Consider the following 71,725-nt stretch of genomic DNA (forward strand, 5'->3'; position numbering starts at 1 on the left):
TCCGCTACTGGTGGAGAGACAGACAATTCTTTACTACAGACAGTTGCCTTAGAAATACAGCTGCCGCACCTGGAAGTTTTTCAGCAATTTTCAACCACTATGCTTCCCCGGCACACTCATCCGTGGACCTTTCGTGTACACCAATGTGCTGTGGCACAGCAGTTGAAAATCACAGCTATAAGGGAAGTGTTTGGGACTTTGGGAAAATAATCTTTCTAATCTGCCGCTATCAGAATGCCCTTCTACAAATCTCTAGTCCACCTACATTTAGAATCCTGTGTGCAGATCCGATTGCCCCATTTCAAGAAGAGACGCAGAATATCTTTGTCCCTACCACTTTTCAGGGAAATTCTGTCCTGCAGACTTATGTTAGGGAACAATCGCAAGGCTGTGCCAAATTTTTTGTCTCTAGTGACACTCTGACCACAAGACCTGCACATAGCAAGTAGGCCACAGACAAGACACTGCACACTATGCGCCCCACTGGTGCGGCTTCTGTAGCCCCATCTTGTCATCAATGCCATAAATGATTTCCTGCAGTAAGGCTTATTTTCAAGTGTCCGGGGGGGGGGGGGGGGGAGGGGGATCACTTACCATGATCTCAACTGATACGTAGAATATGAGTCATGGGGGGAAAGCTTGTTTTAATTGTGGAATCACTCTCAGGCCAATAATGGGACTTTTCTCAACACCTCCAAACACACACTTTTTAGCTATTTTTGTTTAAAATAGCAACTTTCAACAGGTGCGCAGTTGGTGTACCACAGGAGTTTGGAGCACAGAGGTTGAAAAGCACAGCAGTTGAAGAGCTGAAAAAATCTTCCAGGTTCTACAGCTCTGTTTCTAGGGCAACTATCTGTAGTAACAAATTGTCTGTCCCTCTTCCTCCACCAGCAGACCTGTTGTTATATTCATGTTTTTTGTTTAATTTTGGAAGCCACCTTAAGCCCCACAAAGGGAGAAAGGTGGGATAGAATTGCTTTGTGTGCATTTAGCACCAACAAGAAGCTCTAGTATGTTCATGGCTATGCCCCATAGCCTGCATTGAGTCAGAGCAATGCAGACACCCAAGTCTAATTTGGACAAGGAGACCCACTCTCAAATTCTTACTCGGTCATACTGCACAGCTCAGCAGATGGCCTTGAAGAGGTCATTATCTCTCCAAGTAACGTGCCAGGTTTTTATCTGCTACCTAGGTTTTTCAAGGTCATTTATCTCTCAAGGATCTCCTCTATAGAGAACTTGTGCAAGGAAAGCGCCCTACAGGTAGACCACAGCTGCGATACAAGGACATCTGCAAGAGGGATCTGAAGGCCTTAGGAGTGGACCTCAACAAGTGGGAAACTCTGGCCTCTGAGCGGCCTGCTTGGAGGCAGGCTGTGCAGCATGGCCTTTCCCAGTTTGAAGAGACACTTGGCCAACAGTCTGAGGCAAAGAAGGAAGGCCCATAGCCAGGGAGACAGACCAGGGACAGACTGCACTTGCTCCCGGTGTGGAAGGGATTGTCACTCCCAAATTGGCCTTTTCAGCCACACTAGACGCTGTTCCAGAACCACCTTTCAGAGCGCGATACCATAGTCTTTTGTGACTGAAGGTTGCCAATAACAATATCTCTCCAAGTAACGTGCCAGGTTTTTATCTGCTACCTAGGTTTTTCAAGTGTGGTTGTGATGCAAAGATTCAGTGGTACTCATGCAAATTTACATTAACAAAAATTTATATTTACAGTATTGTGCTTGCTGTTGCCAGACACTTCTTCCTACCCTTGCCAGGTCAGACCATTTGTGAAACTAGCTCAGCAGTGTCTATGCTGCATGGACCAAGAAGGTCACTTCTCTCAGCCCACCTACCTGAAATCCTGGAAGGGCTCACAAGAAAAACCAAGACCTTTTACCTGCAAAGCCTGTGTTCTGCCACTGATGGAGGCTACCACTATAGCCTCTTAATATCTTCATTACTAAAATGGATACAGTAGTAGTAGTAGCAGCAGGAAACAAACGTTTTACACTTTCAAAAGGATCAGCGCTAGCCGCCAAGCAATATCTAACTCCCAAGAAAACTACAAATGGTGCTTCACAATCTTTGAAGGCTAGTTTCTTGGCAGGGAGATCTAGACTACTCCAATTTTGATCGCTGAAATAAAATGATTTCCAGAGGCAAGATTCACTGAGCTTTTAGATACTTGAAAGAAAACAAAACTGAAGATCACCTGAAGATGGAACACTGGGTATATGGCTAACTTAAAGAAGTCACCCAAATCCTACTCTGTCAATATTAATTTTAATGGGCTTAATGGAGAGCATTGCAATGAATACAGTAAAGCAACATTTATACAGGTTTTAAAACTTTTTGAAAAAGGAAAAAAAAAAACTCACAACACAGGAAGTTTTGAAGTGCTCTTTTGATGAGATTTTGCAGGCTTGCAACTAAGCCAGATGTTTCTCGCGTGCCATTTCGGAATCTTTACAAATTGTACAAACTTTTTTCTTTTTAAAAAAAAAAATTGTACAAAGATTTATACTGGTGAGCAGAAAACCCTCTGCTTTAAAATGCTGGCTCTGGGATTGAGAGGTATCAGAGAAATATGCTTGGAATCCACTTCACAGCTTCTGAAAATGGCAGCTGTGCAGCATGTGCCTCCCCTGCCAGTGTCCACAGAACCCTTTGTGCCTCTGCCATGGCCGCCAAAGAGAGCGATGCAACTGAACAAAGCAGGCACTCCCCCAGAATGCTTTGAGAAAGCTTGGCGTGCATCTCCTCCTCTGGTTTATCAGTATAATACTGTGCTCAATTCTTTTTCTTCTTTTGCTTTTTTTAAAAGAACATCTACAGCACTATAAAAGCCAGGCAGTTCTGGGCCTGGAGATGTTTAAAAGCTTGGATACTAGGAAGTGGAAATGTAAGAAAGCAGGCCATCTGCATAGAGGGGTGGGCAAGGTCCTTTCGGAAGAGATACTGAGAAAACATGGAATTCTGGTAGATGATCTTTGGACAAAGCAGTGTACAACTCCCATCTCTCTGCTGTGAAGAACACCCTCTGCCCTGACTCTTGCTCATATTCTCAGCAGCTGAGGAAGGTTACCTGCAAATGACTTAGTACTCCTGTTTTCCTTTCTTTCATGACCGTCACTCCCTCTACATCTCTCAGGCAATGTGGTGCTGTACTTACTGCAATGAGCCATGTAAGCACCCCCCCCATTTGTCGTCAGAGCCATTCAGTGCATCAACAGCAACGTGAGTTGCCATCGTGAGCTGCCCAGAATTTGCTCTGACGGCGTGGGAGGGGCTGCTTACACAGCTCATGCTGTACTTACCGCGCCACACCTCCTCTGGCTACATGACTGCAAAGAAGGAATCCAGCTCTGAGCCAGAGCAAGCAAAAGCTTGTTACAAACTGGTACCTTCCTTGGCAGAGCTGCCTTGCTAACAACTCTTTAAAATGTGAACACAAAACAGAATTAGAAGCCATTCAGGTCATGATACAGCAAACCCCATCTATTAACCCACTAGTTATTTCTCAGACACTCGCACAAAGAAAAAAACAGCCTTGCATCACTTCTAAACCGCCACCCATCAAAAGATGTTAACTGGAGAAGTGCTTCAGTGCACTTCCACATATATGCATACAGAGTACAGAAGACTGCATTTCATTCTGCTACATTCTGAATGTTAGATTACAAACAAAAGGAATAGACAAAAGTGCCCATTAACAGTTTCATGGGAAGCCTTCTTGACCTCATAGGGATTGCCAAAAATGCATTTAGTAACATTTTGAAAAGTGGAAATGATGACACTAGTCTGCTGCAACGTTATTCTAAATCCACTGGCTGAAAAGGCAGCCAAGGCTCAAGAACTCAGAAAAATGCACTCTGTCTCTCTCTGAAAGAGCAGCTCCTCCTATCACAACACCGCCGGGATGAGAAAACAAGAATCTGCTGAATTTTGCCCAGCTTCAGTGGGACTCTGAAAGATACAGCTGGATGGAACTAGGTGAACTACAAAAGCCAGCACTGTGGCTTCCGTAGTCCACACAAAACAAATTTTGTGCAGACACACTAGCACATGACTTTTATACAAACAAACAGAGAAGACTTTTGGCTCTACTCTGATTGACATGCTGCCAACTTTTCTTTTATCTTTAACATTTGCATAACACGAGTAGATTCAAAAGGTGATGCTTTTCCCAGTCACATCCCTGCATCTCCACATTGGCAAGAAGTTCAAGCAGTTGAATTTCTGCTTGTCGTGCACCTGGTTAGAGGCACAGGAGGCCTGCCAGAAAAAAAAGATGGCAACGCTGACTGCTGTTATCTGTCCCACATGCAATCTGCTTCCAGCGGCTTCAGGCAGACCACCCCTAATCGCTGGATTTTGTCAGAATGCTGCATATATGTGCACAGAAAGGGAGCTATAAGGGAAGACAGCAACAAGAACTAGGCCCCAGGTAGCTATAGGCACCAATAGGGGAAGGGTGGGAAAGGGAAGAGACTTGTGGGACTAAACAGAGAAACCTGCTAAAGGAGCTCTGTGTCAGGAATAAACTATTTTTTGTGTGTGTGTGTGTGTGTGTGTGTGTGTGCGCGCGCACGCGCGCGCATGCATGTGTACAATTTTTTATTATTTTCAACCTTGTTCATAGCATGGAGCAAAGTCCAGGATGATGTTTTGAGAGAGCACAACAATTTAAGGAACACCTACCAAAGGTGGAGTCACACCATTTTTTCCTTCCTGTTGAATATGCTTCCTACCACATGGTGACTGCAAGATGTCGCCTCGTGGGGGTGGGGAAAATGGCAAGATGAATCCATGTTGCTAACATTCAGATGCACTGAAATCCAAATCATTCACAGTAGGACAAAAGCTGAAAACAGGATTTCCCCCCCACCCCCGTCCTCCATTCAGAACGGCTCAAGTGGATTGCTTTCTTTCTTGCAGCCGCACCACGTTCTCATGAATGCACCACAGGAAGTGCCTTTACAGAACTTTCACCTCTGGAGACCATTTATTTCACAAGGAAGATGAAAAGAGGACAAACAGAAAGGCCCGGGTTCAGTTATGGCAGTTATTTTTGTTCTGAGCACTCACCCCCCCCCCAACCCTCCCACCACTCGTCCCCTCCCCACAGAAGCCACCGCTGCGCTATCTAGTAAGCCAAGTCCTGGTAAACACTCGGTTTGACTTCTCCTCTCAGCTGAAGTGGCGACCAAGGCGAGCAGATCTGTAGTCCAGGCGGAGCTGCACAAAGGAATGGAGGATGTTCTTGTCTAGAATGGCCAGCTGCTCCCCTGAGCAAACCTGCTTCAGGTTATCTGGAGCTACAACAAGGAGGTTGCAGAGGGAATGGAGCGTGTCAAACAGCTGCAGGACCAGCACAATCTACAGAAACGGGAGAATGCAAAGCAAAATCAGTGGTGAGGACAACCCAGAGATTTATTAGCAATACAGTCAGTGCAAACACAGCACTGCTAATGCACAAGGTGCTTTGCTAATGCACAAGGTGCTGTGCTCAAAACAGGAAGCCAGAGAGGCAGGTCACTCAATGGTCCCCACTGAACAACTGCAAAACCACCGTTTTAGGGAGCCGGGCAGCCCAATCCTGAGCTGCCCGGAGCTGCGGGACCCAGCAGCTTCACAGAGGGCTCCCGCCGGATCCAGAGCCTCCCACGCTACTGCGGAAGGCTCCTCGGGAGAAGGGGATGTTCATCCCCTTCCCCTGGATAAGGGAAGCAGCCCCACAATGGGGCTAATCACTTTAGCAGCAACTGTTTGGTCACCGCTAAAGTGAAGGCGCTCATGTAGGGCGAGCAGCCCTGCCTGAGTGCCTTGGATCCTGCAGAGCTTAGCTCCACGGATCCGGATCTCCCCCACCCCCCGGAACGCCTCCCCCACGCCTCCGACCACGCCCCCATTTCCTGTTCCGCAGCCCGGCAGTCACAGAGACCGCCAAGCTTCAGAATGTGGGTGCCCACCGCATGCTGGCTCAGCGCCAGCTGGAGCTGAGTCAGCTCTGGCAGGAGCCTGGCGGTAAGCCCCGCAAACGTGCCTTGTGGCACAGACCACAGGATCAGGCTCTAACCCACAGACACTGAATCAATGTGCCATGTCCCACACAGCACCTGGCAAGACTGGCCACTACGTACCTTGAACTCTTTGGCGCATTTCCGGTACTCAGCTACGTCGCAGATGGCCAACATGCCCCCCATGCAGCTGTAGGAATACTGCTGCAGGTGCTCATGGATGAGCCGATGGAAACGGACTCCAAACTCCATCAGAACTGTGTCCACATTCTTGCCGTCCATGGAATGCCTGATCTTTTCCACTTGCTTCCTGACATAGGCACAGACTTTGGCACAGGCCTGAAATGCAAGTGGGGATGCCGAGAGGAGAACGGAGAAAAGGGCATGCTCGAGCTAGAAAGTCGTTGTATGAGCAGGGACCACAGCTGAAGAGGTGCTGGGCAAACAATGATGTACCAAATCCTCTCCCTGTCTTCTCTTGTTGCCACTGTTCTTTTGCCAGACTCACAGTGGCCGCATGAGAGCAGTCCCCAGGCTACAAAGAACTGGGCCTGGCTCTCAGGAATGGTCATTAGGTTTTCACCACAGGGGCCCTTTATGCAAAATTCTCTCTTTCCCCCCCATCTCTCCACTTCCAATAAATTTCATTATCCTACCGTTACAGTGATGGGGAACCTATGACATGCATGTCAAAGTTGACATGCCACAACGTTTTGGGTGAGACGCTAGTGTTCACCGACATCCAACAATAACTGAGTTTGTTTTACTTCTATTTCATTTTTGTAATTATTTTGCATTTCTTTATACAATACGTAGCATCACACATGACTGGATTGTATTTTTAAAAAAATAAATGAATACATACAGAATTGTTTCTTTTTTGTTCAGAAGGAGGGGTGACATGCCAGCAGTCAAGTTAAGCATTTTGAGAATTTTTGATATGCCAAGATCAAAAGCTTTGCCATCATTGTACTATTATCTTTTACAAAACTATCATTATCCTACTGTTTGGAGCACTTCCAAGGTCATCATAACCCTGGGGTCAGTACTGTACTTACTTTGTGCAATGCAGGCAGGTTGCTGCAGGAGAGAGCTATGCCCAATGTTTGAGACTGAACATCATTTGAATTTTTTTAAAAAAATAAATTGCAGTTCTGTTGACAGTAGTCATCAAGGTCCAAAGGATCACGAAGGATAGAGATAGGATCATATCCTAGCCCTCTGGAATACCTTTTTGGCTACTCTGTACACATGGTGCAGTCTAGTTGGGAGAGTGTGTTACTCCACAGACTGAACTTCTAGACATAAACACTATTCCAGCAATTTTCAACTGCTGTGCTGGGGAAGTTTGGAGTACAGCAGCTGAAAATTGCTGACAAACTATTCCAGGTTCTGAGGCTCTGTTTCTAGTGCAACTGTTCGTTGTAACGAATTTGCAGAGCTGGTGGAGGAAGAGGGACAGTCCCCCTAGAAACAAAGTCACAGTACCTGGAAGAGTCACCTGGAAAAAAAAGGTCGCAAGAGACAAAGACCATAGAGAAGACCATAAGAAGAAAAATACTGAAAATCACTACCCTACATTGAGTCAGACCACTGCTTAACTCTGGCAACAGCTCTTCAGGGTTTTTCCCATCACCAGCCACCGGAATTGAAACAGGGGTCTTCTTCATGAAAAACATATTTTCTATCCTCCCACATAGCTAGAATTACAGCCTCTACAGATGGATGGAGGGTGGCTTGGCAAACACTAAACCACATTAGTAAGTAATGTGTCTTCGTATACAGACACATCCTGCCTTCGGAAAGGGGTTGGACTAAATTATTGCAAGGTCTTGCTCTGCTCTACAATTCTAGGTATAAGATTTTTATCGAGCTCCACAGGACACCAATGATGAGAAATGCTGAGCATTTAGAAGCTACAACTGTTCTCGCCCAGGCAGGAACTACACAATAGAAATGCGTCAGAATGCCTAGAAGAGTGGAGGAAATTTGCCTATTAAGTGAGGCGCCAGCCTGATAAAATGCATGCAGCAAGTGAAGTCAGCGGCTCAGGGGGGCAGAAAGCTCTCCCACTACCTGCTGCGCCACTTGTCAGGGACAAATCTATATATAGCTACTCACATTAGTGTACTGAATTAGAACATTGTTCTCATCTTCTGGTTTGAAATCGGTCTTCTTTTGTTCTGCGGCCAAGATATGCTTCATCTGTCCGATCATGCAATTCAGCGTCCTTCAAAGTTAAAATACCAGGTGGCCATTTTAAAGAGCGCTTTAAGCCTCACCAGCCCCAGTCGACGCTATCCCTTATCAAAGCTGCCACCAACTTCTGGTGAAGTAGAGCTGCAGACCTATTCCCCACAGGCTTCCAGAACCAGTGGGCCGCTGCAGCATCAGCCATCACTCCATAAGTTTAAACATTCACTATCAGGTAATGTGCATTAAAAATCTAATGTTCTTTTATGTTTAGATCTTTAGAGATTATCCCATCTCCACATCCCCTGAGGAGAAGATGAGTGGCCGTGGTTTTTTCTACACATAATCTCTGTAATTTTTCTTTACAATTTTTCATTACTTGTCCAATAGAAGAGACCAACAATTTCAGTAGTTAGATGTAAAAAAGAAAGTGAAATACAAGATCTCCACTTGCCTATCGATGCCCATGTCCAGTTTCACCTCCATTTGTTCTGTGATATCCTTTTTCTTTTGGAGGCATTCAGAGAGCTTAGGAGAAGAGCTGTGATAAATCCAGGGAAGGGAAGTCATTATCTACAGTGCATCTCAAATGGATGAATCAACTGCAAACATACTGTGATCCATGCACCTGAATTTGCAAGGATTTGATAGCTTGTCTTCCCCATTATTTACATAATGCTGCATCCAGATTGCGCTAGCCAATTATGTAAGGAACAATTTAACTATTGTGGGGGGAAGAACTGGGGATGATGTTAGAAAGTACAGGGGTGTATACTGCATATTCCTAGGCACCAATATTCAATAGGGACGTGTCGGAAGGACATCTGCAAGACGGATCTGAAGGCCTTAGGAGTGGACTTCAACAGGTGGGAAACCCTGGCCTCTGAGCGGCCCACTTGGAGGCAGGCTGTGCAGCATGGCCTTTCCCAGTTTGAAGAGACACTTGGCCAACAGACCAAGGCAGAGAGGCAAAGAAGGAAGGCCCATAGCCAGGCAGACAGACCAGGGACACACTACACTTGCTCCCAGTGTGGAAGGGATTGTCACTCCCGAATCGGCCTTTTCAGCCACACTAGACGCTGTTCCAGAACCACCATTCAGAGTGCGATACCATAGTCTTTCGTGACTGAAGGTTGCCAACAACAATATTCAATATGATTTACAGGATAACATCGTGTAAAAACAGACACATTTAATTTCAAACATAAGAGCAAGTTTCTAACTGTCAAGAGGAATACAGCAATACCTTGCACTTCCATCTAGTTAGGGAACACAGCATGGACAAAAGTCAAAAATGGATGAATGTCAAAGCAGAGCCTTGTTTAGCTAGCAATTTTGGCTACTACAAAAAATAGTAGTAGACAAAATAATAAACGAAAAATATCTACATAATACATGCGGATGCATGCAAAACTAAAAACTCGTATACCAAAAGAAAAAAATAAACATAAGAATGTCAACAAACATCATGGACAGTTGGACGAAACTGGACAAAAAAGGAAAGTAAGTGGGTGAAATCTGAAGTGTGATTATAATTGAAAGGTTGAAAGACCAAAGCAATGAAAGTCAAGTGGATGAAACTCAGGGTATTGCTGTAGTTAAAGTTTGTGAGCTCAAAAGTCAAGGGAAGTTAGTATGGGTTCCTGAGAGGTCAAAAAGGAAGAAAATAATACAATCTGTGTTTTTATATCCTTCCATCAAGAGACACATACCCTATTTATCTTTTCTCCAAATTTGGCTTTCTATCTCAGTTGTCCTTTTTCCTGTCATTAAAATTAGTCTTTAAAATTTCTGTTAGAGCCAGAGGTGTGATTTTTTTGTTTCTATTTTTTCACAGATTTTTTTTTTTGACAAAAATTTAAAGCACAAAAAGCAGTTATGTGTTTTTATTTCATTATCCCTGAAAAAAATCACACCTCTAGTTATAGCCCAGGTTTTGTGCGGAAAAGTGTGTGGGCAGGAGGTCTGGTCTAGAGGGTTGAGCCTCCATTTGCCTGAAGATAACATCCGAAGGTCACCAGTTCGAGGCCACCGTCCCGTGCGACCTTGAAGCAGCTGACAAGCTGAGCCAAGCTATTCCATCTGCTCTGAGCGTGGGAGGATGGAGGCCAGAATGTGCGACCAGATCAAGAAAGAAACAGCTGAATGTTGTGGTTTCTTGAAAGATAGAAACCTTCTTTCAAATTGTAAAAATCCCTACAGGGATTTAATTTGCCTGCCTATGTAAACCGCCTTGAATAAAGTCTAAGGAGAAATCTGAGGACCAAGAAAGGCAGTATAGAAATACCTGTATTGTATTGTATTCATCACCACTGAATAAGGGGCTCCTGGTGGCAAAAGCATGGAGATAAATAATGGAGAAGACACACGCACCAGTGTGTGCACAAGGACAGACAGCCTTTGGGCAGTAAGCCTAGACTTTGAACAAACAAGAAGCAAGGAAGCCCTCATATACATCTTGTTCTCTCTTAGTAGTTGGTTGACTACTTGTTCTGCTCTTTTAATACAGCCTCAGTGGAGGAACTATGACATAACTCTGCTTCCTGTATTAAGGAACAAGTATGAGCCAGAACACAAACTCAAAGATCCTTGTACCACCAAGATACACAACAGTGATCAAGTAAATGATCACAACAGTGATCTACCTGACTAGTGGCATCAGGTGGTCATTGAATTGCTTGTCAAAGAGATGAAAAATGGTGTTCGCCTGGTTCACAACATCCAAGAAGTAAAGGTTTGCATTCTTGGCATCTGGAGAGGGAATACCTAGAGGGAATATACATTGCAAATGAAGTGATTGATTAAATGGGGTTAAGACAATCTACCCAACCAACACCAGTAATGATAGGTAACAATAGCCATCACTGCAAGGGATCAAAAGGAACTGACTGCAACCTGTTTGAAGGCAGGTGTATCAGGAGCCCTGTTTTGTTTTTTGGTTTTTTTACATGGACCTATAACATGGACCTATTTTTACAGGACCTATTCAACTGATCACTGGCATTTGTCTGTTGAGGATTATTACCTTCTCCAGCATTGTTCTTTGTCTGGGGTTAAAGGACAGGACAGATTGGAAATAAAATACAATATTAAAATATATTTTATGTTTTTTAAAAGATGTATATCCCACCTTTCCATAAAAGCAATAGTGAATTAACAAATTTCATAATAAATACAGAATAAAAATGAGTAATTTAGTCCAGCTCAGCCATGAACTAAAATTATCTTTTAATACCGTCCACAATATAAAGCTTGATAGTTATGCTGTCATTACAAAAATTAAATTTCATGAAACTGTCATATATTTTAACTAAGTTAAGCTAATGAGAAATAAGAACAGTTTTGTACCTACCAGCCAGCCCAGTTTCCAAAGCATAATCGATGTGCTCAATACACAAGAATTCTACGAGCAAAGAGAAAATTCGGAAGGCGTTCTTCGGCAAATCTGAAGGATCGGAGAGCTTTTAAAAAAGGGAGAGCATCTGTTAGCACTTCCCTGGAGACAAGATAAGAAGAATTCTGTGGAAGAGATCTCAAGTGCAGAGCACTTCACATGGGTGCAATCAAGCCAATGCAACCAGGGACACAGCAAGGGGCAGAATCAACATGCAAACAGAAATTATTTGCTATTGTCCTGAAGATCGAAGTCTTCATTTTATCTGCCCTTTTGTTTGCAGAGAAATACTCGGCTGCATGCAGGATGCATCCACTGAAATCTCAGCAGTACTATCTGCCCCTGGGGCCCCATGCAGCTCCTTGCACCTCTCAAAGAATAACCATTTCCTGTCCCTCACCTAGCTCCCTCTCTCCAGGCTCAGTGCTATCATTCCTTCCTTCAAACTTCGAGATAGGCCTTGCTATCTGGGTTACACACATGTCTGAAACACACCAGGGGATCAGGAGATAATCAGACACCAAAGGACCTTCAAAATGGATTGCCATCTTGGCGCTCCCATCAATCTTATTCCAGCCCTGACAGTAAAAATGTTCTGAACCAGATTTCTTCTGAATATTTATATGCTGCTTTCCCACTACGAATAGTTTTCAAAGCAGTTTACAAAAGAAGCATTAAAAACTAAAGGAATTAACATGACTTATTTTGACAAGTGTAGAAGAGAGTATGGACTTGAACCGTTTGCCTGGCAAACTACCAGAGGTATACATACCCTGTGGCACCTTTCAAAAGCCTGCTTAGTTTCTTGCAAGAGATTAACCACTACATCCTGGGACAGGAAAGTTTCGCCATGGGTATCAATACTTGGGCCCAACGGCAGGTTTGTCCGTTGCCTTATCCTTTCTTTGAGGTCTTGAATGCTTGAATACACCAAACGGGAACATTTATCAACTTGTTACTTTGGGCCATGGAAAGAATAATCGCTAGTTACACAGCATTACACTTTTCAGACAGCAACCGTGTATCTTGATTTCTTCAGAAAAACATACCTTGTACCACCAAAACAAAGAAGCTTCACAAAGGTATAAAGGTATCCTACACATGCCAAATCTTAGAGGTTGGCCTCTTCCTCTGTACATCATGATACACAAAACTGCCCAACCTCTTTGGGTAGAGACAGACAACCAATGTTAAAGCTGAAAGCAGGAGGGGGACTACATCTGTAATTTTTTAAAATCCTACTATCATCTCTGGTCCAACAGGTTTTTGCAGTGCTTACAAACCCAACAAAACCAGCTAAAAATAAATCCAGCTGGAGCAGGTATCTAGTGTTGGATAATGACAGCTTTCTGTTGAACCACCTCCAATGCTCTATTTATTTGGTAGATTTGTAGTCCACTTTTGGACAGAACTCCACAATGTAACTCACAACACTAACACAATGCAATAGAGACTGAAAATAAATCCAGCTGGGGCAGGTATCTGATGCTGTCTCTGCTATTCTCACTCTTCCCCAAACCTACTGTTTATTGCCAAGCATAGGTTTGCCTGTGTATGCCAGGTTAGTACAGACAGATCATCTTGGGGGCTATGCTACCAATGTGAAAACTCCTCTTACTCCCAGAACATCATCATGAAACCATGAGCCAAATCCTTATATTCTGCAGATGCAACATATCTGCTAATTTTGTAATGTGCAAAGTAGCCTTTACTCCCCCATCCCCCAGATATTTCAAAAGGGTAATTAAGACATTCTGAAAAGTTCAGAACAGACTACACTGGTGTTAAAACTGGGTTAAATTATTTCACAGACCTACTCTGCAGAATTCTTGGCTTAGCTTTGTGACTATGTATTAGACATGTAACTAATCACTACAGCAGGTATCTGTGTACATTTATAATTTATTTGTGGATATTCTTAACAGATATGCCTTTAAAGTTGATGTGAGGATACAGCAATTTTAAATTATAAAAACACAATAGTAAGTGACCTGAAAGTAAACTCACCCTCCACTCCCAATGGCTCTCTTCTGGTGGTTTTTAGAATCATAATACCGCTGTAAAATCATGGAGCTCCTGCTTCTCAAATAACCAATTTCCACCTCAATGTAATTCTCCAAGTAGGAAGCAAAGATGGATTTGATAAGCTTAGACAAGAAAGTCTGCTTATCAGTGCCCAAGTTAAACTCCATCAATTTGCTTGAAAGATTAGTCGTCCTTTATGTTAAGAGAAAAAAGCATGAGAGGGAAACAATGCATTTGTAGGAGGCAAAATGCAGGCACACAGTCACTTTGTGATGTTCACTTAGTGAGTGCTGTGGGTGGTCTAGGCACACGCAAAACTGTAGCACTGCCAAAGTTAAGCAGGTGTGGGCTTCATGAGTCCCCGGAATGGGAGACTACTGCACACTCCATTTAGAATACAGTTGGGCCTCAGCGTCTGTGGAGTTCTTTTCTCGGAACACCTGTGGATGCCAAAAACCATGGATAATGAAATCTATGGGTCAGGCACCCTGTAACCCTTCAAATGCAACCTCAGTGCAACCGGATGTTGCGATTTTCAGCCTTCCACAGGACTTAGAAGGCCTTCTGAGGGTAGAGGAGGCAGTACGTGAGCCTCCAGACTCAATCGGAGTACAGCTCCGATCACATTCAGAGGGACCAGGTCCAGCTGAAATCATGTGTTTGGAGCCTGCGGTTAGATAAAAGGGGGTGGATCCAGTGGTAATGGCTTATGCTGGATCTTATCCCCTTTTTTGCAAACCTCCTTACCCCTTTTAAGGAGACTAATATGCAGCCCCAAGGCTTATGCAACAAAAAAATTATGTTTACTTACACTTCCTTTGCCTTTGGTCACACATTCCCCACCATAGGATGCACCTTTCTGACACAGCTGCATCAGTGCTGGAGGTGGGGCTGTTAGTGTTCCAGGTCATTTAGCATAAATACTAGTATTTCATGATTAGGCATTAATCTTCACATGTTGAACTTCACCCTTGTCTATATGGATATAGGCCAATTGTCCCTCATCTCTGTCACCCCTTCCCCACATCTGAAGGTTTTCTTTCTTTCTTGGCGGGGTGTTGGTGAAAAATAATGCTTCATAAACATATGTCAACATTTCCATCTGGACCCAGCCAACATCAAGAACAGTATTCCTTAGCTTGCTGCTGTTCTTCAGACACTGAAGAGCATGTAAACAACCTCATCCTCTTAGATGACGTGAAGACAGATAGAGGAGCTGCAGAGGGAGAGAGGAGCTGCACAAGGACAGGGCTAAGCAGAGTCAACTCAAGAGTTTACCCAGGTTCCTGAGCAGAGCCACTGAGCTTTCTTAGCCATCACACTGCCATAGCTTTGTACTGAGTTGTATGATTGATTATAAGCCATTTAGAACAAGAGGCAAAGCAGAGATGTTTTAATTAAGTATATAAATGCAAGTATGCATGCCTACTGGGGCCTTCACGGTTGCAAGTGCAACGCTTCAGAAAGCCAAACTCCTCAGTCTCACCCACCTCGTATAGAGCTCATAGAGGCTCTGGAGATACTGTTCAGCATCCGACTTCTTATGTTCTTCCAACTGGTCTCTTATATAACCCTGTGAAATGAAGGCCAACATTTCCAGTTATTTATTTCTCTCAAGAATGCAGGCATCTTGAACACATTCACTAGCATGTAAGCCAAGTGTTGGGAAACTCTTATCTAAGTCAACTGATGCTTTTTAAAAAGCACAGCTTCTGTAATAATCTACGCCAACAGCACCCTGTCTCAATTTCAAATCAACTGCTTTGTTTTTGTGCAGCTCAAATCTAACCTAAATCTAATCCAAATCAAACCTAACCTAACCCATCTAACCTAAATCAAATCAAATCGAAATTGTTTAAGGCTGCCCAGTGAATCCACAACCAAGTTCGAATTTGAACTCAATCACCACAACAATATTCAGCACACATGACTAATGTGACACAGACAAAGGGCAAAGAATAGGCAATGCAGAGCCATAACTACACACCAGATAGATATCTACAGAAGATCATCAATACTATGAACTTTACAAAAAGCAAGCATTATATTTGTGGCAAACTTCAAAAACACAAAATGTTCTATTAAAAGTATCTAAGAACAAGCCAAGAACTTTCAAACACTTCCTTTTAAAAACATGAAATTTTTTATCACCTGAAGTCTGATTTCGAAGATATTCTGAATAAGTTTGGCGATTACCGTCTCTGGACTGCTAAATATATCCCCAACCTGTTTGTTCACACTCTGGCAGAGAAAAGCTGTATCTTCAAATATATCATCCCTCAAGTAGGCACCCTAGATAATACGAAATATTGAAGATAGAATTTCTATCATCAAGATGTTCACAGTTACACACATACCAATTTTTTGTGTATGCATTCTTTGCAAATCTGATTTAAAAATAAAGCCAAATCTTACCTCTTGGCATTGTTTTATATATACATCAACACAATGGGAATAGCCCTATGGAAAAAGGAGATCATAATTCAGGCATGTTTTGACTACTGTTAATGAATGTGCCAAGTTGTATGCCTCCGACGCATTCTCGGCATCACCTGGCAGGACAAAGTTCCTAACAACACAGTCCTGGAACAAGCTGGAATCCCTAGCATGTATGCACTGCTGAAACAGAGAAGCCTGCGTTGGCTCGGTCATGTCGTGAGAATGGATGATGGCCGGATCCCAAAGGATCTCCTCTATGGATAACTCCTGCAAGGAAAGCGCCCTACAGGTAGACCACAGCTGCGATCCAAGGACATCTGCAAGAGGGATCTGAAGGCCTTAGGAGTGGACCTCAACAAGTGGGAAACCCTGGCCTCTGAGCGGCCCATTTGGAGGCAGGCTGTGCAGCATGGCCTTTCCCAGTTTGAAGAGACACTTGGCCAACAGTCTGAGGCTAAGAGGCAAAGAAGGAAGGCCCATAGCCAGGGAGACAGACCAGGGACAGACTGCACTTGCTCCCGTTGTGGAAGGGATTGTCACTCCCGAATTGGCCTTTTCAGTCACACTAGACGATGTTCCAAAACCACCTTTCAGAGCGCAATACCATAGTCTCTCGAGACTGAAGGTTGCCAACAACGTATTTGGGCAAGATCACTAATTACATTACATTCCTCCTCCTCCTCCCCCAACCCTTTAATATACAATATTGGGGTTTTCCAAACTGCTCCACTAGAGTAGAATTTACATGCTCTGCCCCTCTCCCAACAAGGTTTAGCCACCACCACTGAATTCATCCCAAGTAGATGATCTTACAACTACTTTCAAAGGATGCGCAGTTTTAAGACCTGGAATTCCTCTAAAAAAAAAAAAAGGTCTATTTAAAAATTCTCTAAAAGAAAAAGGGGGGCAGCTGTGAGCCTCACTGTTTTGAACTCTCATACAAATGTTTTAGTGACAGGGAGTTCTCTGTCAATCACTATGAGACAGCAGAAGGAGGCTGTCACTCAGGTAGGTCCTGGGCCTTTATATACAAAATGCCTAAAAAGAAATATTACTGGCATTTATTTCCACTGATTTGGGGGGACGGGTCATTTTGCTAGAGATATGCTAAAAAGGAGGACTATGCAGCCTCCAATGAGGAAAAAAGTTTTTAAAAAACCACTGGAAACCACGTGGGTTTTACAAAAATTGTATGTGTAGAAAAAGATGGACTTGTGGTGCGTCCTGCAGTAACAATTCACTGATGAACATAACATAGCGCAACTTCCAACTGCACAGGAAAACGGACGTAATAGTCACATGGGGGCAAAATAAATAACTTTTTTCCAGCAACAATGTGAGGCAGTTTAATGGCTGGGAACAGCTTGCTACAGCAGAGTCATCTGGGTGGATTAACAATGGCTGCACAGTCTTCGGGGGGGGGGAATCACAGCAACTCGTAGGTCCCGTTTTGAGGCAAAACCATTCAGATATTTCTAGGTCAGAAACCTTTCCTCAAATTGTGTTTGCAGGTTAGAGGCTTGCTTCTTACCTTAAAGTGAAGCAAGACTGCAGCGACTTCTCTCATCCTGGAGATCTGCCCCCTTCTCTGTGCATTGGTAAACTCCTGGATCAGTTGGCACTCTAAATCATGGTACTTACCTAAGTGTGAAGAAAGGGAAAAACAACAAATTTAAGTGCTGGCGAAGCAGGAGAAACAGGCATTTCTTCAAGTTGATTAGAACAAACCAAGGACAGCAGAGAGGGAAACTTACTTGCTATTTTGGATTTTACTTCTGAAAACCTGTTGATAAACAACATTAAATTACAACCCATGCCTTAGAAGAACACAGTCAAGAGCGCTTCACACACCACAATTTCTGGCATACACCCAAGAAGTTTTAAGCATATATCCAAAAATGCAGCAAGAATGCAATGAGCATTTTTCCAGACAATAGTACCGTAAGGTCACACTCTAGAACAGCAGTTCCCAACCTTTTGGAGCCCACAGGCCACTGATGCAAAAATTGGAATTATTGCAGATTATATGCAATCCCCACCCCCTGCAAATGCAATTAAATTTGTAATTAGAGATGTCTTAGAGATTTATCATATTTTAAACAGAGATTTGTGGGTTGCTGCTTTTGTTGCCAGCTGCGGATATGGGCGGTCCATTCTCATCTCTGGTGGTTTGTGTGGAGGAATCTTCCAAGCTTTGTGCTCCCCACGGACTACCAGAGAGGGTGGAGAATGGACCGTCCACAGCCACAGCAGACACTTCAGTGCCAGCTGCAGGCATTCCTTTTTCCATCCTCTCTGGTGGTTTGTGAGAAGCTCGCTCACAAAGTGCTCACAGCTCGCTCAGTGAAGTGCTGGAAGGGATTGAAGGCTATTTTTGTTCCTGAAGCCTCGTAGACCACTTCTCAGGGTCACGCAGACCATGGGCTGGGAACAAGTGATCTAGAAAGATTGGATTGGTGGCATGAAGTGTACACTTAAGAACAGAAGAACATAAGAAGAGCCCTGCTGGAACAGGCCATAGGCCCATCTAGTCCAGCTTCCTGTATCTCACAGCAGCCCACCAAATGCCCCAGGGAGCACACCAGATAACAAGACCTGCAAGGCCTCCTGGGAATTGTAGTTTAAGAACATAAGAACAGCCCCACTGGATCAGGCCATAGGCCCATCTAGTCCAGCTTCCTGTATCTCACAGCAGCCCACCAAATGCCCCAGGGAGCACACCAGATAACAAGACCTGCAAGGCCTCCTGGGAATTGTAGTTTAAGAACATAAGAACGGCCCCACTGGATCAGGCCATAGGCCCATCTAGTCCAGCTTCCTGTATCTCACAGCGGCCCACCAAGTGCTTCAGGGAGAACACAACAAGACACAACGCAGGTTTGTTATGGCCTAATGTAGCAGTTCCCAAACTTACTGTGGTCACGGTGCCCTTCTTTTATGGTGGCCTCTTCTTCCTGGTTCTCCTGGATCTTGGATTGCATGATTCAAGATGGCAGCGCTCGGGAGAACTGGTAAAAAGAGGCTGCTGGGGACATTCTGCGGCGCCCCAGTGAGTTTGTCGCAGTGCCTTAGCTGCTGCAGCGCACTTTGGGAACTACTGTCCTAATGTATGAAGTGGCTTTGACAGCCACAGTTAGCAGGAAATGAAACACTACAGCCCACAGGTAAAGAGTCACACCTGGGAGACAAGTGTTCGAGTATCTCTTCAAACCAGAGACTCACTAGGGAAGCTACTCAAGCTAAGCTTTAGTTTGACATCTATAGAGTTTTAACTAGAGTGACTAACCTGCCTCCTTGCACGTTGCAAGGAGAAATATGTCATGCTGCAGGCTCAAGAGATCCTGCTAGAAAATGCACAAGGCAGAATGCCACCAGGTGCAGGAAACAAGCAATTGCCCAGCAACTCCCAATGTGTTTCCAACATGTGTGTTCTTCCTCAAAGTCACTCCCAAAGAAAATATGAAATAACCTTCTAGAGCATAGGTGCCAAACAAAAGGTCTAGGGGCCAGATGCAATCCATGGAGGCTTTTTATCTGGGCAGGAGGTCTGGTCTAGAGGGTAGAGCCTCCGTCTGCCTGAAGATAAAATCCACAAGGTCGCCAGTTCGAGGCCACCGGCACCGTGTGACCTTGAAGCAGCTGACAAGCTGAAGCCGAGCTATTCCATCTGCTCTGAGCGTGGGAGGATGGAGGCCAGAATATGAAGCCAGATCGAATGAAACACCTGAATGTAGTGGTTCTTGAAAGAAAGAACCTTCTTTCAATTGTAAAAAATCCCTATTTAATAAGGGATTTAGATAAGCCTGCCTATGTAAACCGCCTTGAATAAAGTCTTGAATAAAGACCAAGAAAAGGCGGTATATAAATACCTGTTGTTGTTAATAATATTAATATTAATATTAATATTAATATTAATATTAATATTAATATTAATATTAATATTAATATTAATATTAATATTAATATTAATATTAATAATAACAATAACAATAACAATAACAATAACAATAATAATATCTGGCCCTCAGGCCCTCAGTTGCTGAGCACTGCTAAGGTGTTACTTCTGAAAGGGCAGCCCACATGAAAACTGGGCTCTCCCGTAACTTGAAATATGATCAAGATTTTATTTTCTCTTCTGTCATTTGCAGCTAATGAGTTCCTAAGTGAGAAAAAGTGCTTATTTTTTATTATGACCTGTTTAATGACATCACTTCCTGCCTCATGACATCACTTCCGGCTCTCAGCAGGCATGATGAATGCTATTCGGCCGCCTGTATGAAACAAGTTTGACACCCCTGTTCTAGACAGCAAGTCAAACTAGGTAGTTTCTTCCCTATATCTTAACTGTAGGTTCCCGAATAGAGAACATCTATAGCCAATTTTTAGTGCCTGGTGGTTTCTACTCTCTGCATCCTCTTGACGAGTGGTGCAGTTCACCTTCTCTCTGCAGCCAACGGCATAGCTATCTGATCAATACTGCTTTGGACTCCAGGGGATACCCTAAGGTAGAGATTTTCAAACTTTTTCAACTCACAGGACACTGACAAGGCATAAAAATGGTCAAGGAACCATTCATTTTTTACAATTGAGAAGGTACACTACAATGCACCTGGGCTCACACCCTCCTATGGTCCTAATAATAAATGACCCTCCCCCAAACTCCCTTGGCACACCTGCAGACCGTTCACATTAACCTGGTTGAAATTTGCTGCCCTGAGGCCTTCAAAACAGAGTTCCAAAGAACAGAGTAGACAGCTTACTATAACAGTCACAATAATGAAGGCACAAAAATGAAGACACAGTCACAAAAATGAATAAAAAAATGAAGATAAAAGTTAAATAAACCCTTTAAAAAAATAGTGGTATGTTGGTAAAACAGCTGGCCCCAGTACGTTGAAGGAAGAGATGCAACAGGCCATGGAAGAGAAGGCACTCAGTCCCTTTAGCCTGTTTCCAGGAAAGCTAGAGGGCTGCAGTGAATAGGGGTTGGAGAGATGGGGGGGGCATCTGGGTGCAATTCCCCACACCAACCATGAAACTGACCATGTCACTTTGGGCCAGTCAATTCTCCGTCACACATACATCACAAGGTTGCTGTGCAGATAAAGGTGGGGCGGGGGGAGAAAAGAGACCACACAGGTCACCCTGAGCTCTTTGGAGAAAGGATGGGATAGGAAATAAAACAAAAAAAGGATCTGTGAAGTCTGCAGGCTCAGTGAATGAAGAATTCAATTACAATGGACACGGCACAGGAAAAAGTCACTAAGCAGAGTGTGGGCAGCTAGTTATAGCAATATATATTTTTAAAATGTAGTTTCCCACTTGAAATGTGCTATGCCCTTGCAATGTCAGCTCACAACTTACAATTGTATTTCACATTTTAAAAAAAACTATTAGAAATCAGCTGATATCCAGTAGAAAGAGTCTTTCATCAATTGTCTTTCATCAAAAGACAATTTGTTAGTCACACTTTACCTGTCAAAAGGTAATTCCTGTGCGATCAGATGCAGTTTCTGGATAATATCCGCTGCTTCTTCAATCTACAGGGAAAAGAGATATTTTTCTATAAGAGACAGTACATCACTTGCTCTCCAAAACTGACACCATTTCTCAATGTCCCCATCAATATACAGAAATAATATAGGCTGCTTATTTTTTTAAAAAAACCTGAAATCTTTCCAGGGGGCAACATAATGCATCTACTACTGATCCATAATCTGAAACTTCTCACGTTGCAAAATCACTCTCAAAACCAACTTCAGTAAGGATTTACTTTAACTCATAGCTACCTGCTCTTACTCACTAAACTGCAATCACTAGATTATATCCAGATCAGGGTTATATCCTGATTCAGGACGCAGATATCCTGAAGGTCTCTGACGGTAACTGCAACTGAAGGTCTCAGATCCTGCTACTGTGTCCACACAAAGAATTAAGTTCTTCCATACACACCTTGCATTCATTTCCAGAGCTGAGACAGCTGAGGCTGTAATCCTATGCACTCTTGCCTAAGGGTAAGACCCACTGAAGAATATGGGACTTACTTCTGAGTAGACAAGCATAGGATTGGGCTCAGAGTGCTCCATTCCTGGAAATGAAGGCTGCAGGTGAGAATGAAGCCTCCAAGCCATGAACACAGGGATGACTCATGAGGTCACCAAATTCAAAGATCCACATCCAGATCTGTTTCAAACCAGTTCCAGCCTACAGGATTCAGTTCAAAATGGATCCCTCATGGAAAAACTCTCCAAATCAAGGTTTGGTGAAATTTACCATGAACTTAAAAGTTGAATTGTTTATTATGTTAGGGATAATTATGTTATTTTTTACATGCAGATATGCCTCTCAGAATAAAAAATGTACATGCATGCTAGTATACAAGAAAAACACATGTGAGAAATGCACACACATGTATTCCTAGGAACTTGCTCCTTAAAAAGATGCAGGAACGGGGGTAATCAGCCTTGCAATTTGTACATCTCAAGGGAAAAATGCTGAAATGCACTCATATGCACACTTATCACTTGATGGTGTCTGTGTGTCTTTGGGGGAGAGTGTGCATACCCACAGACACAAAGCAACATGGAAGTAGCCCTTGGAAAAAGGATGCATCACATTCATGCTGTGATGGAAGTGTCAAATTCACTTTGCACACTGCTGATGCCACCCCCTGGTAGCATCGCCAAGCTGTGTCACCAACTTTTGTGGGATGATGTATTGCAGAGGACTTCAAGACCACAGACTCAGTTCAAACATCCTGCCAAACAATGGTTTGCGGAAACTATAATGAAGGGCTCAAACCATGTTTTGAGCTTCCACAGCATAACAGCAAGCAAGCCATCATTTAGAGCTGCTTCTTTGTGTTCAGCTTCTATGTGTTCAGCATTCTCATTTCTACAGTGCAGGAGGGATTCAGAGGCAGAACAGCAGCATAAACTACACTTTGTTGCTTCTGACATTATCTCAAATCATTTTAATAGAGAGATGCTCTTTACACTCTCACATAACACCAGAACCAGGGGACATTCACTAAAATGTTGTGAGAGTGTTGGGAGAGTGTTGGGAGAGTCAGAACAGACAAAAGAAAATATTTCTTTACTCAGTGTGTGGTTGGTCTGTGGAACCCCTTGCCACAGGATGTGGTGATGGCGTCTGGCCTGGACGCCTTTAAAAGGGGATTGGACAAGTTTCTGGAGGAAAAATCCATTAACGATTACAAGCCATGATGTGTATATGCAACCTCTTGATTTTAGAAATGGGTTATGTCAGAATGCCAGATGCAAGGGAGGGCACCAGAATGAGGTCTCTTGTTATCTGGTGTGCTCCCTGGGGCATTTGGTGGGCCGCTGTGAGATACAGGAAGCTGGACTAGATGGGCCTATGGCCTGATCCAGTGGGGCTGTTCTTATGTTTGATTCTGGTTTACACTGGACAACTGCAAAACACAGCTTGGAAATTCAGGCATCTCAGCATCTTTAATTAAATGATGTCTTAACCAAGCTGCTACTTTCTACAAAGAAGTTGTTTGCCAACATTGCCCCCCCCCTTAATAAATCTGACTGGGGTAATCAAACCCCATTCTATTGCCATAGGGACAGATGTCAAACTCAAACATGTGAGGACAAGGAGTACTTACCATTAAAAAAATGTGCAAGTAATTTCCTAACTTTCTAGCTCATCATATGAGCTTCTCCCATCCTGCATGTGTCAGGACTGCACTAATAGTTTTGTGGGAAGTTCCCACCCCAGAGTCTTCCATCTGAAAAAAACAGCTGCTCCTTCTAGCACAGTTGTTGCCTTAGTCATTACTCAACAGCAAAAGATGAGATAAAAGTTAAGTACAATGGCTCGCTAGTAAGTCTGAAGGCAAAGTCTACTGAAGCCCTCGCAGAGAGTTCAGGGACAACATTTGGCTTCCTTATGTTCCTCAAAATTATATGCCTGGGAGTTTAACACAGAGTGCATTCTTAAGTTTTTTGAAAAGGAGAAAATGTTAAATTAATTCCATTGAAGATCTGGCCTTGGGCTTACATGAAGGAAAGCTTTAACTGAAACCAAGTCAAAATGTTAGAAGTAAAACAAATTAAATGCACAGAAGAGCTACTGCAAAATTCTAGTCCGTGGTCCTGAGTGAAGCAGCCTGGTATGGCCAGTGAAGCCAGTAGCGTAGCTGGGGGGGTGTTTAAGTACAGCATGCAGCACAACACACCACATAAGCAGCCCCTCCCACTTGCCTTTGGAGCCATTCAGAGCAGTGACGGCAACACATTACATACAACTTGTTATACATAACGTTACTTCAATCTGTTAAATACACACATTTTCAAAGATTACCTCAGGGAAAGTTAAAAATTGCTATAAGAGGATAGGATGGCAAAGGGGAAATATGCAGAAGAATTTCTAGGATTATTATAACACCAGCAAGTGGTTTTCTTATTATACAAGACAAAACTAAGGAATTAATGAAACAGCAGTTTTATAATTTAAGCGTCCCTTATAGAGAAAAATACAAAGAATATGATGGATCAGGTTAGAGACAAATAATCTATAAAATTACAAAGAAAACAATCAAAAATCAAAAGTTTTCAGCAACAAGAAAAAAATGAATTCAATTAAAGAATCATAAAAGACAGAGAGAGCTATATGGAAATAAAATATTTATTTCCAAGGATAAACCCAATACATTACTGGTACGTAAATGCAAAAAAAACCAAAAAAAACAGGCAAATGTATTATTATTATTACTGGAAAGACTTATACCCTGCCTTTCTAATCACTATCCAAGATAACCAACATTATAAAATAGGGAGAAAAGCACAATTAATGTCAGGTAAAATAGCCAACTCAAGAAAGGACGCTTGAACTACTGATATTCTAAAACGACAAAAGGACCCAATATTAGTTTCACATGCAGGCCAATTAATACTGTAATGACTACAAAATCCTTAGGGTAATTGAAACTAATAGACCAAGGGCCCAATCTATCCAACATTCCAGCACTGATGCAGCACAATGCAGCCCCAAGGTAAACAAACATTCCCTTATCCGTGTGCCATGTAGTGCCGCTTCAGGTCCTGTGACCCCCTCTCCCTCTGCAAGGCACAGCCCAGATTCTTGGGCTATTGAAACTGATTCAGTGGGGCTCTGATACCCTGGTTTAAAATCATAATATATTCACCAGAAGAGAGAGGGATAGAGAAACACCCCAATTGCAGAATTTGTTTTAATAAAGCAACTCAGTTCTCTTGTATGCCACCCAGGAGAAAGGGTAGTAGTGCGTTCATTAAACTCCCACTAAAATTGAGTGTTGGGAGAGTTGGGATAGAAAAAAGAAAATATTTATTTACTCAGAGTGTAATTAGTCTGTGGAACTCCTTGCCACAGGAAGTGGTGATGGCATCTTGCCTAGAGGCCTTTAAGAGGGGACTGGACAAATTTCTGGCGGAAAAGGCCATCATGGGTAACAAGTCAGACAGGTGTGTGCAAGGTCCTGATTTTAGAAGAAGGCTACCTCAGAATGCCAGAGACAGGGGAGGGTACCAAGATGAAGGTTGTATCTTGTTGTCTTGTGTGCTCCCTGAAGCATTTGATGAGGCACTGCGAGATACACAAAGCTGGACTAGATGGGCTTTTGACCTGATCCAGCGGGGCTCTTATGTTCACAGAAAAATGTGGAGCAAAAATACAAATCCTGATAATACTTACCTCTACAAAGAAAAACTTTTCAAAAGCCACATGGGGGGAAAAATTCATTCATAAGTGAGAAAAATGAGAGAGCAAGAGGTTCAGAAGAAAAAGAAGAAAAACACACAAGAGATTACCAAAGTATTCTAAAAAGTCACTCTCTCAGCATTCTTCCAAATTGCTTATGATTTTGCAAAATGAAAAAGTGACAGCACTGACCAAGCTGCAGATGGCTGAATCTGCAGGCAAAGGAAGCTAAACTGCATTCCAGAACAATCCAAGTAACTCACCAGTGAGTCAGACCATTGAAAAATTACAGCAAGTTGTAATTAGGGCAACTCAGCTTCTGGTGTGCAACTTCATTCAGCCCTGACTGATGGATCTTACCTTTTCAGGGTTGGTGAAAACATCAGATTTCAGCTCTCCATCTAGAAACTCATTAAAGTATTTCATCAATTTATGAGCCTCCACTAGCCGTTGCCTTGGCGTGTTTACCCCCTCCAGCAGGTCACCAAGGTGACAGACTTTAGTTGCCACATAGCTGACATGCTCATCCAGCTCCTGGAAGTGTTGGAAGGCCACCTGGGAGAGGATGAACATAGCAATTGTGTTTACCATAATTAAAGAAAGTCAAGCTATTCAAACGATGCAAAGAACAAAAAGCACAGAAGCCAGGGGGGGGGGAGAAGAGATGGAGAGTGAATATCTACGTCAAACATTCAGTGAAGTACAATCTTAGGATACACTTCAGCATGAAATTCTTCTGTAAAAGCACTGACTGTGTTTTTAGTGCATACCTGGTTGCTTTTCTGTAGCTCTTGAACTTTCTTGGCAAATTCCTTGGCTTCTCGCTGGACTTGCTGCTCTAACTTTTCCACCCTTCTCTGAATTCGTTCATCCAACAGCTTCAGTTCATTGATATGATTTACAAATTCTTCTTGTAATCTAACAGATTTTTTAAAAAGACTTAAGTATGCAAAATCTTTTTTTGAGACAACATTGAATGGAAAAGTAACTTTTAAGGACAAGATCTGGGTAAAAGTCACTAGCTGGAATTAAGAAGACTGAAGTGATTAAGAATTTCATTCTGAATCCAAAGCTTGCTACAAAGCAGGAATCAGCAACCTATGGCCCCCAGGCCAGATCTGGTCCTTTAGGCAGAGTTATACAGCCTGCGCAGAGCTTGGCTTGAGTGGCAAAGCCTCCCAACCAGTTTGCCGCGCACCAGACAAGGAATGGTAACGCCACCCAGGTTTTGCCTCCCAAGGCAAGCAGCACATAGCTGCTTCCAGGTGCTTGGCAACCCAGAAGTTCAGCACCATGATGACATGATTGCTGAACCAAAAGCTGCAGTGGTGCAAGCCAGATCCCAACCCCTATCCCTAGCCTGAATGGCATTACTTGGGTTGCTTGGAGCTGTGCCCACAAAATCATGGCATAGATCCCAGTAGCCCCATAGGACTGCCTGGGGCGGTACTAGGGATAAGGGGACTGAACTCCCCTGACTCTTGAACTGTGCCCTGGGCTGCACGAAACCTGTGTTGGATACAGCGCAGATTAGGATTGCGTCCTTAGTTGAGTTGCACAGAGCAGATTCTTTGACAAAGATGGTTAAAAGTATGCATTGTACGGGTGGATTAAATTGCTGACTTTTACCTTTTGGGGTCAAAAGCTTCCACACCACCTCGGGAACCTCCGCCAGGAGTCCTCCAGGCCAGGCGTTCAATGTACTCATCAGCCACAAAGGGTTCCTAACAAACAAACAGACTTTTAGGAAGCCACAGCAGGTAAGAGATGTATACTGCTTATACTTCTACAACCAAGTGGTGAAAAGCTCCTTCTGCAAAACGTGCTTTATAATAATGGGACCAATGGCACATTTCAATTTGCACACCTAATCTAAACATTAGGGACTCTAAAAATGGTAATCACCTCATTCAAGGGTTACAGAACCCTGGCCTGTGAAAAGAGGTTCCCAATCTTTGACACTCCAGGGACTTTTCATTCAGATTAAAACTCTGTCAGGCCCAACTCCAACAAATTCAACAGTATTATCACACAACAGTGATGTTCACATGCTGTACACAGTGCCCTTCTCTCTCAGCTCAAGGAGAGGCTAAATAAAGCAAAAGGGTTCTAGTTATTCCTTCGCTTATGCTGATATCCTACTGGCCTCCTCTATCACCTGCTTAACTCTTGCCTCCGCACCTTCTTGCCATACTGTTCCTTATGGACAGAGGGGTCATGACTATGTGATAGAACCTATGATTCAGACATCTCCTGTTAAAGGACGCCAGGATAAAGGTCTCTGCTCCAGACCCTAGAGAACTGCTGTCAGTCAATAGTGCTGGGCTAGAAGGTTGATTCCATGCAAAGCAACTCCACAAGTTGAACACCACCATCCTTTCTGTTTTCCAAGGAATTTCCTTCAAGGATCATAAGAACTGAATCTGACCTCAGCAAATTCTTCTACTACATGCCTAATCACTCTTTCAAGGCTTCCACAGGTGGAGAACCTTCCCTCTCTCTGTCAGGGTCCCTCTGATCTCTGTTCTTGGTCTCCTGCTACACTCACTCTATAAATGCTGTCCTTAGGTAACCTCATCAAATCCATGACTTTCACTACCATCTGTAAAGGAATAATTCTGAGCTCTACCTCTTTTCCCCAGAAACTTTTCTCCTTTGATCCAATGCTGTATCTCTTGTCTGATACCTTCTGCTTCAACATAATCTTCTCAAGTTCAATATGTCCAAAACTGAACTTCTCATATTTTCTCCCACTGACAGTGTCACCATACACACTGTTGACAGGCTCAAAACCTTGGCTTTATCTTAAACCCTCTTTCCCTTGTATACTATCCATACCCCACATTCTCCCTTTACACATACGCTGATAGGTCTATGTATTATCAAGTCGCTATCAAATCACTGCCTGCCAAATCAGCTTAAGATGGGTCCATCACATTCAGTACCTCATTTCACACTGGGGCCACATTTCCCCATATTTTTCAACACTTTCCACAGACTCACTACCTATTTCTCCAGTACTATGTGACCCACCCCATCACTCATAAGTCTCCAAGCTCATCTCCATTTTATATCACTATTTGTGGTCATTTGGCCCTGTGAGCAATAAGACACTCTCCTCTATGTCCCTGTCCAGTTCTTTGCATTGTGAATATTACAGTCAGACCAGTTCTATGCAAAGTGGTAAAACTATGAATCAGAAATGTATCCAATAAATTTTTAATTTAAAGTACAACATAAAATGCTTTCAACAGAGGAAAAGTGTGTTGTGTATACAAGAGGGCAAGAGAGAACTACAAAGCAGCAAAGTGATTGCTGAATGTGGTTTCTTCTACCCAATACAAAAATCTAGCTTACCAACAAGAGATAGAAAGTTTTTTTAAAAAATGAGAATACCAGTAGCAAGCCAGCTGTGCCTGTTTCAAAATGCATGGAGGTACCAGAATGATACTCATCTCCCTTCATTTTGATAACCTTGACAGATATAACATCTTGGAATAAGTTACATGACTAGATATACAAGTTACTTCCCACCACACAGCAGGAAAGCGGCACTGCAAGTTTGTTTAGTTTACTGGCCAAGCATAGCAAGGCCTGGATTTAACACACCATTTGACAGTCCACTTTGAAACCATTCCACACTCCACAAATTTGTTAATAACACAGAACTCCACTGGACCCTGAGATACCAAAATGCATGCTCCAGAATGCATGCTCAGGACACATTTCTCAGTCTCATGTCCAAAATCCTATCTCAACAAGTTCCAGCTGCAACCCAAAACTATTTTATCCAGGCAAAGGGGAACAGTTGCAAAACATGTTGCAATACAATATCTGAAGCAAGACCCCCAAAATAATGTGATTTACTATGTGAATTCTGTCTTGACGAACAGGAACAAGGACTCATAGTTCACTGCATTTTTACTCTTTTAGTCTACCATATCCTCCTTCTAATGAACCAGTAAAATTGTTTAGGATAGGAACAGATAATTTCCCCCATGCTGCACCTGAACAGAAGTTAACCATCATCACAACTAACATCAGGGGAGAGCCTTTTTATGTTATCACTTCACTGAGTAATGGAATCGTGCTATCATCAGATTCACAGGACATATATTCTACCACTATATTTATTACTGTCAGTTACTTTGAGCGTTCTGTTGTAGAACAAAACACAGATTACAAATTCAGTAACTTGTGTCCTGCAACGTACACAGAATAAAGGAAAAGAAAGAGGAAGTGAAGTGATACCAGGCAGAGAGTGGACAGAGAGTCATGGCAGGGGACAGCAGGCGGTGGGGGTCTTCTAAAGTCTGGGGGCTTGGCCAAAGCAAACCTTACAAACTGAAAGTCGCATCTAGGAATTTATCTTGTCTATGATTTCTAGCTCTGACTACTGTTCAAACAGTGAAAGACTTGAGCTTTAAAACAAAATGGTGGTGACAGCCCTGCTGCACCAGAGGTGGCATCCCATTGAAGACCTCTGTCCTAAACCATCATCCTTCTAGAGCACAGGTTGGCAACCTTTCAGGCAAAGGGTGAGGACATTCAGCAATGACATCATCATGTCATCACCAAACTTCTGGACTGCTAAGTTCATGAGCTTGCACAGAGTTGGGCTAGAGGGCAAAGCTTCCCACCCAATATGCCATGCATTGGACAGGGAATGGCAGAGATGCCTGCCCTCTCCAGTGCGCGGCAAACTGGGTGGGAAGATTTGCTTCCCAAGTCGAGTTTTGTCTGGATGACTTTGAGTAGCAAGTCAGATCTGGCCAGCGAGCCATAGGTTGCCAACTCCTCCTCTAGACACACCTCAGAGCTCCTTGCATATAAAAAAGGGACCCTCTTCTCCATCTTCTCCAACTTACCCAGCTTCATCAAACTCCATGGATCCACTGTTTCATGCTCCACTTTACAAGGAGCACTGATCCACTTTACAAGGAGGGGAGCAAGGAAGATTAGGGATACGTGCAGCAGCCATAAAGAATATGAGGTGTAAACTAGTCCCTGGTGCATGTTTGAAGCCCATTTCTTCTGGCAACAAGCACAGAGCACTCCAGGCCATCATGTGATTTGTGGAGCAGGGCTCCTGAGCCTCTAACAGCTACAGGAGTGGAGAGAGACCAGCAGATAAACTCACAACTTTGCAACAGTTGAACTCCCACCCACTTGCAGTTGGTCTATGGCACAAGAACCCTGGCACCAAAAACAAAAAGCGAAGCAGAAGAAAGTGGCCCTCATAAACACATTCCATGCCAATCATGGCACCCCTGCAGCAGCTTAGCATAGCCATGAGTTTGGCTGTGTGGACATGGCATGATACAAGGGGAGACAGTCAACTTCTTTGTTCTTGCCAGACACCCTCAGATGTGCCTTTAACAGCAGGGTCACCAGATGCAAAGGGGGACAGAGTGCCTATACTTGTAACCATTGTAGAGAAGGGGGAATGTTGGCAGGGGCACCTTTCTAAACCCTTCCATGTGGAATTGCACCTGCCAAAATCCCCTCGTCCATACAGAAAGATATGGTTAAAGACAGAGACACTCAGTCCCTCTTGTACCTGGTCACCCTAAGTATAGGGTTCAAGGTATATGGGCAAGAATGTGCCCATGTGGTCACTTCTGAAATGTGGTGCAGATAGGACCACATGTTGTCCTGTTGTGGTGCAGATAGGTTCTGCATGTTGTCATAAACAATCTTTCTCTGCTCTGTCATGCTGCAATGTATGACAGTGCGTGACACTCTGTCCCCCCTTTGCAACTGGTCACCCTAATTATGAGATTCAAGGTACACGGGCAAGAATGTGCACATGAGATTGCCTCCAAAATGTGAGGAGCAGTGTGGACTGGAAGGCTCTGCATGTTCTCAGACAACCTTTCTGTGCTTTGTCATGCTGCAATGTACGCCAAGAAGCCGTTGCACACCACCTTTTGTGAGGCATGAAGTACACCGACAAGAATGTGCCCATGTGGTCACCTCCAAAATGTGCGGAGCAGTGCAGACTGGAAGGCACTCTGCCCATTCTCAGAGACAACCTTTCTGTTCTCTGTCACACTGCGATGTATGCCAAAAGGCCGTTGCACGCCGTCCTCAGTGAGGCATGACGTGCATGGGCAAGAACATGCCCATATGGTCGCCTCTGAAATGTGGGGAGTAGTGTGGACTAGAAAAGGTTGCTCTGAACATTCTCAGAGACCTTTCCCTGTTCTGCAATGTATGCCGTTGTGCACCATCCTCTGAGAGGCATGAGATGCAGGGCAAGAATGTGCCCATAAGGTCAACTCTGAAATGTGCAGAGTTGTGTGGGCTGGAAGGCTCTGCATGTTCTGCTGACTGGAAGGCGCTCTGCATGTTCTCAGAGACAACCTTTCCATGCTCTGTCACGCTGCGATGTATGCCAAGAGGCCAGTGCGCACCCTCTGTGAGGAAGGAGGTGCAGGGCAAGAATATGCCCATGTGGTCGCCTCCGAAATGTGTGGACTGGAAGAAGGCGCTCTGCACATTCTCAACCTTTCCATGCTCTGCCACACTGCGATGTATGCCAAGAGGCCGGTGCGCACCCTCTGTGAGGCACGAGGTGCAGAGCAAGAATGTGCCCATGTGATCGCCTCCGAAATGTGCGAACTGGAAGAAGGCACTCTGCACATTCTCAGAGACAATCTTTCCACGCTGTGTCACGCTGCAATATATGTCAAGAGGCTGGTGCGCACCGTGCTCTGTGAGGCATGGTGTGGAAGAGGGGATTTGGGCAGGTGCGGCTCAGCATGGAAGGGCTTGAGATGGTGCACCTGTCCACATTTCCTCTTCTCTAGAAGGGTCCAAGGCAGGGGGGTGTGGTGGGTGGGGAGGCAGTGCCTCCCCACCGGGGTCCTTTGGCCTCCCACGGCAGCGGCGCTTTCCAAAGGACCCCGGTGGGGAGGCACTGCCTCCCCACCCACCACACCCCCCTGGTCCCAGGTGGAGGCTGGGCTCTGCCTGCCCCCTGGGCACTCACCTGTCGCCCAGGTGAGGGGCAGGCAAGCCCTTCGCAGGCGCCCCCTCGCTACAGGGCAGGACCGGCCTGGGGAGGGTCTCCTCGCCCCCCGCCGTGGCGCCCGGCCGCCCCCAGCCCGCCCGGGCGAGCCTCACCTCGAAGAGCTCGGGCGCCACCGCCGCCGCCATGAGGCCCCCGTCGCCGTCCTTGTCCCGCGGCTGCTGCCGCCCCCTCAGGCCGCCCGGCCGGCGCCCGCCCCAGGCCTCGTCCATTGTCTGGAGCCGCCTCTTCCTCCGCCCGAGCGCGGCTCCTCCTCCTGCTCCTGCGCGGAGCCTGCGAGCGGGCCCCGCCTCCGACGCCTGTCAGGCTGCTCGGCCGAAGCACCGGCCTCGCGTAGGCGGGGGGCCGGGCCTGGCGCTGAGGGAGCTGGGAGGGGAGGAGGAGGGAAGGCCGCCTGCCTGGGTAGCCACTTAGGCAGCCCCCAGCACTGGTGGGCCTCAGGGTGCGAGGGTGCCCCACCTGGAGGCCCTTGGGTGCTCAGCCACCCTCCTTGTTCTGGGGGGCTGCCAGGAGGGCCCCCCCCTCGTGGGGAGAAGCCTCCGCTGTGGGCCTGAGTGGTGGGGCCGGCCCTGTCGTGAGGGAAGCCCGTGCACCGCCCCACCTCCGCCAACAAGGCCCTGGCATCGCCCCGAGTCAAGGAAGCGTCTTCACACCTTTCCTGAGGAGGACCCGCACCTGTGCGTCCCTCACGGGCATGCTGAGCCCATAGCCGCCCCGGCGACATGGCTTTGCGGGGACTCTGGCTTGTCGGCCACGAAGAAGGGGCCCGGGGCAGCGCCCTCCTGCTTTCCAGGTAACATGCCCCGTGAAACCGAGGGGCCAAGGCGGAGAAGGGCCTCTTCCGACAATGATGGAACTGGCCTCCACAAGGTGTGGTGATGGCCACTGATTTGGGTGTCCAGTGGAGGTGCTGTGGGTGGGGAGGCAGGTGAGGCAGAGCCTCCCCACCAGTCCTTCGGAAAACACCGCTACCTGTGAGGAGCGGGGTGGGGAGGCAGGTCAGGCAGAGCCTCCCCACTGGAGTCCTTTGAAAAGTGCCGCCACCATGTGAGGTGAAGCAGAGAGTTAGGATAGACTAAAGAAAATATTTCTTAATGATCTTTTTTCTTAATGATCTTGCGTTCTCTTCACCAGAGTTCTTTGAAAAAGCACCGCCGCTGTGTGAAGCACGCAAACACTCACAACCCATGCACGGGAAGCACGTGGGTTGTGAGTGTTTGGGCTCCTCACATGGCAGCGGCACTTTTCAAAGGACTCTGGTAGGGAGGTTCTGCCTCACCTGCCTCCCCACTCCATGCCTCAGAGGTGGCAGCGCTTTTCGAAGGACTCCACTGTGGAGGCTCAGCCTTACCTGTGTCCCCATCCTGTGCCTCACAGGCAAAGGCACTTTTTAAACTCTGCCTCACCGGCCTTCCTACCCCATGCCTCACAGTTGGCAGTGCTTTTCGAAGGACTCCAGTCGGGAGGCTCTGCTTCCGCATCCACTGCATATCCCTAAATCCTAGGTCATTTTTCAACCAGTGGTCCAGATACCACCAGTGATACTTGAGGTGGTACCTGGTGGTACTCACAGGACTCCTGGATACCTGCTGCCCAGCAGCAAGATCAGGAACATGACACAACAAACAGCAGTAGGAGGCTTAACTCCACAGGCAGAGCTCCAAAGCATGCTTTTCTGTGCTAGAAAAAGCGCTCCAGTCCACCCTGTGAGCCTCTTATCAGTGTTACCCAACAGGGCTTATTCCCAGGTAAGCGTGGACAGGATTGCAGCCAGTGTTTTCTCAACCAGTGGTTCTTGTACCACTGGTGGTAATTGAGGTGGTTGCTGGTGGTACATTCTGGTGGTACATTCAGGACTCCCAGACCCCCCTGCCACCTGGCAGCGAGACTAGCAACGCAACACGACAAGCAGTCGTAGGAGGCTCAGCTTAGCAGGCAGAGTTCTGGCATGCTCTTTTGGCATGCTTGAAAAGAGCCCTGAGCCTCTTACCAGTGTTTGTCGCATTGTGTCTGGCCTCCCAATCCCGAACTAACTGGTGACGATGTCATTGCCAGTGACTTCCAGTGGTATTTCCAATAGGCGGACAATGCAAAGTGATACGGTGACAAATACAAACGTTGAGAAATGCTGAATTAGACAAATTCACAGCCATCCATGGCTATTGGTCAGGATGACCCTATGGAACCTCCAGCTTCAGAGGCAATATACCACTAAATACTAGTTGCTGGGGGGCAACAGCAGGGGAGGTATTTTGCCTCAGGCCCTGACTAACCAGGAGCAACTAATGCCATTGTAGGGAAGAGGATGCCAGACTTTTGGTCTGATGTTGTGTTATGTTTTCCGCTGTCGGTTTCATGCCAGTATAAAAGTTGGTCTATATGTTAACTTTTACCATGGAGTTGACATCCCAGTGGCAAATTTCCTGCTTGCCCCCAGCCATATTACGAAGCAGACTTTCCCTGTGTGAGATGGGACCATCAGTTAATGAACACCACCACTGCTGAAGGCAGCTGTTTTGTGTAGCTGCTGATGGGCAATGTGCAACAAGGTTGCGTTTTGGTGGTATGTTCGTTGGCTCCAACATCTGTTGTAGGAAATGGGAGGCTCCTTTTGGGACAGTCTTTATACTGTATATCCCTGTTTCAGTGTTGTTATCTATGGTGTATGTTTCTCTTTGTGGAGTTTGCACCTCGCTCACATGGAAGACCAAGAAGGGGTATCTACAAGCCTTGGGTCAGAATTGTCATTCTTAACAAGCCTTGGAACACTTCTGATCCAAGATGCTGCAACCACAAAACACAGGCAGGAACAACACTAATTTAGAATGAAGAGTCAAAGTCTGCAGTCTAAATTGATGTTTCCCAAATTTCTCATAGCTGTGACAGACTCCCTCTTCCCCTGAATTAACACTGGAGGCACCCACCACTTTTTATACCTACATTGTAAGAATGAGAATTATGTGCTACCCTGCCCTTGGTGGAATCCATGTTTTGTTTCTACAAGATTTTCTGTCCTAGGTGTGTCAAAGGATTGGAAGGGAGGAATCATTCATACAAAGTTGGAAACACACCAGGGGCAAGTAATTCTACTGCATCTCAGGAGTGATTGGACTGTTCTCCAATTACAATAAGAACTCCTTGCCTATTCTCTGGAATGATTTTTCAATCACTGTGCCACTGGTGTGCCATGGGAGTTTGGGAGAGAGTCATATATTAGTAGGGCCATGGGGGGGGGGGTTGGGGACCGCAGCCAGCATTGTGGTATTGTCAGTTGTAAAAAAAACTTATGGTCTGCCTTGACAATTTTAGCTTCTTCAGTGTGCCATAAGATGAAAAATGTTGAAAATCACTGCTCCTGAAGAACAGTTTAGAGGTGCAAGAAGCACCTATCCTGGAGGAGGGTCTGTGCTTGTCAGGTGTGGTTGGATAATTTGGTAATGTCCAGCACATGAGGCTGATTGGTAGACCAGGCAGAACAGTGACTCGTGCAGAGATGCAATGAGCAGCCTGTACTATGAGCCTGGAATAACTGAATGATTCTGTCATACCCACTCAGCAGACTGTTACCCTGCACATGCCTGATCTTATATTATCTTGGAAGCTAAGCAGGGTCAGGCCTGGTTAGTACTTGGATGGGAGTCTGCCTGGGAATACCGGGTGCTGTAGGCTTATACCATAGTCTTTCGAGACTGAAGGTTGCCAACCACTCAGCAGAATTGGTGTACCACTCTTGCCCACGCCTAGTGGAGGCTGACAGGAAGGAGGCAAGGCCAGTGCAGTGAATCATAGCAGGTGAGATGTTTTGGTTCACGGGAGTCTCTCATTTACTTCTCTCTGCATACACTCAGCTTGGGAATCCTGGAGTCCAAGTTTGGAGCTGGGGAGGAGAGTCCAGGAAATCATTTCTGCCACTGCATTATGCTTCCAAAGTGCTCCAAGTGCCTTAGAGGCACTGTGCCAAAACAAGCCCCAACCTTCCTCGCAGCTTGTAGCCAAAGAGGGGTTGGGTGTCATGCCTGCAGTTGCAGTATGCTTCAGAGGACTGGGGCTTGTTTTGGCACAGCACTTTGGCTCCAGCTTGGAGATCTCCACAGTTGGATTAATCTCTTGCCTCCTCCCCAGCTGCAAGGGGGTGTCTATCGTCTCTGAGAAATCCTGGAGAATTGTTGAGGTGCCACAAAACAGGAGATGAGCTAGCTCTTGCTGGGTTACCAATCCTCAGAAAGGAGGATCCAGAAGCAGTGAAATTGCAAAGGGGAGGTCAGGGGGGCATTGCCCTGGGCTCAATGCTGCCAGTTTTTGTGAAAATCAGAAGTCCCTGTTTAAAGGCTCCAGTAACTAGGCGAGGGGAAGGTGCTGCTGGAGAGCTCCAAAAGCTTCTTTTACCCTGGAAACCAGGTGCATTAGCTATGTCACTGTCCAGAAGACTACAGACTACTGTAGTCTATCTACTGATTATTAGGGAAAATACTAGCACGGATTCTAAACCAGTCAGTATTAGCCTTATTTTTTTTATTGGTTTCCTAGACTAGTAGATTGTGGGAATGCTATGGATGTCGTTTATCTTGATTTCAGCAAAGCATTATCAAAAATCCCCAAGATATTTTGGTTAACAAATTGGTCAGATGCATGTTACGTATATTCATGGATAACACAGGTGGATTAACTGACTGGAAAACTATTCAAAAGAGTGCTAGTCCATGACTCCTCAGTCTAGAGGGGACGTTGAGAGTAGGGTGTCAGAGTTCTGTCTGGGCCTGGTACTCTTGAACTTTTATTGAAAGTATTTTAAATGGAGAAGTTTTTAATCAATTATAATCAATTACTTGGATGAAGAGGGAATCCTTATTAGATTTGCATATGTCACAAGATTAGGAAAAATACATTACACCTCAGAACATAGGGATAAAATTCAAAATTACAGTGATCAACTAAAAAACTAGGCTGAAATGATTCAGTTTGACCTGATATTATTTTTCTAAGCCACCTTGAGGATTTTATAAATAAAAGTTCTATATTTAGGCAAAAAAAAATGTGCAGCTATAGCAGTGGTTTTCACACATTTAGCACTGGGATCCACTTTTTAGAATGAGAATCTGTCAGAACCCACCAGAAGTGACTGTTGGCTCTCTGCCCAGGCAGAGCCAGAGACAAAGCTAACTAGTTGCTTCATGGAAAGTTGCAGGCAGCTGAGTCACACTGAGTCAGCAGAATTACTCTGCACCTGAGCCTGCCACACCCTAGTTAACAGAGCAGAATCTGATTGGGTGCTCAGTATACTTAAACCCCAGTCTGCAGCTCCAACAGTGCAGTAGGTGTTAAACTGTGATACTGCTGCCGGAGACTTTGACAAACTGATAACTGTGTGTATGTGCTGTGAAAGACCTTGGACTGACTGACTGACTAACTGTGATTTGTGGATACTGATTTGGATAAGGTAAAACTGGACTGCTGTACTCTATGTCTATGACCTGGACTGTATTTTGACTACTCTTTGTGTGAACCCCCTTGGTCTAATATACATCAGCTAATTCAAGGACTCTGCTGTGTCTGCTGGTCTTTGTGCACCCTGCTCTGCCCTGGGACACACCCAAGGTTCCTCTCCAATCCTTAACATCGACTTTATCAGGCAGAAACATTTTTAACTATCCTAGGCTGCAATACTACCCACACTTACCAAGATGTAAGTTCCATTGACTATCATTATTAAAAGAAAGTACATAGTAGCTTGTTAAAAGAACAGGTCTGTAACATTTCCCCAAATGCAGTCACATCCCATGGTAGCATCAAGTCTAATAGATTAAAAATAAAATATTGAAATGAATGGGGACCCTCCTGAAATTGGCTCGTGACCCACCAAGTGGGTCCCGACCCACAGTTTGAGAAACCCTGAGCTATAGGGTTGTGGGGTACCTGGCTTGGCCATAGTACATATGCGGAGGATGTCAGGATTGCAATCTGTTACAAGCTGAACACGAGCCAGTGTTCTGAAGCAACTGCACAAGAGGCTAATGCAGTTTTAGGCTGCATTAATAGAACTATCTCCAATGCATGAAAAGTAATACCTGCACTTTATTTCAAGCTAGTTAACTACTCATTGGTGGGGATAATTTGTCCCCCAACACGGACATAAGTGTTGTCGCATGGAATGGGCAAAGATTTGTTCTTTGCTGCACTAGAGATGGACTTCTTTTTGTGGTGCTTTACAAGAAACTTCTTAATGGTGAGAGTAGTTTGAAGCAATTACCACAGTGGGCTTGGAGGTCAAGTAAAGGCTGGACAGCTGTCAGTTGAGGATGCTCTAGTTAGAGATTTCTGTATTGAGCAGAGGGTTGGACTAGATTACCTAGAGGACCCAACTCCTATGATCCTAAGGTTAAGAGGAAAGCTGGGGCTCAGCATACTTGTTGGAGGGCAGTAGACCACTTGCCATGGTTCAAAGAACTGCAGAACTTATTTTAGTGGGCAGCTGTTAGAAGCACAGAGGTGAGATAATTCGTGCCTTGCTGAACACAGCATGGTGATTTGTCTCTCTGTATCGGCAATGGTGCAAGTCAGTGAGATGCTTATGCCAGGTTGCCTTTGTGTTAAACTTATTGTGTAAACTGGCACTTGGAGTCAGATTGTTCTTCTCCAGTCTTCCATTCTGATAACTTGATCACTTTGGATGCACCTCCATTTGATAATTGTTTATCCAATTATCAAACCTAGGGTGGTAGCGAGGGTCCCTCCGGTCCTCCATGCATAGGATGCTCCACATAGGGAACTACACTTAGTGGCTGTACACTTAGTTCTTGGAGTTGTCCTTGGAGGAGCACTCACAGGAGGAGCAATTGCAGGAGGTGGGCACTGGAGGAGGGATGGGGCTCACACTACCACTCCAGCAGGCAAATATCTGGTGAATATATGAACCGGAGCACCATCTTTGTCCCCAGGCCTCTGCTGCTTTCACGTGAACTTTAGGGAGGGTTACAAAGAGAAATATAAAGTGAATACAGTACGCTGGTTTTGAAAGTCTGTACACGATTGTTGAGGTGCAGCAGTAATTGTAGTCTGTGTTATTGACTTGTGAACACTTCAACCATCCCTCAGCCAAAAAGGGAATTAGAGACAACAAATAAAAACCTTCTACCATGCTAGGTTCAAACATCGATTCCACATAATGCCAATTATCCTCTTTTGTTCACTCCTCCTGTACTTTAAAGTGACACTGTCAACTTGACATTTTGAAATTAAATTAATTATGGGGGGAAAAGTCTAGCTTCTGACAGTGGAGTCTTTTAAAAATAATTACTGTATACCATAGTAGTTAAATCCATTTGTTTAAAAAAAAAAAATGGTTTTCTGGCTCTCCTGTTGATTTTCCAAGGGTTTGATATTTCTTTTCCCCCTCTGAATAAGGGAGGACTTAACTACAAAACCGTGCAGAAAGGTGGTCAGTCACCCAATCAAAGCAAGCAAACAAACAGAAAATATAAACCCTCGTTTCTAACATTTAGATGTGGTCTCCTGGGGGCAGGGTAATGAGGAACTCCAGCTTTTTGCCTGAATGATTTGTCTGCTTGATTGGGAAGGACTTGAGGTTTCCCAGAAGATGGTTCATGACTTCTCTGGCATCACTGAGAGGTATGAGGTCATGAGTCTTGCAAGGCTTCTCTCCATGCACACCCCATCATTTGTAAGGTGGGTGGTTGATGGACAGGTCTATATATACAATCTCTGACTTGTGCCATTGTTCCCCCTTAAAAAAGATAATGTGAATCTAGCCATGCATTTTTGCATACCATGTGAAGGTATGTGAGTTGGAGCAGCATCCTGGTGAGGGTATGAACTCGGTATATGTTAACCTAGTGGAGAATGTTGGACTAGTTTAGGTTGTTGTGCCAAAGCCAGCTACTTAGTATTGGCTCAATGGGGAGTCGGTCTTGTGTCATATATTTAGCCATGCAGACTGATGGCTGGCAGAGATGGAGTGATCTTCCATGCTTTCAGAACACTGCTTTGAGTCCAGTTTTGGGCACATAGCAATACCATTTGATGTGCTGAACATAAGAAGAACCCTGCTGGATCAGGCCCAGGGCCCATGTAGTCCAGCTCCCTGTATCTCACAATGACCCACCAGATGCCTCAGGGAGCACACAAGACCACAAGATACTAGCATTTTTCTGCCACCCCCTTGCAACTGGCATTCTATTTACCCTCACACACCCCTAACAAAGTCACCAGACTATGGCTTGGGTTTAAGTTGGGCCACTTCATGAAACACAAGTGACCAATTAAGAAAAGAAAAAAACCATGAAACCTACTGAACACACCTTCCCTCCTTTGTCAGTCTGGGGTAGGCAGAAAAAACTGCCATCCACGGCCAATTAGGATGACAAAAAAAATTTCCTACCTGACCCTCATGGTGAGTGACCAACTAATCTCAGACTATACATATCCATCGTGGCTTATAACATGTGATGGAGTTTTCCTCCAGAAATCTGTCCAGTCCCTTTTAAAAGCATCTAGGCCAGATACAATTGCCACATCCTGCAGCAAGAAGTTCCACAGACTAATTACTAATTAAGGTAAAGAAATATTTTCTTTACTTTCCTGACATTCAATTTGGTGGGTGTCTCCTAGTTCTAGTGTTGCGTGAGAGGGCAAAGATGATTCCTCTATCCATAATTTTGTATGTCTCAACCATGTTCCCCCTCAAGCATCTCTTTTCTAGACTGATGAACCTCAAATGCTGTAGCCTTTCCTCATACGAGAGGTGCCCCAACCCAGTAATCATTTTGGTGGTTCTCTTCTGCATCTTTTCCATTTCCACGGTATCCTTTTTAAGATGTGGTGACCAGAACTAAACACAGTACTCTGGGTGTGGCCATATAATCGATTTGTACAATGGCATTATAATATTGGCTATTTTAGTTTTTAATGATCCCAAGCATGGAATTGGCCTTGGCCTTCTTCACTGCTGCCACACACTGGGTGAATACTTTAACCAAGCTGTACATAAGAACAGCCCTACTGGATCAGGCCATAGGCCCATCTAGTCCAGCTTCCTGTATCTCACAGCGGCCCAACAAATGCCCTAGGGAGCACACCAAATAACAGGAGACCAGCATCCTGGTGCCCTCCCTTGCATCTGACATAGCCCATTTCTAAAATCAGGAGTTGCACATACACATCATAGCTTGTAACCCGTAATGGATTTTTCCTCCAGAAACTTGTCCAGTCCCCTTTTAAAGCATCCAGGCCAGATGCCATCATCACATCCTGTGGCAAGGAGTTCCACAGACCAACCGCATGCTGAGTAAAAAAATATTTTCTTTTGCCTGTCCTAACCCTCCCAACACTCAATTTTAGTGGATGTCCCCTGGTTCTGGTGTTATGTGAGAGTGTAAAGAGCATCTGTCTATTCACTTGATCCTTTCCATGCATAATTTTGTATGTCTCAATCATGTCCCCACTCAGGCGTCTCTTTTCAAGGCTGAAGAGGCCCAAACGCCGTAGCCTTTCCTCATAAGGAAGGTGCCCCAGCCCAGTAATCATCTTAGTCGCTCTCTTTTGCACCTTTTCCATTTCCACTATGTCCTTTTTGAGATGTGGCAACCAGAACTAGACACAATACTCCAGGTGTGGCCTTACCATAGATTTGTACAACAGAATTATAATATTAGCCGTTTTGTTCTCAATAACTTTCCTAATGATCCCAAGCATAGAATTGGCCTTCTTCACTGCCGCCGCACATTGGGTCGACACTTTCATCGACCTGTCCACCACCCCAAGATCTCTCTCCTGATCTGTCACAGACAGCTCAGAACCCATCAGGCTATATGTGAAGTTTTGATTTTTTGCCCCAATGTGCATGACTTTGCACTTACTTACATTGTAACGCATCTGCCATTTTGCTGCCCATTCTGCCTTCTGTAGCTCCTCAGAATCACTTCTGGTCTTCACCACTCGGAAAATTTAGTGTCATCTGCAAACTTAGCCACCTCACTGCTCAACCCTGTCTCCAGGTCATTTATGAAGAGGTTGAAAAGCACCTGTCCCAGGACAGATCCTTGGGGCACACCGCTTTTCACTTCTCTCCATTGTGAAAATTATCCATTGACACCCACTCTCTGTTTCCTGGTCTTCAACGAGTTCTCAATCCATGAGAGGACCTGCCCTCTAATTCCCTGACTGTGGAGTTTTCTCAGTAGCCTTTGGTGAGGGACCGTGTCGAACGCCTTCTGAAAGTCCAGATATATAATGTCCACGGGTTTTCCCGCATCCACATGCCTGTTGACCTTTTCAAAGAATTCTATAAGGTTTGTGAGGCAAGACTTACCCTTACAGAAGCCCTGCTGATTCTCCCTCAGCAAGGCTTGTTCGTCTGTGGCAGAGGTCTCCAAACCCTGTCCCGGGGGCCAAATGCAACCCACAGTGAGCCTCCATCCAGCCCGCAGCCAGCCTCTTGTCCCCTGAAAGCCTATCAGGGGCTGTTGTCGACTGAACATGACCAGAGCTGTGCTCTGATTGCATCTGGAAGGTGTTCTGAGGGCCAGAGAGGCTGAGTGAATGAGCCCACTCATTCATTTATTCATTCATCTAAGTCCCATCTCTAATTTATTTATTTATATTTTATATTTAAATTTTTTTCCAGCCCTCAGCACTGCGCCCGATATTTCATGCAACCCTCTGGCCATAAAGTTTGGAGACCCCTGGTCTATGTGATTTGAGATTCTAGGCTTGTTCGTCTATGTGATTTGAGATTTTAATCCACCAGCACCCCAAGATCTCTCTCCTGATCTTTCACAGACAGTTCAGAAACCATTAGCTTGTATGTGAAGTTTTGATTTTTTTTGGCCCCAATGTGCATGACTTTACACTTACTTACATTGAAACACATCTGCCATTTTGCTGCCCATTCTGCCAGTTTGAAGAGATCCTTCTGGAGCTCTTCACAATCTCTTCTGGACTTCACCACACAGAAATGTTTAGGTCAACTGCAAGCTTGGCCACCTCACTGCTCAACCCTGTCTCCAGGTCATTTATGAACAGGTTCAAAAGCACTGGTTCCAGGACAGATCCCTGGGGTACACCACTTTTTACCTCTTTCCATTGTGAAAACTGCCTGTTGACACCCACTCTGTTTCATGGTCCTCAACCTGAGCTGTTAATTAGCTGAGATATTAACATCTGCTTTTCTGCCTGCTTGTTACAGACGTTACCCCACAGTTGAAAAACGAGCAAAATTCCACAATGGAGAGACCTATGTACCTGTACCAGAAGACGGACCTTTCCTGAAAGCATTGCTTTTTGAACTGAGGCTGGCGGATGAAGACCAAAATTTTGTTGAGCGAAGGGATGGCTGTTCCCGAATCAATAAGACTTCTGTGTATGCCCTTCAGACCGAAGGAGGAGACCTCTGGCCTGTTGTGGCCTTTCGTAAGAGCGGACTGATTTATGTTGGTCTCCCACTGGTTGAGCAGTCCTTAAAGGTGCGCCCTCCTCTCATTAGCATCAGTGGGATTTCTCACACGTTTGCCTTCTTGTCTGGGCTGCTGGCCTTCATGAACTCTAGTCAGAAGAATGATGCTGAGAGGAGTGGCAAGATTGGCCAGCTCCCGAGCTTGCTCATGCAGGCCTGCCCTCTGGGCACCCCACTGGACACGAACTTGAACAGTTCCTTGTTGGAAAACCATCACATTGCTCCAAGTAACCACCCTCAGAAACCACCTGCTTGGAGAACCAGCCTGTACAAGGGAAAGCCTCAAGTTAATGCCTGTATCATTGAAAAAGTCAAGTCTGTGCAGTATGACAAAAGGGATATGGCAGACATGTGGCAGGTTTACGGAACTGTAACTTGCAAGGTGAGACAATTTTCAGCACAAATCTCTCTAACCTATTTGACACATGAATGCACCTGGAAAAGCAAAAATTCAGCTCATTTTTATCTTGGTTTATGGGGAAGCTGAACTTAATATTTTTAATACTTCAGCATACCAGAGCGAAGATATTGCTTTTTTTAGATGTATGAGCTAAACCAGAATGAAAATCTCACTTTACGGTTATGCTTTTGCATACCTTGCTCCTATTTTTTGCTAGCTTATATAATAGTGAAAAGATCTCACTACTAATATTTATCGTTTCTGTATCATTTTTCACTGTATCGTCTTTGGCATGCAATACTTAGCCATTTACTCTTATAATAGCCCCATGTGATAGGTTAAGCAGAGGGACAGCAACTCAATTTACACATCGCATGAAACCATACTTAAGGAAATGACTCTGTGTCTTGGTGTGATGTCTGAATTGGTTCACCGTGGTTTGCAATCAGTCAGCAAACCAGAATAAAAAAACATGGCTTGAAGTGCTTTTGCAGTCAAGGGTTGTACTAACTGTGGTTTGATGTAGTGTTTGATTTTGTCAAATCAGAGTTTTGGTGTTTCTTTGCCTGGGGAGACCCTTATACTACCAAAATTTTAGAACTGAACAAAGGTAAGAGCAAATGCCACTATAAACCATGTTTGGTATGTGTTTGGAATCTTAAACTATGGTTTGGGTTCTAAATTCAAACCATTATTTACAGTTGTATTTAAATGGAGAAGGCCAGTGACTGCGCTTCACAATGGAGCCATGATTTGAATCTGATCAACAGGCAAGAAGAGGGATGTTTTACCATTTTATGGAATTACAAATACAGTTACAGGTTTGAAACTAAATTTAGAACCTTTGCTATTCTACTTATATTTGGCTTATATATATTGCAAACGTTTAAAGCAGGTATGCCCAAACCCCGGCCTGTGGGCCACTTGCAGCCTGCTGCGGGTCCCCATCCTGCCCCAGGGGGTCCCCCCATCTCCAATGGGCACTCGGCCCTCACCCCAGCCCACGCTGGCCCACCACACCAGCTCCTCACCTTGCTTTCTCTCGCTGCCGCTGAGCTCAGGGGCAGCAAAGGAAAGACAAGCCCAGAGCTTGTGCAGGGACTTTTATAGTAGGAAGGTAATGTGAGACTTGCAGGTCACGCATTACTTCCCACTATAAAAGACCCTGTGCGCTTGCCGGCTGGTCTCTTCCTGCCTTGCCTATGGGCTGGGCTGGGCTCCACTGGGCTGGGCTCTGCTCCCCTCCCCTCCCCTCCCGAAACCTGAGCCAGGGGAATGCAGGACAGAGAGAGGGAGGGAGGGGAGCCCAGCCCACAGCACATGCCTCAGAGGGAGGGAGGGCTGGTTGGCTGGGCCGGCCAGGCAGGCAGCAGCAGCAGCACATGCTGCCCTAGCTAGCGAGGAAGGGCAGTTAGGTAGGCAGGCAGGTAGGTAGGCATGCAGCTGGGCGGCCAGGCAGGAGCACATACCACCCAAGCAAATGAGGGAGGGAAGGAGAGCGAGGGGGCAGATAAGCAAGTGGGTGTATGTGTGTGAAAGTGTGGAAGAACCCCCTACATTTGTGTGTATGAATGAGATCATAAACTGGCATGAAGATCCCCCCCCTTATTAGTGTGAATGGAATCATAAACTGGATTGAATACACTCATTCTTTTTCCTTCTCCAATATATTCATTTATGTAAATTTATTCAAATTTGAAATGTAAATTAATTCTTTTTTTCCCCGGCCCTGACACAGAGTCAGAGAGATGTTGTGGCCCTCCTGCCAAAAACTTTGAGCACCACTGGTTTAAAGTATAAAGATTGTGAGCTAATAGTCTCTCTGGTTACTGCAGTAGGAACATTCTATACAAAATATTGCCAGACAACAAGCTCCCAAGCATGAAGGAGTGGAAGTGTGATAAACTGTTTTGATGCTGTTATGACAAACGACCAACAGTGCGAAAGACAATAATTGGACAATTGCTTCCATTTATTTATGAACAGAACCACAAAATCAAGCTTCTGTGGATACTTGTACATACATTTAGGCCCAAATCCTAACCAACTTTCCAGTGCTGGCATGGCTGTGTCAATGGGACATGTGCTGCATTCTGCAGTCGGGTGGCACTTATGGAGGCCTCCTCAAACTAAGGAAATGTTTGTTCCCTTGCCTCAGAGCTTCATTGCCCTTATGTTGGTGCTGGAAAATGGGTTAGGATTGTGCCCTTAGGCTAATACAAAGAAATTCTTCTCTTTTTGTTGTCCTGTACACCTTTATTATAAGTCAAATTGATAACATGGAATAAAAATGTTAATGAGTAGAAGAGGGAGGGGTCATAGACCAATGCTAGTATGTGTGCCTTACCTACTGAAGGGCTTCTGTTCAGTCACCAGAAACTCCAGTTGAAAGAACCTCCAGTAGCAAGATTGGGAATGCCTCTTTAGAGACTTTAGAGAGCTCCTAGTGGTTAAACAATACTGGGGTGGACAGACTAGTGGTTTGACTTGGAATTCATGTATCCAGTGAAGAACGTAACATTTACCATTTATATTCATTACTGTATTAATGTCCTTTCTTTCTACCAAAGCCTTAATGCTGCTAAAAATAGGCACAATGGAGCAAAAAAAGAGCAGATAAGAAGGGGAAAAGGCAGCTGGCCCTGAAAGTATGTTCCAGTTGGAAAGAGGTGGAGGAGGGAACAAAGAGCATAAAAAGCAGTTTAATGCACTTGTAATTTCACATGAACAGGATGGAGTTTGCCTGGTGCCTGAAGGATGATAACAAAGACACCAAGTGAGCATGTCCTTCGAATGAGTTCCTTCATTTGAGTGCCACCACTGAAAGGGCCCTTTCTTCCACCTCACCTCAAAAGATAAAAGCACCTGGGAAAAAGCTCTAGTGAAGCTCTTAACAGATGGGCAGACTCCTGCAATCACCATGTTAGCATTTCAACAGCCCAGTTTTAGCCTGTTTACTCAAAACTACAAGCCCCTATATTCAGAGGGCTTACTTCCTTGCAGATATGCTTACAGTTGTAAGCTTAGGATGTCGAATCTCTTTAATTACATTACGTTAAAATCCAAGAGCAGAAGAAGCCATTAGGATATCCAGTCACTCAATAAACAATTTTATCTTGTTAAATTAAAGGAAAAGGCCATCTGGCTGCTATTCGATTTCTGCTTTCTCCAGGAAAACCTGTAGACCCTGTTTCAATTCCTGTTTCAAAGGAATTGCTCTTTTGCTTTCCTTCCTGCATTCTGACATAGTTAATAATGAGAAAACTAATGTACTACATCCCACATTTTCTTTTTAATTGGGAGAAGACTGGACTCCTTCACTGGTAAGCAACAAGAACTGCTGTCTGTTCAAGCCTGTGTGCCTCATATTTGGTAATAAAAGTGTTTAAATGCAATTGCAGCTGCCACAGAGATAGCTAAATGAACCTACCCTTGTGTCTGTACTGATTATTACATTTAGGCCTACTTTAAACTCCCCCCCCCCCGGTCATTGTTTCAGCATCAGGTCAGACTTTGCAGTTATGTTCACTCTCTGCTATTACGAGTAGTTTCTCGTAGTTTCTTATTCTGTTGTTTGTCGTAGTGTACTATTTTTAATTTCATTGTGTTTTTAATTTTGTTACAGTATGTTATTAATTTTTATGAATTGTCCTGCAAATAGTTCTTGTTGTTAGCTGATTTGGGCACCCTCTTGGGGGCCAAAACACGAGATATAAATCTTTAGCAATGAATTTGTATCTCTCATTTCTTCCATGGAACATAAGGCTATGTCTGTAGAGTTCCCAGAGAGTCTTTTGTCAATGCACTGACCAGACTCAGAACTGTTTAGTTTTTACAAGGCTGCTGCATTGTGCAAAATACCATTATAGCTGTGTCAACAAATAGTATTCTTAAAAGCTGCAAATAGACCACCATCCACCAATGAAACCTCTTCCAGTTCTCTTAGGTATGGGGATTGTCTTGAGATGTTTTTGAAGACCTTCTGCTTGTGTCTTTGAAGTGTGATATCGAAGGTGCTGCTCCCAAAGTGACTATCGGCTTGAATCTCCCTGCCAATGGTTCACCTCTTCAGGATATCCTGGTCCACCCGTGTGTTACATCCCTTGACTCTACAGTTCTGACCTCCAGTAGTGTTGATGTAACAGATGACTCGGCTTTCAGCGGACCTTATAAATTCCCTTTAATACCTCCTCCAGATGTGTTCAATCTATGCTTTTATACTTCCCAGGTAAGGATCCATTATTTATAAAGATAGGTGGTGGCTGACATCAGGAGTCGACATGGCATATCTTTGCCTTCATCCTCCCAGGGACTTCTGGCCCTGTGACTTCATCTCCTTAGTGTTAATGTCTCTTTGTTGCCCCATCCTCTGACCCAGATAAACAAGGTGCCAGCAGCAATAATGGTGTAGATGAGGATGGGGGGCACACTGAGGGTATATTACCTTCAAAACTATAACCCGGTTCAGTTCGAAAAACCTTCATTGAGAACCTTGGTCATTCAAAGGCTCAGCCGCCCAGTTGGGACTCGTCTACCCCCCCCCCAAAGACCCAACACACCCACCCCAGTTCATGAAAACAGTAATAATTATGTGCAAAATAATTTAAAATAATATTATGTAAAACTCATTACAGTGACTGTGAAAGGTCTTCTCTGCATATCTGACAGACCAGGTGCCATTTGAGGCTCCACCTGGGAAGCTTAGGCAGGCTAGCTGTGGTTGGTGTCTTGGCCAGAAGGGAAAGTGGAGGCAGAGGAAAACTTGCAGTCTGGGGGATATGATGGTGCAGAGACATTACTTCAGTGGCGGAGGATCACACATTTGGTGTCTGTTAGTCATAATAGACAATACTGAATGAGATGCAGTGAACATCTCACCAGTTAACATATGAAGCTTACAGAGTCACAGCCCAATCCTATCCACACTTTCCTGGGTGTAAGCTCCATTGACACTAATGGGACTTACTTCTGAGTAGACATGCATAGGATTGGGCTGTCAGATGGACCTTTAGTCCATCCACTGGACTATCCCTCTATTGTCTACACCAGGGGTCTCCAAACCCCGGCCTGGGGGCCAGTTGTGGCGAGCCTCTCTCCGACCCGTGGCCAGCCTCTTTTCCCCTGAAAACCTCTGGCCCACTTGGCCAAACATGACTGGAACTATGCTCTGGTTGTGTCTGGAGGGTGCTCAAGGGCCAGAGAGGTTGAATGAATGATCTCATTCATTCATTCACTCATCTAAGTTCCATCTCTAATTTATTTAAATAAATTTTATATTTAAAAGATTTTTCCGGCCCTCAGCATCATGCCAGATATTTGATGCGGCCCTCTGGCCAAAAAGTTTGGAGACCCCTGGTCTACACTGACTGGCAGTGACTCTTGGGGGTTTTAGGGAGGGGTCTTTCTCAACCCCACCTGGAGATGCTGCCAGATTGACCTTGGGGACTTCTGAATGCCCTTTCTGCTGTGGCCCCTGCCATTGGTCAGAGTCAGCATAAGGCTGCTTCTGAAGTGCTTCTGGTTTCCAACCCTGGTTGGAATGAAGAATTCTACCTTCTTGGTTTGGGGTTTGGGAGTGTCATAGAGTACTTATTTCAGGGTCTTTTCCCTATCCTGCAGCCACAGGAATTGATACGGCTCATGAAAGAGGGTCACTGGCACACTTACCTGACACACTTTCCAAGTTTGCAGGTGACAGAGAAGTTACCTATTAGTTGTGTGTTGGCAACCTTCAGTTTCAAAAGACTCTGGTATCGCGCTCTGAAAGGTGGTTCTGGAATAGCATCTAGTGTGGCTGAAAAGGCCAATTCGGGAGGCCTATTAGCTATAGAAATACTTTTGCCTTCAACTTCGCCTTAATAGCTATGGAGTTTGCTTGTGGGCTCATCTCTGCCATGTTGCCTTAAATGGAAGGCCAATTAGCCACCACACCTTCCCATCCAGTAGTTTTTGGCCTGTCATTGCAGAATATGATCCCTTCCTAGTCTGTGACTCTAAAAAGAACATTCAACTTAGCAATGGTCCTCTAGCTCATTACATGCTTTGAGTGTGATATTAGGCAAGTTTTTGGCCTTCATCCTAGAAATATTTCCAACACCCTGCTGATCAGTGGTTTAGAGAATCTAGCTTGCAAATGAGTTGTTAATTCCCTTTTTTCCATTAGAATTAAGCACTTTCTGCCTTATTATCTTGCTGTTTAGCAATCAGAGAGTGTACATCTGACATCAGGAAGCTGTCATCCCATTTTAATGTTGTTTTATTTTGGAATTTACATTCTGTCACACACCTCTGTAGAAGCCTCAGGGCAGCTTACAAACGTACCAAGGAACATAGACCAGCAATCAATAAAACAAAAAAAGAGAGATTTTAGAGAAGGAGCATAAAGAATTTTTCTCTTTCTCTCCTTCCTTTGTCCTAGGTGCCGGTGCCGCCTATTTTGGGGTTTTACCAGCTGAAAGAAGAAGAATCTCAGTGGAAGTTCACCATTCACCTGAAACTTCATGAGAGCGTGAAAAACACTTTTGAATACTGTGAGGCTCGCATTCCCTTTTTCAACAAGTAAGAGTAAAAATAGAATCTTCTCTTTCCTGCAAGTGGCAAAGTCGTTACCCTGCACATGCCCGATCTCATCTGATTTCGGAAGCTAAGCAGGGTCAGGCCTGGTTAGTACTTGGATGGGAGACCACTTGGGAATACCGGGTGCTGTAGGCTTATACCATAGTCTTTCGAGACTGAAGGTTGCCAATCATCAAAGTCGTTTCATTTCTCAGGCATAGGTAAAAGTTGTTATTGGAGCAAACTTTAAAAAATATTATGTATTATTTTTAAAAAAAAAAAAAACCACTTGCCTCAGACTGAAACTGTTCTAAGCACCTGTTGAGAGTGATTGATGGATCGTCTGCCAGTTGCCCTCTTCCGCATTAACAAGGTTATTGTTAAGAACATAAGAACAGTCCCACTGGATCAGGCCATAGGCCCATCTAGTCCAGCTTCCTGTATCTCACAGCGGCCCACCAAATGCCCCAAGGAGCACACCAGATAACAAGCTTTTTTTCCTTTAAATTAAAGGCCCTTCTCATTGCGTTGAAATAAAGCAGCAGGTGAAAAATCCGTGGATAGTTAGGTTATACCTATATGAATGAATTTAGCTAATCAAAGTTTCCCCTTTTAGTTAAGAAAGCACCTTTCCAGGTTCTGCTTTCTGTTCTGCAACTGTTTGTTTCCACAATGCCTCTTTGACTCTGCCAAACTTTTCTTGGCTCCCCAGCCGTCCCTCCATGTTCGCTTTACTCATCTGGGCTTCCTTTTGAGACTTGGTCTCAGCCTATCTGTCTCGCTTCACCCTTTGAACAACCATAATTTACCTGGTTAGCTCAAGCTATGTTAATTTTAAGATCTGGTGGCAGCCAGCTGCTTTGTTTACCATGATACCCTGTTTGTGCACAACTTCAGAGCAGTGACCTTAATCCGAGGCTTTCCATTTTAATCCTGCCCATTACAAGGGGCAATGATGGGCCAGAGTTATGAATGCAGTCCCTGTTTTCCAGAGTGCAAACCCAGCTATGATGGAAAGAGGTGGGTTTATGTAGGAAAAGATGCCCCCCAACTAGTCCTGCTGTTACAACTGACAGAGCCATTTCCTATACCTGAATGACAAAGGCTAATGCTTACACCCTCTGCCACTTACCAGTGTATACAATTAATTTGCAACAAACCCATCTCATATAGCGGGACTTTTCAAACTGGGGCATCGAAACGTCCAGCCTGAAGGCCCTGGCCTCTACCCCCTTAAGGGGCAGGAGCAACAAGGAGGCAGGGAGGAGGCAGCAACGCAATCCCCAGGATCACATCACTAAGGGGGCTGCAGAGGCTTGGCTGGACTTACCAGAGCCTCCTGCAGCCTGCCAGGGATACGGGGAGCCCTGCGCAAGCGTCTGCAGGGCTCTCCATGTCTTCAAAAGTGAAAGCGGAGCAATTACCACTTCCAGTTTTGTGGAGGTGGAGTGCGATCGCTCTGCCTTCACTTTTGAAGACCTGGGGAGCCCTACAGATGCTCACGCAGAGCTCCCCACATCCCTGGGAGGCTACAGGAGGCTCTGGAAAGTCCAGCCCCTGCAGCCCCCGTAGCGACACAATCCTAGGGTTCGCGTTGCTGCCTCCTCCCCCTGCCCCTCTAGGACTTATTGCAGGGCTCGAACTCCCTTGAAGTTTGAGAAACACTGTCATATAGGAAGAGTGTGCTGCTGTGTCTCTCATACATTATGTAATAAAGCATCTCTAAGCAGGGCTTTCTTCTCTCACTGACAGGGGCCCCATTACGCACCTGGAGTACAAAGTCAGCTATGGCCAGCTGGAGGTGTCAAAAGAGAAAAGTTTGCTAGTCTGGGTCATAGGTAAGGAATATCTTTCTTCTTTCTATACTGAGAAGGGCAACTTGTTTGCAAAGAAGAGTCAGTGAGGCCAACTTGTTGTATTTAAGCAACTGTCAGCGCAATTCTATCAATCCAATCCTCTCTGTTAATGTGTTTTTAATGTTTTTATCTGCTATTTGTTTTAATTTATGTTTTTAAATGTGTTTTTTACATGTTGTTAGCCGCCCTGGGTCCCTTTAGGGAGAAGGGCGGGATATAAATAAAGTTTATTATTATTATTATTATTATTAGAGGGTCGCCCAGAAAGTAATGCACCACATTTTTTTTCTTCAACAATTATTTATTGAACACAATGAAACTTACACACAAGAAAGAATGATGTTTCTTCTACACTCCCTATTTTTCCACGTAATCTCCGTCCAGTTCTATGGCCGGTTCAGTTCAGTTCAGTAGACCTTTATTGGCATAAAATACAGAGAAAGAACAAAACAAAACAAAAATATACAAAGACACCGCAACATAGACATCAGTCTTTTCCTCACATACTGCCCAGAGTTCCAGAGCTCTGCCTGGCAATTACCCCAGATAAAAAGGCAGCGACCCTATCAAGGGTCTCAGAGTCAGATGTGGAAAGGAGAGACTGAAGCATGATTGAGTCCTCCCAGCCCTGCATCCTAGTTAGCAAAGGGCCTAGATATTTCTTGCGTGAGACGTCATGAAGTGGGCAGTAGAAACGGGTATGTGTTATGGTCTCAATACAATCCCTACCACACTTGCATTTCCTCTCCGAGTAGGGAATACCACTGAACCTGCCCGATAACACGGCTGATGGAAGAGCATTACATCTTGCAAGTGTGAATGCTCTCCGAGCCTGTGGGCACTCCAGGTGATAAAAGAAGGAGGCCAGTTTCCCGAAACTGATTGGAACATGGAGATAGAGTGGAGAGCATGTGGTTCTGGCGGCACTAAACAGCTCTTGTTGTTCGATGTCAAGAATTCTTTCTTTGACGATTCTGTAAGCAGCATCACACCCAATCATGCCTAGCTCTGCAGTGTCCAGCCCTATTACTTGAGCTTGGTTAGAAGATCAGTGATCTCTAATGGCAGGACTGAATCCGACAATAATTGGAGCATTAGACCAGAGGAGGTAGGGTTAAATAAAGTCCTAAACCAAAATTTCAGTAATCTAAACCAAGCAGTCGTCTTTAGCCGAATTAACCCCACCTCAAGACACAGAACCGAGTAGGGAACACACCTGGGTAAACCCAAAATCTTCCGCAGAAAGGAGGCTTGAATGCGTTCTAATGGTTGGGTAATAGCCTTATACCAGACGGGAGAGCCATAAAGGACCAGGGAAAGAATCTTTCCCTTAAATGCCTCCAGAGCAGCTGGAACATAACCATTGCCGCAGGTAAAAAAGAAACGGGAAATAGCTGAGGACGCCAGTTTGGATGCGTTCTGCACTGCCTTATGATGAAAAGCCCAAGTGAGCCTGTTCAATTATTTATTGAACACAATGAAACTTACACACAAGAAAGAATGATGTTTCTTCTACACTCCCTATTTTTCCACGTAATCTCCGTCCAGTTCTATGGCCTTCCTCCAGCGAGACACAAGGGCATGTATGCCCTGTCGGTACCACTCCTTGTTCTGGTCACGAAGCCATTTCTGCACTGTGCGAATCACCTCTTCGTCATCCTCAAAATGTCTTCCGCGAATGGCATCCTTTAATGGCCCAAACAAGTGGAAGTCTGAGGGAGCTAGGTTTCAGCAACTCAGAAGAAATGTTTTTTCTGAGAGATTTGTGGTCCACCGTAGGACAGCGCGGAACCCATCGTGCACACACATTTGAGTAATCAAGAGCACGGATGATTGCATCCACACTTCCTTTGCTGATTGACAGCTTCAGCGCCAACTGCCTAGTCGTTATGCGTCGTTCCTCGCGAATGAGCACATCAGCAAGCTGCATCTTGTCAGGTGTGACAGCCATGGATGGCCGCCCCAAACGCTGCAAATCTTGGAGCTCTGCCGAACCGCCTTCTAATGGCCTCACCCTCTGTGCCCAGCGACTAACCGTACTTCTGTCGACTGCAGATTCTCCATAAACTGTACACAAACGTTTGTGAATGTTCCCAACAGTTTCTTTCTCCGCAGTGAGAAATTCAATGACGACACGCTGCTTGTAACGTACATCACTTACAGACGCCATTTCGAAACACTGCTGCAGCTACGCTATCTGTCTGAAGAAACCAAAAATTTGTGTGCGCACTCTTGAAAATTCAAATAATGTATATCTAAAGTTTCGCATTCGTACCATTACTGTAGGCTGAGGAAAAAAATGTGGTGCATTACTTTCTGGGCGACCCTCTTATCTTGCACTGGAATAGGCAAACCAAGAGGCTTGCACTTTACCCAGTGCAAGATAAGGCTGCAAAGTGGCTCAGCCAAAAGTAAGCCTTTGGGGCTTTCCCCTTACCCTGGGTAAGCCACTGCAGCCCCTATGGGTCTCCTCAGACTTGCACCACCTCCAGAGGTGGCATAAGTCCGAGGAGAGTGGAGTGGCTTGAAGTCACTCCATGCTGCTCGGGTGTGGGGGCTAGGATCTGGCATAATAGCCAGATCAAAGCCCTGCCTCCTGCTCTCCACCCACCCCCGGGGACATTCTTCCCCCCGCCCCAGAACGCGTCCTCCTCCCTTCCCCAGAGCCTTGCGTCAGCCGAGCGCCAGCCCAGCCAACTCTCAAGGAGTTGCTCAAGGGCAAGTCTGGATTGCACCCTAAATGTACTAGTTTACTTTAGGAGAAGTGCTATTGGAGTACTTAGTCCTATTAGCAAGCGAATCCTGAGTCCCTCTGTAATCTTTATAGAAAATGTTCTTTTTCGCTTCAAGGGCAAAAATTTCCCAGGTCATTGGAAATCTCCATATCTGGGACTCTTGCTTTTGGTCCAGCAAGCCAGCAGCAGCCAGTGGATCCCATGTGTGCAGGTGGCACCACCTACATCAAAGTAAGCCACACTCTGAAGCATAATCTTTTTCATCTTCTCTTACTCAGTGATCCAACCCTGGGAAAGCAGGGTTGGCATCCCCAAGTGATGGGCACACCCAGGGCCCAACATTCATGCAGAAGCATCCTTCAAGCTTTCAGTGTGAAGGAGTGGAAGTTGGGGAACAAGAGGGGGATGAATGGTGCTGATGGAATCCTGTTTCCTGCTGCTGGGTGGCACTTTCAGTTCTTATTAGATGGCCAACTTTCCCCCTCTCCAGAGGCACCAGTATGGTATGAGGGGAGTGAGAGCCAATGCTTCTGGTCTTGGGTAACCTACAAAATAGGGGATCAAAAATGACTAGAAGAAGAATTGTCACATAAAAAACACTGCACAGATTTGTCTTATTCCCAGCATGTTTTGAAATCTCTGTTTAGAGGGGGTAGAAGAAGCCTTATGTTTACTCCTTAGTACAAACACTTGGAAAACCTTCATTCTGCCGCTAACTTAAGCGAAAGGAGGGGGTAGTTTGGATCTCCTGCTAGGTGTCTGGGTGGTTTGCCGTAGAGTAGTGAGGGTTTCAGATTCCCATTTTGGGAGGAGGAGGGGAGGACTAGGATTGGGTAAGCTCAGTTCTGGTACTGAAGACAAACTCCTGGACTGCGCATGTGCTCATTTCCAAAGAATTGTATGTCCATTCCCCTCAGCCACTATTTTGCGCTGGCATTGATTGGTGGACCCCTGTGTGAGTCTCTAGTAAACACACACACACACCTGAAGTTTCTCTACCCCTGACTTCAGCAAACTAACTGCTGGAGATGGAAGTAAATATAAGAACTGTTTTCCTATAAAAAGAGCCATCAAATGCATTGTGAATAAAATCCAGTCCCTGCTGGGGTGTGTATGTTGGCAAACGTGCCTCTTCTGTAGAATAGAAATCTGTTCTATTCACGTAGCTTTGTGCTGACTGCCAGTCTTTCGCAGTGCCTCCAACATGGCTTCCAATACAAATGAGAATATTGGAAACAAAATGGCATGAAATCCAAATAGAATCACAGCCTTGATTACAGCACCATGTTTCAGCAGCAGCAGCCAGTACCAGCCTAAGCTTTCTGAAACCGAAAACAGGTCTTGTCGTCCAACTCCAAAGATTTGGAAGGCTGCATCTGGCAGGACCATCTAGGGAGAGAGTTAGGTAGGGGTCACAGTGTTCACAGATCCATCCTAGCAAAAGGTCAGTGGGTAATGCCGGTCCAGTTGGAGCCAATTGACGTAACATTAGATCTCAGGCTGGAGGATGCTGAGGTGGCATTTGTCTAAAGTGGCATCATTGTCATTTACTCTTGTTCTCTCAATTTCTGTGGCCGTGTTTGGCTGCCAGGGCCATTCTTGTGTGAGGATTACATGTAAATCAGCAGTGTATTTTTCTCCAGCAGGAGTAATAGTCTGTGCATCTCTGTTAACCGTTTTCTGCTTGGCTGTCTGCAGCTTTATTTTAGAATCCTGGATTTCACGCTGACTGGATGTTACACAGACCAGCATTCCATTCAGGTCTTTTCTTCAGGAAAACCAAAGATCAGTACAGGTGAGTGGGCTTCATCTGTGGCAATATTTCACTTGAAACAACACAACACACTTAGGAAACAGAAATGTTAACACTTTTTTTAGCAAAATTTAACTTTTAGTACCATAAATTTGAATGTAAAAATACAGTCTTTAGTCATGTCCTATAAAGTTATGAAATAATTTTTAAATATGTATTTATTATGAAAAATTATCTTCTACAAAAATCCAAAACAGTGGCAAACAACAAAAGATTAAAACAATCAAAATCAAAGTGATAAAAGCACTAATTGAAACAAAAATTGCAACAAGAAAGCAAAACAGCAGAAAACAGAAGAAAAGAGACATCTGTGGCAGCAGAAAAAAATTCTAGTGTTTCCCACAAAAGTCTCCCAGAAAGCCACATCCTTTGGCTGTGGAGGGGGAAGTCCACAAGGCTGTGGATTGATGTCCCTCAAGAGGGCATTCCACACCACTGGCACCACATCTAAAATAGCCAGGTTTTGTGTACCCTCCCATGGCATTTCCATAAGCGGTCCTCTGGTATTGGTCAGAGTGCACAGGAGGGACCATATAGGAGAAAGTAGTCCTTAAACAGATCCTAGGCCATTTAGGTCTGTCTTTGTTAGCATAAGGGGCCACAAAATGCATGTGCTTATCAACTTCCTTTTCAGTCAATGAGCAGATGCCACTGCTGTTCCCCCTGAGCATGCAACATGGGCTGGTCCTTCTCTGTGCTGGAGTCACAGTTTGGAACTCCTTCCTCCCAGCTTGCACCCTCTTCAGTGGCCTTCCTGCAGCAAGCCAAGGTGGCTTTTTTAAGGAGAGCTTTGGGGTTTGGCTGGCTGCTCTTAAATGTGGATGTAGCACCTATATCTATATATACTGTTTACAGTAGTGGAACTGGAAAAGATACAGAAGAGAGCGACTTATTTTGTAGTGAGCTGGGATACCCCCCTTACGAGGAAAGGCTACAACATTTATTATTACTACTTCTGTTAGGATTATTATGGAAATTCACAAAGCAGTTTACAGACAAAATCCAAATAACTAAGGGTCCAATCCTATCCAGCTTTTCCTGCTCTGGTGTAGCCACAAAGCAAGAGCTGTGTTCCCATACCTTGAGAAGGCCCCAGTGACTGCCCCTCCACCATAGGATGCACACCCCACTGGCACAACTGCAGCAGCACAGGAAAATTGGATAGGATTGGGCCCTAAATGAGTCCTTGTCTCAAAAGGGCTCACAATCTAAAAAGATGCAGAAGAAACACCAGCATCTGCCACAACAAAAGACATTGCTGGGGTGAAGAGGGACAGTTCCATACATGACCTTTTTTATACCAACTGCCCTCACTACAGTGTGTTTCTGGCTCTATTGAAGGGGCTAGTTCTTGCCTTAAAAGTCCTGCATAGCCTGAGCTATGTCCATGCAAAGGGAGAGAACCATTACAAATCTCCCTTCTCAAGGTGCAGAACTCCCCCCCTCGTTCATGTTCATGCCCCCATTCTGCTTAGCTTTTGATGTGATTGGTGAGCCGTTTTGTGCCATAGTTTGGTTTTCATGTATGTATGTAAGCTGGATTGAGTCTTAGAAAAATGGCTAATAAATGTTTTTAAAATTATTTTTCCTCTATAAGATTGCATAAAAATTCTTGATTTTTAAGGCTTATTCTAGTTTATTCTGACTTTTTTGTTTTTTAATAATTATTTCAGCCCGCGAAGTGGTCTCTTCAGATTACTACATCTGGAATTCCAAAGCCCCAGCACCTGCTGTGTATAGAACCTTACTTTTCTAATTTTTCCTTCCGTTTTGTACTAGAAATGAAAAATAAATTTACTGAAAAGTTTTTAATCTGTGTGTCACCCAAGTCTCTGCTTTTTTGTTTGTCTGTGTTTGCTTTGGAAGTTAACAAATTACTTGATTTAAAATAAAATAAAATATACTGATTCTAGCATTTGTTGTTCTTCCGTGTGCTTTCTCATCATCCAGTTCTTGGATAGCCCAAACAAACAGATTGTGAGCTTGCCTCCATTAACACTGTTTCATAAATGCTGCACAAATTGCCGTCCTGCTTTTCTGAAAGCTTTGATAGCAGGATGCTTTGGACAGGAGTGAAAGCAGAAAAAAATCTCTTGCAGGTGGTCTTCATGTTGGTCTTACAGCCCTGTTGCTTCTCCCCTAATAGTGCCCGTTAAGTATCACCCCATCTGTCTTTGACTAAACTCTTTGTAAAAATCAGAAAGAACAAGATGGAAATAGCAATATAAAAAAAAATACTTGAGTACCTTTCCCTCGCCACTGAGCAACTACGACCTGTCTAAGCATGGGATGCAGCCATGTGATGAGGTGGAAGAGCACCTGCTTGGCATGCAGAAGGTCCCAGGTTCAACCCCTGGTAGCATCTCTTAGTAGGACTGGGAAAGCCATCTCTCTACCTGGAGAGCTACAGCCAGTCCGTGCAGGCAATGCTGAACTAGGTGGACCAGGGGTCTGAATTGATGTAAAGGCAACCTATGTTCCTTCTGATGTCTCCACACCCTGAATACTACAGAATGAGAATTCCTTGTGAAGTTCCCCCAGACTTCAGGTGTGGTAACATCTGTTGCTGTTATGATGATGGGTCTCACATGACACCCTGAGCCCTGGTGGGCAACACAGCCCCAAACTTGGAATTAAATGACAATATTTCTAGATGGCTCCTAAACCTTATGTAGTACTTCAGACCTGCTTGCTTTCATCTGTGGATTTGAATGTCCATGAGACCATTTGGATAAATACCTGTGCAGTGTTTCAGTCTGTGGAGGCAGGCACCTGATCATTTTCATGAGTCTACCCTGCTCACCTATAGAGCCGGATGGAGGGTGAAGTGGGGCGGAGTACCCAAAGGCCGTCTCATCCACCCCTGCCATGATGCAGGACGAGCTATGTGTTTAAGCCCTCAAATGCAGCCCACGCAGATTCAGTGTTCTGCAGACAGACACCTCTGGATCATTTAGCTTAAACCAACCCCTCTCCTTCAGTGAGTCTTTAAATTTGTTGCCTACTTTCTGTAATAACACCTCTCTACCTTTTGCTTCTGTGCAGCTTTTCTGTGGTGGGTAGAAGAAGTGAAAATAAGAGGGAAGGAAAATATGCTTGGAGAACCTATAATTCTGCACCTGGGACAAAACCCCTTCTCAAGCCTCTTTCATTTTCAGAACCTCATGGGGAACTGTTGCTGCTTTCCCATGGTTCAGGCAGCCATCAGTAGCTCTGTAATCATTAGCAACTATTACACCAATGCCCACCCTCATCTCAGACCTATCTGCAATCCAAGCAACCAACAGGCCACACATTAAGGAAAGGAGCAATGATGACCTGAAATGAAAGGGCAAAGGGAATACAAGCATCCAGCTGTCTCCCAGCCACTGTCTGCAGCCCATGTTTGTGGTCACATTTCCCAACATCTCAGGGCCCAATCCTATCCAATTTTCCAGCCCCGGTGCAACTACAATGCAGCCCCATGGTAAAGATGCAGTGCATGCCCCATTAGTACAGTTGCACTGGCACTGGAAAATTGGATAGGATTGGGCCCTCAGTGGGCATTTTGTTAGCAAGAGATCAGTTTCCACAGCACAAAATTTGACAATTTTTTTTTTTTTGCATCTTGCAGTTTTTTTCCACATAGCTGCATAATTGCATTTAAATTCATTTGAGTGAATGCAAATTAGGTCTTTGCAAAATATGTTATTATAGCATTCGCTAAAAGCTCTTTAAACACTGGGAGTAATTTAAAGTGTGTGAAAGCAAGTAACTTCCCCAAAAGATGCTGACCCACATTAACAGTTACTTTGGTCTTTAAAACCAGTGCACAAAAGTACATATTCTAAGGTGCAAGGAAGCAACAGCAGCCACCCCTGAATTCTGGTGTTTGTTTTTTATAGATTGGTACCTGCAGGAACACAGGAAAATGAATTCCAGCAACTTATCAGAAAATAAGCAAAATTGGGAAAGGAGGGGAGCGAAAGAACCTGGAGAGTAGCACAAAAGGAGAGACCAAGAGCATCTTTAAAAACCAGGCACAATGGCATCGCTTTTGTTTAACTGTATGCTGTGTGATCAACAAGATCAGGGACTGTGTGTGGAGAGATGGTTTAACAGTATAATTTAGAAAAGCGCTCAGGTTGAGATAGTGATCTAATGGCTGGTTCAGTGTTCTAAAGGGGAGGGCGATTAGCTTGAGCCGTGCTGCTTGGCTGAAACCGCTAGGCGAAACTTCTGAAAAGACGGCAAGAGGATGCTGAAATTAAAACCCCCTGGGTCTTAAAGATACCATCATGGAGATACCACAGGTGCAGCACAAATGCTTCTAGGTCTAGATATGCACTCTGTATTTCGGTTAACCCTTTGGTGTTCAGAGATGACCTTGTTCTCACAGGCAGGAGATGAGATGGTAAAGCTGCTCCTGGACTGGAATGCTTCCAAGGGCAGGTCGGACTTCTCATGGGCCACAGGTTGTAAGGTTATCTCCCTGCATATCACCCTTTTCCTCATGCCATTACCCTAGTTCAGTGGTTCTGACACATTTACCACCGGGACCCACTTTTTAGAATGAGAATCTGTCAGGACCCACCGGAAGTGATGTCATGAACAGAAGTGACATCATCAAGCATCATCATCATCATAAAAATTTTTAACGATCCTAGACTGCAGTCCTATCCACACTTACCCAGGAATATGTTCCATTTGCTATAATTGCTAAAAGAATATACATAATAGCTTGTTAAAAGTACAGGCCTGTAACATTTACCCAAATGCAGTCACATCCCTTGGTAGCATCAAGTCTAATATATTAAAAATAAAATATTGAAATGAATGGGGACCCACTGAAATGGGCTCGCGACCCACCTAGTGGGTCCCGACCCACAGTTTGAGAAACACTCCCCTGGTCAAAATGCTGTCCCACTGAAGCTATTGACCCCACAGGGGAGGTGGGAAGAGAGGTGCCCGAAATTGTTTGTCTCTTTTCCCCCAGCAGGTTGGGGAGAGGGGCCATTTTCACCAGGAAAATAGTGCAGGGAAAGGGTTAAACAGCTTGCTTTGCTTTAAGGTTTTCTTTTGGGGGTGCAACAAAAATTGGATGCTCCAATCATGGATGTTTGGGCCACACGTGTGAGAAAGTGGCCAACTTGTCCAGGGCATCTTCACATATTGGGCTTTCCACTCTTAATTTTCCAGAACTGCAGCCAAATTCTCCACCAACTTGACCCTGCTGGTTTTCTTCTGCTTATTCTCCCATGCCCTGACCAAAGGACCTTCTCTGACACCGTCCTTTTCCCAGCCATGGCTAATCCACCCAGACAACATTGCCCCCAGCAAACACTTCCATTGTTGAGGAATCACGGCTCCCCTAGCACCAGACCACTAACTGCAGTTGCTAGGAAACCATGATTCTCACCCAGCCAGAATGATTGTTGCAACATTTGGGGGCAGGAAAGGAAGTTGTACTCGTGGGCACCTACTGGACAGTGCTTGTGACATCCCTGCTTCATGTGTCACAAGCCCCAACCTGTGCCTTTAAATCTCGCTGTCTCCACATTTTTTTCTTGCACAGGCACACTCCTCTAGTTTTCTAATCCCTCCTCTGCAAAACTAACCCCACTTTCTTTGGCTCAAGGTGTTTATAGATCTCCGTTTAGGAAGCTCTGGTAGAGTATGAGGACAGAAAAGCACTGGTCATCTGGATAGAAGGAAGGAATCAGAAGGTTTGAGAGAACATTTTGCTATCACAATATGTTAGCCATTATAGGCCCTTCCGCCCTATCTGTGGATTTGGGACCCCTGGATTTAACACAATCCATCGCAACATGAAAACAACTCTGGTCGTGTCTGGACCAATATTGGACCAACCCACTGATCTGCTTATCTGCGGGTTATGGTATCTGCACGCCTGCGTTGGCTCGGTCATGTCGTGAGAATGGATGATGGCCAGATCCCAAAGGATCTCCTCTATGGAGAACTCGTGCAAGGAAAGCGCCCTACAGGTAGACCACAGCCGCGATACAAGGACATCTGCAAGAGGGATCTGAAGGCCTTAGGAGTGGACCTCAACAAATGGGAAACCCTGGCCTCTGAGCGGCCCGCTTGGAGGCAGGCTGTGCAGCATGGCCTCTCCCAGTTTGAAGAGACACTTGGCCAACAGTCTGAGGCAAAGAGGCAAAGAAGGAAGGCCCATAGCCAGGGAGACAGACCAGGGACAGACTGCACTTGCTCCCAGTGTGGAAGGGATTGTCACTCCCGAGTCGGCCTCTTCAGCCACACTAGACGCTGTGCCAGAACCATCTTTCAGAGCGCGATACCAGAGTCTTTCGAGACTGAAGGTTGCCAACATCCTGGGAACAGAACCCCCACAGATCCCAAGGTCTTCTTCAGTTGCCATAGACAGGTCGCCACTCCAGAGTGGTATCCTAAAACCCAACCAACCCCTCAATAGACTCTAAAATAGCAGATTTGGGCCTTAAAATTAGTCTGCAGAATAGCGGTTCACTGCAAGGATTCCATTCATTTGGTTGCTGCTGCTCCTGCCTGTGGGCCCTGGAGCCTTTCCCCCAAGTTTGCTCCACCTGCTTTGAATGAGTTGGTGTGCCGCAGAGCTGAAAGCAGAGTAAGAATGATCATCTGAGCATCAGGGAAAGAGAACAAGGGTATCCACAAAGGGCTGGAGGATGTTCCCTTGTCTTGTTCCCAGTGGAGTGTCAGGCTGACATTTTTGTTGGGAAAGTCCACTGCCTTAAGTCTCAAACTCTTCTCATGGAGAAGAGCAATGCAAAAAGCCTCCCCCCCCCCCACTTTTTTTACATTGGAGATCATCTGGTCATATCTCTGCTACTTTTGATTCTGTCTAGAAACCTATCTCTTCAAGATAATTTCTTTCACAAAACAAAAAGAAGTGGGGAGGGGAAGATAAGACAAAAGTCTGTTTCCCATTTGGTAGGTGACCTGTTTAATGTTTTCTCTGTGTCTGGGAACTCCTTAGTGTAATTACCGACCTTTGAACTCCCCAACTAATCCGGAGCTATTTTGTATTCCTGACTCATCTTGAAGGCTGGACCTTTCTTTTCTTCCAAGTCCGCTGCCACAATTAAAGAAGAAACAGCTGCATTTCAAAGGGATTCCAATTCCAGGAGCTTAATCGTGATTGACACATTCTTATTCTAAGCTATAAGAAACTCTAAGAGTCCTGTCTTGGGTTAAAACTTCAATCATTTTCTAAAAAATTATCTCAATATGGATTTTATTCATTTTCTTTGATAGCCATTCTTTGCCATTTTTATTTTTTACATTTTTTTTTTTAATACAACGCAAAAGATATTTTGCATTGGCGGTGAATATGAACTGCGAGCACGGGGAAGCCTGAGGAGTGTGAGACGTCTTCTAGAGACAGAAGTGGGTAAATTCCGTTTAGTGTCAAAAATTATGATTAGGAAATCGGACACCTGCCATAGAGCCTAGTACACATCCGGATATCCAAGAGATGAAGGCCGTGGAATGTTCTTGAGCACCAACAGGGAAGGCTTGTCATGAACCTAATGATAAAAGCCCCCAATAGTAAATTCACATTTTTACCAATTAAGGAATGCATAATCTGCTCTTCAGTTTAGCATAATTTTTGGTTCCCTCACCTAAACAGCAGTGGTTCTGCAAAATACCAATTATTCAATGTTTCTAAAAATCTGTGCCTAGCCAGTTGGAAATGATGAGCAAAGAGAACAAGGCTGGGGAAAGACGAGATTAAGAAAAGTCAGGCAACTGTTTCTGGAATGAGGAAAACCATAACTTTTATGGGTGGCAAAACTGGGGCTTCGGGGAGGGGGTCCTGCTGAATTGTGGACACTGCTTAAAATGTATGTTACAGATTTAGGAAAATCAAATCTTTTATGGAGTATCTTTGCCAGAAAACTAATTTGGTTTGTTTTCCAGATTTATGTGGGGCAAACAAAGGAGAGGCTTAAACAGGTTCTTCTGTACTGTTTTCAAGTACTGCCAAATGTCACCAGAAGTTGGCCAACACAAATGAGTACATTCATCTTTCATTATACCTTATCCTGTATAATCTCACAAGCCTGTCTTTTCCCTGAGTTAGCTCTACAACAAATCTAACATGGGATTCCAGATTTCCATCTCCATCAACATCTAAACCTCCTGATTTTAGAAATGGGCTATGTCAGAATGCCAGATGCAAGTGAGGGCACCAGGATGCAGGTCTCTTGTTGTCTGGTGTGCTCCCTGGGGCATTTGGTGGGCTGCTGTGAGATACAGGAAGCTGGACTAGATGGGCCTATGGCTTGATCCAGCAGGGCTGTTCTTATGTTCTTATCCAAACAACACAGTCCTGGAACGAGCTGGAATCCCTAGCATGTATGCACTGCTGAAACAGAGACGCCTGCGTTGGCTCGGTCATGTTATGAGAATGGATGATGGCCAGATCCCAAAGGATCTCCTCTATGGAGAACGTGTGCAAGGAAAGCGCCCTACAGGTAGACCACAGCTGCGATACAAGGACATCTGCAAGAGGGATCTGAAGGCCTTAGGAGTGGACCTCAACAGGTGGGAAACCCTGGCCTCTGAGTGGCCCGCTTGGAGGCAGGCTGTGCAGCATGGCCTTTCCCAGTTTGAAGAGACACTTGGCCAATAGTCTGAGGCTAAGAGGCAAAGAAGGAAGGCCCATAGCCAGGGAGACAGACCAGGGACAGACTGCACTTGCTCCCGGTGTGGAAGGGATTGTCACTCCCGGATTGGCCTTTTCAGCCACACTAGATGCTGTTCCAGAACCACCTTTCAGAGAGCGATACCAGAGTCTTTCGAGACTGAAGGTTGCCAACAACAATGATCATTCATCAACAATTTATTTAATTGTATGGCAACCAACAATAATGTCCCTAAATAAGAATGTCTTCGCCTTTATTCAATTTGCTTAATATCAAGACACAACACAAATACTATCAAGGCACCTCAGCTATAGGTTCATTGACCACGAAGTATGTATCTTGCGTAAGAATCAGAAATGGTTGGAAGAAATGATGGGAATGACTGAAAGAAAAACCCGATAGGCCCATACTGCATCAGCATTGATATGGGAGGCTGGCAAGTATTGCAAGTGCCGCAATGCGCTGTGTCCGTGACCGCTCCCACACACTGTTGGAGCTGTTCTGGACAGTCACTCCGAAATGGACTTGAAACCTCAGCTCTTTGGTTGTTTAGGAACAGAAATGTTGGACCAAAATTTTTTACATAAACCCTAATAGACCCTCTCCCCCTTTTCTCATCAAGATACTACCTCCCCTCCCCCCCAAAATACCTTACCATGTTCCTGGCACTGTTGTCAATGAAACCCAAAAGTGTGGGACTTAAATAAAAAAATAAGAACATAAGAACATAAGAACAGCCCCACTGGATGAAGCCATAGGCCCATCTAGTCCAGCTTCCTGTATCTCACAGCGGCCCACCAAATGCCCCAGGGAGCACACCAGATAACAAGAGACCTCATCCTGGTGCCCTCCCTTGCATCTGGCATTCTGACATAACCCATTTCTAAAATCAGGAGGTTGCGCATACACATCATGGCTTGTACCCCATAATGGATTTTACTGGAAGCCCCCACTTCCGCGGTTGACAACAGTAGTAGAAGCACGGTAAGGAGAGAAACGGAGAGAAACACTGGAATGAGCAGGAAGCAGATCAAGCTAGGAGAGGCGCTGGCCGGAAGTCTCAGGGTTGTTTTCTACTGGTTTTCTACACTCCTTTCTCCCAGAGATCATTTTGATCCAAAGGCAGGATATCAGTCCATAAGGAAACAAATATGTTGTGAGCCACCTTGAACACCTCCCTTACCAGAGGAGAAAAGCAGGATACAAATATCTTAAATAACTATTAAATGAATGAAGGACTGGATACAAATAGATTAAAGAGGTAGAACAAACTGGAACATGTGTTGTGGCCAATGGGATCCCTTTTCTCAAAGGGAAAGCCCCTGGTTCCCTAGTAGGGAGTGAGCTTGTCTTAGCCAGTCAGGACATCTCCATTTTGATCTTTGTAACCTGCAAATCACCAGGAAAAGCATAACCTGAGGTGGTGATTGACAGCACCAGTTTGGCAGGCCCCAGCCTCCATTCGAGCAAGGGGTCAGAAGGAAATCACTGGCATCCCACTGAGCATTGAATCTAATCTGGATCAGGACAATGGAGCAAGGACAGGCAATTTAAATTGCCTCACCCTCTCCCCTACGCCATTTTCCCATCACCACCACCCCTTCCCAAAGTTGCCATTTGCCCTTGGAGAGATACTCATATGTGCACCCAGAGCAGTTTCCCTTCTGGGACTACAGTAGTTTGGCCAACATCCCTTCAGGGGCCAACAGCCGATTTTTAGTAGAACCACAAGAGACAAGATTAGACCCTCCGTCTCCTGCACCACGGTCAAGGCCAGGTTGTCGTTAAGAATATCTATGTACTGCTTTTCAACAAAGAAGTTCACAAAACAAGTGACAGAGAAAATCAACTAACTAAATGACTCCCTTTCCCAAAAGGGTTCACAGTCTGAAGAGATGCAGATGAAACACCAGCAAACAGCCACTCCAAAAGACAGTGTGCTGGGGTGAAGAGGGACACTCTCCCCCTGCTAAATGTTAGAGGAACACCACTTGGAAAAGGGCTGGGGGCCCTCCCTAGGGGGAAAGCCCTGTACTGTGTCCCCATGGCATCCCACCCCTGGTGACACACTGTACATTATTGCTGCCATTGGTAGTGAGGCTTCAGGGAATGGCCTGGCTAGACGTACCCTCCGAAGGACTCACACCATTGGCCAGAAACAGACCTGGTTGACCTCTGACACGGCCCCTGACCATGACTGAGATCTGGATTGGTAGCCCCAGTTCTGTGTGTATGTGTTTTAAAGATGGGAATCGTATTGGCAACCTTCAGCCTCGAAAGACTATGGTATCACGCTCTGAAAGGTGGTTCTGGAACAGCGTCTAGTGTGGCTGAAAAGGCTAATCCGGGAGTGACAATCCCTTCCACACTGGGAGCAAGTGCAGTCTGTCCCTGGTCTGTCTCCCTGGCTATTGGCCTTCCTTCTTTGCCTCTTTGCCTCAGACTGTTGGCCAAGTGTCTCTTCAAATGGGGAAAGGCCATGCTGCACAGCCTGCCTCCAAGTGGGCCGCTCAGAGGCCAAGGTTTCCCACCTGTTGAGGTCCACTCCTAAGGCCTTCAGATCCCTCTTGCAGATGTCCTTGTATCGCAGCTGTGATCTACCTGTAGGGCGCTTTCCTTGCACGAGTTCTCCATACAGGAGATCCTTTGGGATCCGACCATCGCCCATTCTCACGACATGACCGAGCCAACGCAGGCGTCTCTGTTTCAGCAGTGCGTACATGCTAGGGATTCCAGCACGTTCCAGGACTGTGTTGTTAGGAACTTTGTCCTGCCAGGTGATGCCGAGAATGCGCTGGAGGCAGCGCATGTGGAAAGTGTTCAGTTTCCTCTCCTGTTGTGAGCGGAGAGTCCATGACTCGCTGCAGTACAGAAGTGTACTCAGGACGCAAGCTCTGTAGACCTGGATCTTGGTATTTTCTGTCAGCGGTAAAGCAGCTACCACGTTTTCCAGACTCACAAAGAGAGTCTGGTCCAACAAAGATGGGAATATGATGACATATTTAATATAATACATTGTTTGACGCTTAGGGCCCAATCCTATCCAATTTTGCAGTGCCGGTGCAGCTGTGCCCATAGGGTATGCACTGCATCCTGTGGTGGGGAGACAGTCCCAGAGGCCTCCTCAAGATAAGAGAATGTTTGTTTCCTTACCTTGGGTTGCATTGCGGCTGCACCGGTGCTGGAAATATGGCTAGGACTGGGCCCTTAGTGTCTATGAGCCAGTGGAGGAAGAGGGACAGACAATTCATTACTACAGACAGTTGCCTGAGAAACAGAGCTGCAGAACCCAGAAGAGTCTCCCAGAAGCCAGAAGTGACATCACTTAGAGAAGACCATAGACGTCAATGTGCCATGAGAAGAAACATGTTGAACATCACTGCCCTCTTGCTTAGTAGTTTCCCTACTTTGTTATGTGGTACTCTGGATTTAGAGAAGAAAGCAGAGGGAGGAGAGGATTGTGGTGGATAGAGAAAGCAGAGGGAGGAGAGGACTGTGGGATATGGAGGAGTGAGATCATCTGCAAAGAGATCATTGCCACTGAGCTGCATGAAATCCTCTGCCTCTGCTGGAGAGAAGGTGGAGTACCACAGGACATGAGGGATGCAAACATCATCACGCTGTACAAGAACAAAGGCAACAGGGGTGACTGCAATAACTGCGGCATCTCTCTCCTTAGCGTTGTAGGAAAGCTGTTTGCCCGAGTTGTACTAAAGAGGCTCCAGGTACTTGCAGAGAGCGTCTATCCAGAATCGCAGTGTGGATTCCGAGCCAACAGGTCCACCACTGATATGGTATTCTCCCTTAGACAACTGCAGGAGAAATGCAGGGAACAACGACAGCCACTCTTTATAGCCTTCATAGATCTCACAAAGGCTTTCGACCTGGTCAGCAGAGACGGCCTCTTCAAGATTCTCCCCAAGATCGGATGTCCACCCAGGCTCCTCAGCATCATCAGATCTTTCCACAAGGACATGAAGGGCACTGTTGTCTTCGATGGCTCCACATCAGACCCCTTTGACATCCGAAGCGGCGTGAAGCAGGGCTGTGTTATTGTGCCAACCTTGTTTGGGATTTTCTTCACTGTCCTGCTGAAGTAGGCCTTTGGAACTACAACAGAAGGCATCTATCTCCAGACCAGATCAGATGGAAAGCTCTTCAACCTCTCCAGACTGAGAGCAAAGTCCAAAGTCCAGCTGAAATGTCTGTGTGACTTCCTCTTTGCTGATGATGCAGCTGTCACTACCCACTCTGCCAAACATCTTCAGCAGCTCATGCATCATTTTAGCAAGGCCTGCCAAGACTTTGGACTGACAATCAGCCTGAAGAAAACACAGGTCATAGTTCAGGATGTGGACTCACCTCCCTGCATTACAATCTCTGCACATGAACTGGAGGTTGTCCATGACTTTGTGTACCTTGGCTCAACGATCTCCGACACTCTTTCTCTCGATCCTGAGCTAAACAGACGCATCAGCGAAGCAGCCACATTTTCCAGACTCACAAAGAGAGTCTGGTCCAACAAGAAGCTGATGGAACATACCAAGATCCAGGTCTACAGAGCTTGCGTCCTGAGCACACTTCTGTACTGCAGCGAGTCATGGACTCTTCGCTCACAACAGGAGAAGAAGCTGAATGCTTTCCACATGTGCTGCCTCTGACACATCCTCGGTATCACCTAGCAGGACAAAGTTCCAAACAGCACAGTCCTGGAACGAGCTGGAATCCCTAGCATGTATGCACTGCTGAAACAGAGGCGCCTGCCTTGGCTCGGTCATGTTGTGAGAATGGATGATGGCCGGATCCCAAAGGATCTCCTGTATGGAGAACTCGTGCAAGGAAAGCGCCCTACAGGTGGACCACAGCTGCGATACAAGGACATCTGCAAGAGGGATCTGAAGGCCTTAGGAGTGGACCTCAACAGGTGGGAAACCTTGGCCTCTGAGCGGCCCACTTGGAGGCAGGCTGTGCAGCATGGCCTTTCCCAGTTTGAAGAGACACTTGGCCAACAGTCTGAGGCAAAGAGGCAAAGAAGGAAGGCCCATAGCCAGGGAGACAGACCAGGGACAGACTGCACTTGCTCCCAGTGTGGAAGGGATTGTCACTCCCGAATTGGCCTTTTTAGCTACACTAGACGCTGTGCCAGAACCACCATTCAGAGCGCAATACCAGAGTCTTTCGAGACTGAAGGTTGCCAACAACTCTGGATTTAATATTGTGGAGTATTCAGGACCTGGTTCAAGATGTAACTGAGCCATTAGGGAACAGTGACCATGCTGTGATCTGTTTTGACATGCACGTTGGGGGAAGAGTATGAAGCAAATCTGACACAAAAACCCATAGGGTGGACTTCCTTCAAATGAGGAGGCTAGTCAGAAAGGAAGGGAAGGGAAGGTGAAAAGAGCCCAATCTCTCCAGAGTGCATGGAGGCTGCTGAAA

At 45.1% G+C, this 71,725-nt stretch overlaps 2 protein-coding genes and 1 pseudogene across 2 annotated transcripts; 2 read left to right on the forward strand and 1 right to left on the reverse strand.

Moving 5' to 3' along the window:
- Positions 1 to 5,112: 5,112 nt before the first annotated feature.
- Positions 5,113 to 33,063, reverse strand: EXOC5 (exocyst complex component 5). Its single transcript, XM_066629806.1, has 18 exons — positions 32,908 to 33,063; positions 27,409 to 27,503; positions 26,550 to 26,697; positions 26,140 to 26,334; positions 21,544 to 21,608; positions 17,823 to 17,851; positions 17,600 to 17,709; positions 16,045 to 16,089; positions 15,781 to 15,921; positions 15,120 to 15,202; positions 13,612 to 13,821; positions 12,377 to 12,524; positions 11,563 to 11,671; positions 10,856 to 10,976; positions 8,665 to 8,751; positions 8,139 to 8,247; positions 6,141 to 6,356; positions 5,113 to 5,376 (listed from the first exon to the last, which is right to left on the reverse strand). Exons 1-18 carry the CDS (start codon positions 33,022 to 33,024, stop codon positions 5,188 to 5,190), a joined length of 2,217 nt encoding a protein of 738 aa, XP_066485903.1. The 5' UTR covers positions 33,025 to 33,063; the 3' UTR covers positions 5,113 to 5,187.
- Positions 33,064 to 33,534: 471 nt separating this feature from the next.
- Positions 33,535 to 59,510, forward strand: AP5M1 (adaptor related protein complex 5 subunit mu 1). The gene is made up of 8 exons (XM_066629816.1): positions 33,535 to 33,605; positions 44,013 to 44,661; positions 48,680 to 48,907; positions 51,098 to 51,237; positions 52,987 to 53,072; positions 55,941 to 56,056; positions 57,524 to 57,620; positions 59,312 to 59,510. The coding sequence occupies exons 1-8, from the start codon at positions 33,535 to 33,537 to the stop codon at positions 59,392 to 59,394; spliced, it is 1,470 nt and encodes a 489-aa protein (XP_066485913.1). The 3' UTR covers positions 59,395 to 59,510.
- On the forward strand, positions 51,269 to 51,390 carry LOC136638424 (5S ribosomal RNA; annotated as a pseudogene).
- Positions 59,511 to 71,725: the final 12,215 nt, after the last annotated feature.

Source organism: Tiliqua scincoides, chromosome 1 (genome assembly GCF_035046505.1).
Source record: "Tiliqua scincoides isolate rTilSci1 chromosome 1, rTilSci1.hap2, whole genome shotgun sequence".
NCBI lineage: Eukaryota > Metazoa > Chordata > Lepidosauria > Squamata > Scincidae > Tiliqua > Tiliqua scincoides.

Bases quoted from the DNA above. Each gene is read 5' to 3' on its own strand.
- EXOC5 (XM_066629806.1), bottom strand. From the start codon at position 33,024: ATGGACGAGGCCTGGGGCGGGCGCCGGCCGGGCGGCCTGAGGGGGCGG. The intron at 16,090-17,599 runs GTAAGAAGCAAG...CTTTTTCCATAG, and splicing joins CAGTCTTGCTTCACTTTAAG to GGCTATTCCCATTGTGTTGA. The intron at 15,922-16,044 runs GTAAGATTTGGC...CGTATTATCTAG, and splicing joins ATATAAAACAATGCCAAGAG to GGTGCCTACTTGAGGGATGA.
- AP5M1 (XM_066629816.1), top strand. From the start codon at position 33,535: ATGGCTTTGCGGGGACTCTGGCTTGTCGGCCACGAAGAAGGGGCCCGG. The intron at 44,662-48,679 runs GTGAGACAATTT...GTGTCTTTGAAG, and splicing joins ACGGAACTGTAACTTGCAAG to TGTGATATCGAAGGTGCTGC. The intron at 53,073-55,940 runs GTAAGGAATATC...TTTCGCTTCAAG, and splicing joins TTTGCTAGTCTGGGTCATAG to GGCAAAAATTTCCCAGGTCA.